This window comes from Trachemys scripta, chromosome 8 (genome assembly GCF_013100865.1).
Source record: "Trachemys scripta elegans isolate TJP31775 chromosome 8, CAS_Tse_1.0, whole genome shotgun sequence".
Lineage (NCBI taxonomy): Eukaryota > Metazoa > Chordata > Testudines > Emydidae > Trachemys > Trachemys scripta.
Genome location: NC_048305.1, coordinates 89,419,875 through 89,480,822, shown reverse-complemented (window position 1 = coordinate 89,480,822; position 60,948 = coordinate 89,419,875). Strand labels below are relative to the sequence as shown.

The window sequence follows — 60,948 nt, the reverse complement described above, 5'->3', positions numbered from 1 at the left end:
AGTTTAGATAAAGCAAGCAAGCTAAACAACAAAAGTTTCATATCCAAAGGTTTCCAATATTTTTTGCCTGTCCTATACAGATTTTAAAAAAATAGGGCATTACCATTTGTTTTCTATCTATCTGGTTAAGAAACTACAAATATTTTAAAGCTGCTCTAAGAATAAAACATTAAATAAAATGAGCAACCTGTTTCTAGTCTCCTAACAAATGCTGCAGACAAAAGAAAAAACCTAAGAAATCTTTTTTTATTAGTCATTCTCTCAAGTCCTTTCATATTTGGAAAGTGGTAATGTTCCTGTTCACAGGGATTAAATTAACCTAGAAGGAATTTCTACAGGGCGTAGCAGGTCTTCTTACAATCACTCTCTGAAAAACATTTATTTGTCAGCGAGTAATCAGAGACCAAAGGGTGAAGAAATGGAGCAAAAATTCAGAACAAAATTTAGAGCAAAAGGTAAGGTTTTTTTGGTTTGTATCCCATGCAGACCACAGATGTCTCCTATTTAAGGAATTTGTTCGGACTTAAATGAGTCAAATATTCTCCTCCCAGGCCTAGATGGTGTCCTTTGTTTTCCTCTTCAGAACAAGAATAGCAGCTAATGGAACAGTGTGTAAATACATCAGATGGTGATGTATTTATATAAACATACTGCACTGCCAAAATTCCATAGTCCAAATGAAATTTAAATAGACTGTATTAGAAATAGATGATGCTCCCTTTCTCACCTCCCAGTCCTGTAGAACAGAAAGAATTAGAATTGCCCCAGTCTAGAGGATACTTTCCCAAAGAATAATATTAAGTAGGATAAACAATGTTTACCAATAAAAGTATCTAGTTTTGTTGAAAGGAGAAAGGAATAAAGGTAAAAGGGTGAGTGAAAGGTGTAATATAATTTTTAAAAACTTTTTAGACCAATCATCTGCACATCACTGCTGGATCAATATGCAGGTACTTGACCAAAAACCAATGTGCTTTGACTATTTTTCAAGTATTTGATATCAACTTTGTATAAAGATTCTGCATACACAACAAACTACCAAAGATAGATGAAAAATGACTGTTTTTCCAAGTCTGAAATTAAGTATTAAAAACTAAATTAAAGTATTCCAGAATAGTATTCCACATGGTACTAACAATTTGCCAAATTAAATTCTATGTATCCCAACTGACCATGGGTTGATAAAAATCGGCTAAGTAGGTATTAAAGGAAACAGAAATAGTGTGCAATATTTAAAAACCAGTTCGTAGTTTGGAGAAAACGTCTAAAATCCCGAATTAAAAAACACAAATGAAGTGAAAGCTTTAACTGGTACACACTGTTCACACCTATATTTCAAGTTTGGAAACGCATATTTTCAAGCAGCAATACAAAAAAGTATCCATGAAGAATGCATAATCTCTGAAAAAATTATGAAAACATCCCTGCTACCATTACATTTCTAAATACAAAACTGACTACCATATTGTTGCTTCTGTGTAGCGAGAGAAGTTCATTTTCAAAACAGATAAAATTCAGTCTTTAGGTGTGAATGGTATGAATGACAGTCTCATTTTTTAAATTTCTTAGTTGTTTAGGATCCTTAAGCATGCAAGCCTCGTAGAGGAGGGCCCAGCGAGGGGGCAGAGGTGGCTTATGACATCCAGTTTAGGACAGAGCTGGGAAAGCCTCTGGGTCATCTACATCAGGAGCAGAAGCACTTGACTGAAAGAAAAACATATTACAGAAATTAACTGGAGAACCACAAAGTTTTTAATCTTTACACTTTGTCTTTTTTAATGTTATGCATAATGATACACTTGTGTCTAGCAATTTGGAAGCTTAAAGTTAAGAAAATGGCTAAAATGCCAAACAATGGGTTTTCAAAGTAGTATATAAAACAGTCAGAATAAAATTACTGAAATTTCCTATGATTTTTTCCACAATAAATCACACTGAGAATTATTCTAAGTACTGTCAGATCTCTCACACTAACATTTTACTGCTGCTAATCCACTATTCAGTTATCCATTTTGGACATCACTATAGGTATAGTACATCTCTCTTATACCTTTTGAAAAACACATGGCACTATGAAGTGTGTGTGTGTGTGTGTGTGTGTGTGTGTGTGTGTGTGTGTGTGTGTGTGTGTTTACATATGGCTGATCCCATTCTATTAGAAGTACAGCCTTAGACATGAACGAAGTGACAACCTGTGATGTGGCCATATATTGACACAAATTCTAAGTCTTGTCATGACATAAAGGGATGGGTGACAACAGTGTTGTTGACTGTATAGTTTTTATTCATAGATGAAAATGTAAATATTTTGTCACTTTGAAATCTGTAACTATTTATGCCAACACAGAGATATACAATAGAACTGGGGAAAAATAAGTTTCTTGGGAATTCACAGAATTTAAATAAGACTAGTTTTTCAGGAATAGAATTCTGTTAAACCCAAGTCTGAGTTCAAGTGGAAACCTGTGCTAACATATACTAGAGTTGAAATACACCAAGCAACAATTGGCAAGCTAAAGCTGAACTAAAGAGTCCCTTAAGCACATCTTCAACCATCTTTTATGAAGGTTGCTATGCTGCACCTGAATAAAGATGTAATGATTACATTAGGAATGAAGAGGCTTCAACCTCAACCCAATGTTCCAAAAATCCAAACTGCAATTGCAAGCAAGAAGGAATTTCAAACGAACAGAAAGGGCAGAAATGCCAAAATCCAAATATAAGACTGAGGCAAGAAAGCAGTCCCCTATTTTTTTATATATATACACATACACACACACACCCCTCCATCGCTGGGAGTATGGACATCAGTGGGGCAAGGATCTGCTATGCCAGGTCTCTAGCCCCCCCGTTTTTCCATTCCATCAAAACTAAAAAGATAAGCCATAAAAGCCAATCCATGCAGAAACCAATTGTCTCCACAATAGACTAGCCTAATTCAAAGGTAAAATAAACAAAACACTATCATTGTAAATCACCAACCTGATTGGGTGTGTGGATCACGTCAAACTCCTTCACCAACTGGAAGGAAACACACAAAGTCAACACAAAATAGCTGCAAGATCTGAAAGCCTTCAAGAATGCCATCACAAAAACAGTCCAAGAAATTAGATGTCATACTGGAGTACCAAGTTAGAACAAGAAATACCTGGATTTTGGGCGTGATTCTAAGGAAAGAAAACCCAATTCAACAGCATTTGTAGAAGCATTTCCCAACTACTAAATCTAAACATCCAAGATGAGCTAATGCAGAAGAGAAAAAAAAAACCAGACTTCTGTGAGTGGTGCAAGTGAGCAAGGTATTTTGAATAAGAAGTGACTACAAGCTGGCCTACATTTGAAAAACTGCACCAGTGCTGCAACTAAATAAATTTAAAGGTGCAAACCTCTAGCATAGATACACTTAAATTGGTTAAATGACCAACTAAACTTGCTCATATTGTATCTATAGCAGGGATGATTTGCTTTAGGGTTATACTGGTACAGTTCTTCTAATGCAGACAAGCCCTAGGTGTTTTCGCTTTCTAGTGAGAGACAGAAATGTTGCAGAAACCAGGAAAATAGAAACTACTAAAGCAGTAATGATGGAAGTCTACCGAGGACAAGAAAAGGTAGAGGGAATTAAGAAGTATTTTAAGTGAAAACATGAAGACCTGGTTTCTGCAGTCTGCTAACTTTGCATACTTTTCTAGAGGAAAATTTACATCTTCTGGAATATGTCTCAGTCAATGGAAAAAATGCAACCATAAACTGTGAGTTGTGTGTCAGGGATAATATAGACAATTAGAGATGACAAAGCATTCCTAGGCACCGTGTAACCTATAATGAAACTTGAAAGAATCCCTGTAGGGAGATACTAACCTTTGAGAGTCAATTTTGCCAATAATGAAAACATTGCCAAGTTGCATCCTTAAGTTCTAGTAGAAAACTAGTTTACCTGAAACTTACAGGGATACATGCTAATTGTGCAGTTTAAGTACCTCAAAAGTGCTGATTATGTGTTTCCTAGCTGTGACAAGCTCTTTCTCCGCTCCAACAGGAGGAGGAAGGATGGACTACTAAAACAATGATCTCTATAAAAAGAATACACATATATCACAGATTCCTAGGCCAGAATGGACCACTGATCATCTAGTCTGGCCTCCCGTACAACACAGGCCACAGAACTTCCCAAAAATAATTCCTAGAAAATATCTTTTAGAAAAACACCCAATCTTGATTTAAAAATTGTCAGTGATGGAAAATTCACCACACCCCTTGGTAAACTGCTGCAGTGGTTAACTACTCATGTTAAAAATAATGGCTTATCTAAAAATGGCAGAGATTTCTGGAAAAGCTTTATCATCTATTAACCCAATTTGCTGGGAAAGAGACTGTTAAAAAGAAAAGAATTTGTGGATCTAAGCAGATTACTTACCTTGTCAGTTCTGCTTCCACGCCCGGGCCTTCCACCACGCCCCCGGCCACCTCTACCACCTCTGCCACCACGTCCGGGGCGACCAAGGTCTCCAAAATTGATCTCCAGCTGGGACGTAATATCATTTGCTGGTTTACGGAAGTGATGATCCATTACAGAGTCTTCAGCATGAGCCTAAAATTAAAACGAAAGCATCCACCACACCACTTAAAAAAATTCCGATTTAAGGCCCTGCTCTTACAATCACTTAGCTTTAAGCAAGTACATAAGTATGCTAGGTTCAGAGTCTAAGATCAAGAAACCAGCAGGTTCTTCTCCTTATGAGAGATATATCAACTTTGTTTGAATAATACAGAAATTCCACTGACATACAAGCTGGCATACAGCAAAGGAAACATTTACCAAAAGAACTTTAAATGGAACACACTGGGCTATTCCTAGATCTTTCCTGTATTCCATTAAAGGAACAAGAGCTGATTTAGCTTTTCTGAAAACAGAACTGAAAGAATTTACTTAGCATCCATATCTTTCTCACTAAGAACAATAAAAAGGCTATCCTGAATCTCATTTTCTATTGTTCTCTCCTCTTCCAGGACCCCTGCTAGTTCTATATTTCAATTGTTATTCACTGAATGTCGATAACCTTTGCATATTTAACATGACTGCTTTTTAACTTTCTCTATTTGCATATCCCTCTGTCCTATCTAAAGCCAAGAAAAAAAGTTTTATAGTACTTCACCCACCATACCATTGCCCCAAATGGCCAATGGATTAGATGTACGCACGATATACTACAACCATGATGGCAGCAAACATACCATGCTTAAAAAAAGAACAAATTGGTATCATGAGCTATAGTGAAAATTACACAAGAGCCCTAACTTTGTGCCATATTAGTGCATACTTAAAAAAATCTTCTGGAGCTAGTTGGCCCCCAAGGTATTCAGCATTTATTGTGTTGAGGAATCCTAAGTACCAGTACCAAAATGTATATTGGCAAGTCAGTAAGGCTGGGTGTGTTATTAACAAACACATACATAATACAATTAATCATTAAAAAACAAAAAACAAGATCAGTGGGAAGTCTAGAAAACTGTATCAATATTACAAAGCAATTTACATGCATCTTTTTTGAGCTGGCTTCCTGAAATGTACTTACTTAGTTTTATCAAAAGAGTTAGCTTATTCAAAAACAGATTTTATCAGAATAAAGAGCCATAAATAGCAATTGTCAGTTAACATTAAATAATTTAATTTCAAAGAGAACATAATCCCCCCTTTTTTGCTGAAGTTAAAATAAACGTTTGTTGACTTCAGACCGATTATTTTCTACTATGATTTTGGGAGTGGAGAGAGGAGGAGAGGAGAAGGAGGAGATGATTCAACTATTGCAATAAATACACATTATGGCTTGAACAACCAGAGGCTGCAAAACACATCAGAAAATGAATATTTTTAGTAAACTGGGGTAGCACATAAAAGCCCCACTGTGAGAATCATGGAAGGCCTCACTGTGCTAGGCTCTATACAAACATATATAAAGATACTGTCCCTGCTCAAAAGAACTTACGATCTAATTTAAGACAAACTAACAAGAGAGTAAAAAAACAGGAGGGAAATGAGGGCAATAGTAATAAGAACATATGATTACACCGGCACATTTTATGCATGGCTTGATGTTTCCACCTCATTTTGAAAGCTATTCTAAGTATGAACGAACAAACAGCAATTCTCTCTGGCACTATCTCGCCATTATCAGCTGATGATTTCCTGTAGGCATCACGGCAGAAGTGGGTCTTGAGGTGGGTTGTGAAAAATAACTTTATGGACTATCTCAGGGAGGTGGCTTCTGTGTATAAGGCGTAGTATGAAAAAAGTAAGAGGGACTTATGAAAGAAGTAGACAAGCAGACACTTAGGAAGCAAAGGGTTGTAATTTTGAGGGGAGCAAACATTCTAGTTATGAAACGGTCATACGTGATACACAGCAAGGCACCAGGCATGGACAGAAGAGTTGTGTGTGTGTGTGTGTGTGTGTGTATATATATACACACACACACACACACACACACACACACACCCACCCCATATATTATATGCTCTATTGTTATTAATTTCCTTGCATATAAATGTTTTCATATAATGATTAGCTGATTAAGGAGGTCAAATCAAAACATACCGAATATACTTGTTCATAAGCTGAATATTTTTGGTAAAATATGATGCATCAAAGAGCGGGGATCGGCTTATAAATGGGTTGACACCAAATTTTGATTATTTTAAACTCTATGGAATCACTGAATTGAATATCTAATTTTTTTTTTTTTTTTTTTAAACCGGAAGCGTCTGCAGGCATGGAGCCCCTCAGCTCCCATTGGCTTGGAATGGCAAACCATGGACACTGGGAGCTGAAGGGCTCCGTGCCTGTGAATGCTCCAGGTAAACAAATTGTCCAGGCCCGCTAGCGGCTTACCCTAACGGGCCAGGAGCCAAAGTTTGCCAACCCCTGAAATATAGGGTCGGCTTATGAAAGGGACATACTATTGCTATTTTTACGTAACCATCTTGGGGGGTCGGCTTATAAACGAACGGGCTAATGAATGAGCATATACGATAAATATCACTAATTACAGCTATAAAGGATTGGTACCTCATTTGACTCCAGCGGACTCCCCGGCATTTCTGTCATCCCCTTTGTCTGATGCAAGTTGTGTGTCCACACCAAAGGTATAAAAACAAAAGGAAGAAATGAGACTCCATTACATACAGAAATACCAGGCACTAAGATTAAGTGAACCGGCTGAATACATACGCTACTGAGTATATGAAACAATAAAAGGCTACACAAGTACCCACAAAGAGAAAAAGACTGCGTACAATTGCAGATTCATGGAGTGACTTATCTTGATTCAACAGTGGTCAAATTTAAAATACCACAACTGCAAACCCAGTGAGGAAACAAAGATGCAAATTCACATCTCAGGTTCTCAGTGAGTGGTACAGTATAAGAACCTAAGATGGTATATTAAAATATTGCTCATCCGGTAAAAAACTATCTACACATAGTTTGGATTTGTGTGTCACTGTTCCAACTGTAAGGCTGATATAAGAAATCTTGTGTTTTTCACAAAGGGTCATTTAAAAAAAAAAAAAAAGAACCAGAAAAAGTTTACAAAGAGGACTTACAGTTTTCTGAATTTTCAAAAATCTCAGGTATTTTCCAACAAACAATTTAAAGCTTTTTCAGGTACCTCCCATCACACACTCTCTCTATGAAAATGAGGACAGGCAAGAAAGCTTGGAAGCATAGCAAACAATCTGTACAGCAAACATGTATGATATGGACTGATTTGCCAGCAAGTCTTTCACCACTAAAATTATTTAAACCTGAAACGTTAAATCCTTTTTACAATGCCATTTACATTTTGATTTTTCAGCCATGTCAACAGAATTTGTGTATTTGACTCAGTAAAACAAATCTGAAGGGAAACATTTGAGGTTTGTTTTATGTCACACAATCCAATTTAATGCGTACGTGGAAAGGGTTTTATTGGATTTGGATCAGGATTCCCAAAATTCAATAGATCTCATCTTAAATCTAACAATGAGAGACACTTTTGAGTGAATGTTACTAGACAACCACCGGTTTTTTACTGTTTCATGGAAAATCTGAAAAGGATAAAACAGCTAGATAAATGCTTGGCTGCAACTCCTTGAAACAGCAAACAAGAAAATTGAGGTTGGTATGGGGGGCAATTCTTTCATGACTTTAAGGCAGATGGCGAGCACTGGACACTTAAGTCCTCTATCCTTAGAGACTCAGGGTGGCACTTGCCCACCAATTATCTCAAAATGTATTTGAAGGGTTGAAAACTGTTCCATCACCAAGCCCATTCAATGCCTGATTACTCTGTTGAGACTAACAATTGAGGCACACTGTGATCATCTGTATCGTCCACAACAGTCCAGAAGGACCTGGACTGAAACTTCAAACTTATATACAAGCCAAACCACTATTGCATGGCAACTTTTGATTACTATCGATGAGAGCAAAGTTTGCATCAGTGGCCTAAATATGAATTATTCCATATCACATCATCAGATTTCATGCTTTCATGGTTGATCAGGTGGTATGAAAGAAGGAGGAATGGAAATAGCCAGAAATATCGATTTCCAGATTCTGTTTGACAACTTTTGGATTATTGTACTCCTCAATCTGTTGGGAGAGAGCTCATGCAACTGCTATTCTGGGACTTATGTTATGAAAAGCTCCCTTTCCATATTTAGCTAATAAAAACGTATCTCCTTCTTTGAATCAATGACAAATCAATACGGATGGGGAGAGGCGTTTGTTGAGCTGAAATACTGAGAGTCTTTATATAAATTTTTAAAAATTAAAAATTGCAACTCCAGAAAAAAAGAGTTACTAATTAAAAGATATGGTATGTATATACCTTTGCATGTGCTCAACAGTATTGCCGCAGTATTTTATCCTTATTTTATTTTTAGAGGAGACAATAAAATTCAAGTCTCCTTGGCCAGATACCAAACTGATCTGGTTTAGAGAAAAAGGTTCCAGACTGTCTGCATGACTTCAAGAGCTGCTAAACTTCCAAAGCAATATTAGATTGCCTTAACACACAAACATATAGGTAAATAAAAAAATCAATTATTTAACAGCAATTAGAAAATTCTCTCTCTCTCTGAAAGAATTATATGGTCTATATACCTTGGAAGTCAGTTTTTCCTAGTATAATCTCATCATTCTCCACTTCGCCTTTCTAGCAAGAGCTGGATCTTACAGAAACAAATTAACCCAGGAAATTATTTTTTTTATTTGTGTTACTGTAGCATCTAGGAGCCCTAGTGATGGATCAGAACCTCGCTGTGCTGGGCAGTATATAAACACAGAACAAAAACACAAACACTGCCCCAGCTTACAACTTACTTTCCCCATAAAATACGGACTCCCAAGGATGTCATTCCAAAAGGCTTTTCAGAAGAGTGAATTCGTTTATTTCTATACTGCAAGGCAAAATTTAAACTAAAAAATAAAAACCTGTCTTTTCTACTGATGCCCATGCACATTCAAGTGTTTTTATTGACAAATTTTAAATATTCTTTAGTTTAAGTAAAATGGCAACTACTGAGTCTGTAACAGCACACAGATCTAAGCACTTATATAGCCACAATCACAGTATTATCCAAGTACTGCCTAGTCTCAGAATGTACTCTTCAACAAGAGGCTAGTATTAGTACCCTCATTTTATAGACGACGAACTGCGGCTAGAGTGCTCATCTATCCATACATGTAGTTTAAATTCTATGAAAAATAAATTGTGTATGTATACTTAACAAGAGCGACAGATGTAAAAAGCTGAGAGCATCAATTTATCCAATTGGAAAAACTAAGGAGAGTAATCACAATTTACTGGTTTAGTGGGAGTCAGTGCAAACTATGGAACAAAGTTCTAGATCCTTGGCTTGTCACAGACCACGTCACTCATCCTTTTTTGAAGCTAATATTTAAAACTAAAAAGCCCCTTAACGACTGTTTGCAAAGCTGTTTTAAACCACTGGCCAGCCTGCATTTGAAAACGATGCAGTTTAAGTTTCAGGAGAGGAAGCAAATTCAAAGAAATTTGCATCTGTGAAGCTTCTAACGCCAGTGTGCGAGGTCCGATAATCTGCTAGATATTGTGGGGATTGGATACTGTGATTCTTCACAAACACAGGATTGCCCTGCTTCTGGTTCATAAAACAGTTACTAGAATGAACATTACAGAAAAATAGCAAGTACTCCATGGTTTCTTTAATTTAATATTCTTTACAAGTGCTCTAGGTAGCACTGCAAAACATCAGGATACTGACATTATGAAATTAGATGTTACAGACAGGGCCTGTATGTTCAGACACATTTGTACAGGGCCTACTAGAATGAGCTCATATCCTGACTGAGACCTTTGGGCATGACAGTAACAATAAAAAATTACTGAATGTATTATCAGATACTTGATCAAATGCCTTTCAAAGTTTAAGCTATAATTTGTTTAAATGCACTTACATGTTGATAAGGTAAGGTTTTATTTTAAATGCTCAAAAAGAACTTCCTTATGAACCTATCAAAACTGCAGTACCTCTCCAGAGTTTTACTTTTGTAGATAAAAATATAATACCCACTAAGCTAAAAAGAGACAGCCCAGTAGCCGAAACTGACTGCACTAAACAGTTTTATTTATGCTGCTTAAAAATTTTAGTAGCAAAGCACCCTATTCCTGCTTTTAAACAGCAATTTTATTGCCATAATCTTCACGTCAAGAAATAAAATCTGCAAGTCAAACAGTAAATATATTTTAACAGCATGAGATCTAGGCACTTTGGAACACCATTAAGTTTTACTTTACCTCCTCACTCTTTGACTTATGGAGAACAAATCCTTTTTTCCATTGCCCATCAGCACCCTCATTTGGTTTACGGATGTTGAATTCAACTTTTGCACGATCCTTATTCTGAATAGCTTTCCATTCATCCAGGGTCATTTCTTTTGGGCCTTCTTCCTTAACCTCTTCCACCTCATTCTCTCTGAATGAAATTCATTTTTATTATGATTACTTAATTTCTATTAATATTTTAAATAACTATGCATAGCAAATCCAAAAACAGTGCATCAGTATCAGAATATAGGGGAATTCATTGTGTCAAAGATTTAGTAGTAGTTATTAGGATACAGAGTAGAAAATCTTCAGAACTCTGCCCTACAGAAAAGGTGTGTTGCTTTTCAAAAGTAAGATGGGATGTCCACCCTAACCAACCAATAAAAACTCAGCAACAGTCCCTGAACAAAATGGGAGTAGAGCACAGTAAACAGTTTCAAGTTAGTAAGGCCCAATGTATTTCTATACCCATTAATGCTATTTTTCACAGCAAATGAGATTTTTACCTTTTGCCATGGAATCAGTTTTTCAGATGTCCCTTAGCAGATGATGAAAATAAGACTGGGATGGCAAGCAAATTAAGTGAGGGACACTATCATATGCTGTTCTCAGTCTTGGCAATTTTTCAAATACGTATTTTAATAATTTTGTTTCTTCATTCAATTTCTAATCTTAAAATGCACAAAATGGTTTACACCTCCACCAGATCACAGTTCTAGTCTCACCTGCCTTGAAACAATAATGGTAAACAACTTAAGATCTGATTCCTAAGTATTGCAGTTTCACCCACTAAGTGTCTCTGATCTCTGCCGAAAAACCTCCTATTTGTAACTTTCAAATACTTGGTCACTGTGTTCAGTAACAGGTTGTGCTCTAATTACTCATACTGAGACCACAATGCTGTACCTATTTCACCTAGTATGTTTATATAGGACAAATGATTCCACTAACATTCACTATTTACATTTCATTGGACTTCTTGGGAGAACAGTGTACACAAGCATATGTAAAATACTATAAAAGCATCAACTAAATGAGAAAGTTTCTTGTTATTTAGTAACCTTAATTTTTGGTGTGATAATGGAAAGGTATTTTTTTTAAATGTTAAACAAAGACTCAGACTTAAGTACTCAGCTGAAACAGTTCAGCTGTTTCAAAGAACAAGGTTATGGAAAATAAGTTTGGCCATGTTAAAAAAATTGTTTTCGGCTACTCTGCTAAGAAGCTCTACTATTCCATGCTTTGGAGGAAGGATCTGAAATTTGGCAAGGAGGATCACCCAGGTTTCAGGATGCCTTTTGCCATCTCTCAAAATTTGCACAGATGTGGAAAGATATAAGCCTCCAAAAATATCTCAGTTTGCACATGTTCAGCAAAGACACAACTCCTGAGATCAGACTGCATGTGCCATCCCCAAAGAGCAACTAAGCATGCTGCCTCTAGGGGCACTGGAACTAAAAAACAGGAATGTCTGCTTTGCACCCTCAATACTAACTACCCCCTCCTGGTGCCCACGCAGCATGGATGGAAAAGGAAGAAGCTCAAATGCAGAAGAGGATGATGAGGGAAGTGATGCTGGGCAGATAGGAAAAAAGCATAGGGAAGATGACTAGAGGCAACAAGGAGTAGCAGAGAAGGGGGACAGGAGCAGAAGTGGCAGGTAGACGGGCGGGGGGTGGGCAAGGGAAAAAGGGTCTGTAACCACTAAAGCACACTCTCTTAGAGCATGCTTACATCAACTTAACTATGTAAGCGTACACACCACAGTATTCCTCCTGCTACCGTAACTTCCCTGCTACACCAACCTAGTAAATCCACCTTGACAAGAGGCGTACAGCTTAGGTTGATGTAGTTTGGGTGATGCAGCATCTGTAACTGTCTGCCACAGGGAGTGGGGAGCTGAGAGCCCTGGCAGTAGCTGACCTCCAACTGGGAGCTCCATGGGGAGTTGAGAACCTGGGTAGCAGCCACGCTTCCGGCTTGGAGCTTGGCACCGAGCCGAGAGCCCAGGCTCTCAGCCCTCCACACTGCCCCTCTTCAGTCAGTGCAAGCACTCCTAATGAGGACACACACACCAAACAGAAGGACGGCAGCGGGGACATGAAAAACTGCAGTAATTACTGTGGTGCTGTAAGTCGACCTAACGTAGGATTGACTTAACTTTGTAGTGTAGATGTGCCTTTAGAGAACCTAGAATTGATTTAATTATTCCTGAGTGAACTTTCTGAAACCCACTAGCAAAGTGTCTCCCCATCTCCTGCTAATGGTAGGTACACAACCTTCTTCCATTACCACAGTTACTCTATTAGCTCAAGCAGTAGAGGACTACTGTGAATTTAAAGATCCCAACCTGCTGATGACCCACGGGCAGGATTATCAATATAGTTTCACATGATTTTTTTCTTTCAAGTTTTAAACTTAAAAAAAGAAAACACTTAGGAAACTGCATCCAGAAATCATGTTAAAAGAACATTAACGTCGCAAAGTCAAGCACTCAAAAGTTAGGAAATTCCAAAATTAAGTACAGCATTAGCCCTTCTTGTGCATATGCATTATGATACGGTCTTTAATTACACTGGTCTACAATTTTTGAGAAGTCGTCTGCTTCAGAGATAAAATGTGCTATTTATTATGTATTTTGATGTGCTGAATTCAAATATGACCATTAAAACAACTGATTGGCTACTGTTTCTAAGATATTTAAGTTTTTACATTTTAGGTCTATGTATATTGTGTAGATAGTAGAGTTTTAATCATAAATTGTAAACCTAGGTCTTTTCATGTGTTTATGGTTGCTTTATGAGATAATATTTCACCTGTCCTGTTTATGTAACACTTTAAAAATCAGCAAAAGGGTTATATAAATAAAATTTATTATGAAACAAAAGGCAAAAAGCTATTCTGTACATAGTTTAGTCCTATTCAGTGTCTACTCGGCGCTTCTTGGCTTGTCTCTTGTATTCATTAAATGGAGCATCTCTTGTCACTGTCCAGCAATAGTCTGCAAGCATTGATGGGCTCCATTTGCCCTGATAGCGTTTCTCCATTGTTGCAATGTCCTGGTGAAATCGCTCGCCATGCTCGTCGCTCACTGCTCCGCAGTTCGATGGAAAGAAATCTAGACGAGAGTGCAAAAAATGTATTTTTAGTGACATGTTGCAACCAAGGCTTTTGTATGCCTTGAGGAGGTTTTCCACCAACAACCTGTAGTTGTCTGCCTTGTTGTTTCCAAGAAAATTTATTGCCACTAACTGGAAGGCTTTCCATGCCGTCTTTTCCTTGCCACGCAGTGCATGGTCAAATGCACCATCTCGAAGAAGTTCACGAATCTGAGGACCAACAAAGACACCTTCCTTTATCTTAGCTTAACCTTGGAAATTTTCCATGGAGGTACGTGAAAGCTGCTTGTGTTTTGTCAATGGCCTTGACCAAGTCCTTCATCAGATCCAGCTTGATGTGCAAGGGTGGTAACAAAATCTTCCTTGATTCAACAAGTGGTGGATGCTGAACACTTTTCCTCCCAGGCTCCAATGACTGTTGGAGTGGCCAATCTTTCTTGATGTAGTGGGAATCTCTTGCACGACTATCCCATTCGCAGAGAAAACAGCAGTACTTTGTGTATCCTGTCTGCAGACCAAGCAAGAGAGCAACAACCTTCAAATCGCCACAAAGCTGCCACTGATGTTGCTCAGTTTACGCACCTCAAAAGTTGTTTCATGTTGTCATAGGTTTCCTTCATATGGACCAACTGGAATTGATGGCAAAACATTGCCATTATGCAGTAAAACAGCTTTAAGATTTGTCTTCGATGAATCAATGAACAGTCTCCACTCATCTGGATCGTGAACGATGTTGAGGGCTGCCATCACACCATTGATGTTGTTGCAGGCTTCAAGATCATCTTCCATGAAGAAGAATGGGACAAGATCCTTTTGACGGTCAGGGAACATGGAAACCCTAACATCACCTGCCAGGAGATTCCACTGCTGTAGTCTGGAGCCCAACAGCTCCGCCTTACTCTTGGGTAGTTCCAAATCCCTGACAAGGTCATTCAGTTCACCTTGTGTTATGAGGTTGTGGTTCAGAGGAGGAGGATGGGAGAAAATGTGGGTCCTGTGACATTGATGGTTTCAGGACCAGAAGTTTCAGCCTCTTCCTCGTCTGACTCAAGTGAGAAGGATTCTGGTGCATCAGGAACCGGCAGTCCTTCTCCGTGGGGTACTGGGCGTATAGCTGATGGAATGTTTGGATAATGCACAGTCCACTTTTTCTTCTTTGACAAACCTTTCCCAACTGGAGGCACCAGGCAGAAGTAACAATTGCTGGTATGATCTGTTGGCTCTCTCCAAATCATTGGCACTGCAAAAGGCATAGATTTCCTTTTCCTGTTCAACCACTGGCGAAGATTTGTTGCACAAGTGTTGCAGCATATGTGTGGGGCCCACCTCTTGTCCTGATCTCCAATTTTGCAGCCAAAATAAAGGTGATAGACTTTCTTAACCATAGTGGTTATACTGCGCTTTTGTGATGCAGAAGTCACTTCACCACAAACATAGCAGAAGTTATCTGCACTGTTCACAAAAGTACGAGGCATCTCTGCTCACTTTGGCTAAACAGAAATGTGTCCCTTTGCAAAAACAAACACTGACAAATAAGAGAGCACGACACTGTATGATTTCTAGAGCTGATATAGGGCAATTTGTTCAGCAGAGTGAGGTAAGCTTCACTTACCATGGATTGCATCATCCATGACTTCTAGGAATAACATGATGCAATTCATATCATGTATGACGCAATACCAGCTTCAGATTGCATCATTCATTGTTTTGCCTAAAAAGCAAGTACTGTCCAAACCCAGTCATAGATTTATTCATAGATCCAGTCAAAGATGTATTTTAGTCATTTCTGGTTTAAATTGAGATCCCTTCCCTTTATAACTCACTTATCCTCCGCCATTCCCAAGTCAAGGGTCGTATATACTGACCCAATAGCATATCTTGAAAACTAGAGCCAATCAACAATTCTAAGCATCATTTTTGTTCTCAGTGACCCAGAATTAGTAAAGTTTGACTACATTTATTTCAGAAGCATTTTGGCTGTAGAGCAGTGTTACATGATCACATATTTTCCCCTATATGACACAGCCTCATTCAACACAGGACAAACAGCACTCACTGATAAGGAAGCTATTCAATATTTCTTTTTGATCTTCATCCAAACCCTGTGCTGAAAACAGTATCATTAATTTCTTCTGGGCTCTTTCTATAGTGCTTATGATAATATATTGCTTTACAAACATGAATAATTTTATCTTCACAACACTCATGTGAAGTGAGGTAGCATTATATCCATTGAGAAAGAGATTAAAGCCAAATTTGTCAGAAATGTAAACTAATTTTGGGCATCAAATTTTAATTTTTTATTTTAATGTATTACCTCATTTACATTTAAGGCCTGTTTTTTCATATTACTTAGTTTTTTTATAGCACTTTATACATTCAAAGGAGAGCCCCCATTTACAACAGTTGCAGTTGTGAGTGCTCACAATTGCTGCAACTCAGACCCTGGGTGTCTCATGGGGTAACCAGAAAATGAGAAACCTAGGACTGCCTATGAAAATTTTTGTTTACACGATTTACCCAGAATCATAAAATTCCTCTCTGGCAGAGGCAGGGATAGAACCTATCTTTACAGGGTGGTTTTCAACTGTATCAACCACATCCTCTCTCTACCTCATTCCATGCCTCATTCACTGTACATTTTCCAACTTCCACTACAAACAAGGTAGGGGTCCTTACAGACAACTACAAACCCCTGATTCATCCCGCAGAGCACAGTCTGTCCTGTGCATGAAGCAAGGGTCGTGTACTCTTGTAATTAAGGACTGTTTCATAATGCATACTCAACAAGAGCATCAAATTAAGGTTCCACAGGCAGCCTTAATTCTGGCATTTTCTAATTTTGAGGGCTTGATTTTGCAACCTTAATGCTCTTTTAGTGTAGGTTTTTTGGATGTAATACATACTGCCATTGAATCAGACAGCTTTGCATGTCATAAATAAAATACACAACAAGAGACTAGTCTCTTCCTCCAGCACCGGAAAATTCTCTAGCAATACAAAAAGCTACAGTAAGTCACTGCACTGGCCTTTTCTAACAAATACCAGTAGGTCATGATGTGCCTACTGGTATTAAACAGGTTTAAAACAAATACAAGGAAGTTCTTCTTCACGCAGCGCACAGCCAACTTGTGGAACGCCTTACCTGAGGACATTGTGAAGGCTAGGACTATAACAGCGTTTAAAAGAGAACTGGATAAATTCATGGTGGGTTAAGTCCATTAACGGCTATTAGCCAGGATGGGTAAGGAATGGTGTCCCTAGCCTCTGTTCGTCAGAGGATGGAGATGGATGGCAGAAGAGAGATCACCTGATCATTGCCTGTTAGGTTCACTCCCTCTGGGGCACCTGGCATTGGCCACTGTCGGTAGACAATAAACTGGGCTACATGGACCTTTGGTCTGACCCGGTACGGTCGTTCTTATGCCTAAAGTGGGACTTTAGAAGTTATTAGCGCTCAAGCCAGAACTTTCTCAATTCAATTATATTCCTCTTCCGTTAGTTCATGCTACACTGAAGTAATCAGTTGAGGCAATCAATTCCTTAATATCACACAGCCATAGTGGCTTCAATATGAGATCAATCAGAAGGAGAAAACTGAATTCAAAGGTCTTTACTTACAACCAAAGGAATAAACAAAATAATAAATTAGCGGCAAAGTAGTTTGGATTTGTTTAGTTTTGCCTCCCTGGTCTCCATTTCCAACAAAAAGTTTACCAAATACCTCATTCTAAAGTTTTAAAAACCTCAGAGAGCTTTCTATAAACCTATTTCATTAACAATGGGGTAAATAATTTTAATTTGATAGTTTAAAGAACATTAAGGAAAATAATGGTGAAGTGTATGATCATGCTTCCAGAGTGCTGAACAAACATTTAAAATAAATCGAACGTAAATAAATGAGTTCAGTGTAAACTCCAAGATATATATAGCTCTGTACAAACAGAAGCCCTATTTACATGAGAACACAACATCAGTCCCCACTTACCCACATCATATCCATTTTCATCCAGTTATCTTATGCTCCCACTCAAGCTTGTTTGACCAACCACCTCTTATCTTCTTTGCATAATTCCCAGTTTCCATGCTACTTTCTATGCTGTCTCAGGTGGTGGGGGCAGCCTCCCAATGGATAATTTCCCTTCCAATCTCTTCCATGAAGCTTATGTAAACTAACATCCACAGTTAACTCAGGCATTGGACAGTAAAGTTACCTTCTACTTATTTGTCCCCATTTGGCTAAGGACGCCCCTTCTGTTGGCATTCTGCATATTTTACTAATGGAAAGTGTCTACATGCTATTTAAACAGATTACAAATTGCTATTCCAAATTTAGGGTGAAATTCTATGTAAACCACCCCATGGTTCAATAGGAACACTAATAAATGTGTGTACTGCTCTTTGAAGATGTATAGCAGTGTGTGAGCTTGCAAACTTACTTTCTTATTTTCTATCCCACCCATCTTTTACCTAAACTTGACCAAATTAAAATTACTAGACTTCTTTCTCCTACTTTAGCATTCTATACTCCAGATCTGCTTCAAAGGTACCTAAGCTACTCCATGCTGCAGGGGAAACCTGATTTCCATTAAATGCAGCTCACCTGAGATTCACACTAGTATGCTACTCAGATGCATGCTAGAATAGGATATTACTCCAGTAACTTCCAGGAGAAGCAAAAATTGTTTGATCGACTGTTAAGCATATTTAATATTAGTAATATTAGTCTGTTCTGGTTTGAAACACTTCATTTTTAACACAAGCTTTAATAATGACAAACTAAACTTCTAACATGTCCAGCAAAATATGCTTAGCATTACAGCTATTGAAATTAGTGGTTTTAGTTTAACATAATTTTTTTCCTATAAAGTATATATTGAATGCAATTCTGGGAGGCAAATGCAAGACTTCCATGTGATACACACTGTAAAAATGATTTTCAACAAGAACCAGACAAACTGTTTAAACAGCTGTAACAAGTAGTAATGGACTAAGTACCAAAACACCAATTACGTCAATGTAATTATTTTAAATAAATAATCTATCGATAATATGTTTATCATACTATTGCTCTCAACGCTGATTTTTCCAAAACTGTGTTCTGACTTACTAGTTGAGCATTTTGGGTGATGTCAAGAGCTACTTTTGGGTAAAGAACAAAATGTTAACATGTAAAAGGTATTACTATTAAAGCCACAAACAGAAGCATGCAGTTTCATTCATCCACCCAACTTCACATCAAGTGTTTCAGAGATAATCTGTTTTAAAGAACATTTTTATATTAACAACTGATTTATCATTTTGGGTAGTGGGAATCTAGTGCATCATATACTCAATTCTGCAGCACTGTGGAAAATGTAGTTATCTAAAAAACCCTCCCTGTTGGATGGATCCCTACTCTAACCTTGAATAAGTCTCCCTTCCACAGCAGATTTATGTGTTACTGTTTTGTTGTTTTAGGGGCCAAATTTCAAAACACCAGCATGCAGCAAGTGGTTAGACTGAGCCAGAAATCCCTGGAAATGCATCACATACACTCGCCTCAGGCTCTGGAGGACCAATCAAGATGTTCCACATCCTGAGCACTTCCCTGCCATCCCTAGTGCATGGGAAATCTGCTGGTGGATCCACTGACCCCACTTCTGCTCACCTACATACTAGAAGGTGGGGATCTTCACCACAACAGAGATGCATGGGACATGGGGCAAACTGCACTTCTGCTGTACCAGAGTCTTCCCCAGCCTTACAGGGGCAAAATTTGGCCTTTAATACTCAATCTAGGAACGGACAAGGACACTTGATGATTTCCTGTTCTGTCCATTCCCTCTGGGGCACCTGGCTTTGACCACTATTGGAAGACAGGATACTGGGCTAGATGGACCTTTGGTCTGACTGTTCTTATCTAAATTTCCTCACTGAATAATAAAACTTTGCCCTCCTCTAATGACTATCCCCAAAGTCATTAATGAGAAAACTGACTGGTACTACATCCCTTATTAGAATTTTCTTAGACAAATGTACACTCCGAGTTACCCTCTAATCCAGTTGTCATTTCTTAAGAGATGGTCACATGGAACCGTATCACATGCCATACCAAAATTGAAAAACTACATTTCATTCATCTACATTTATTATCTTATCAAAGTTTCACATTACGTTTTCATGAACCCCATGTCCCACTACTGATTATCTTGTTTCCTATATAGCCACTTGCTTTTGTTCAACCAATCCAACGGGTGTTAAAAATCACTGATTTCCAATTCTCTGGTTCCCTCTTTCTTTGAGGGTTAAGTTAAATTAAATTAAAAGTAGTCAAGTTATCTGCAAATCACACATACACACAGCAACAGAACTGGGGAGACATGGAATATTTTCAGAAGTTTGGCCATCATCAATACAACTATTTTGGAAACCCAAAAGTAAAAAGAAGTGCTGCCTACCAACTATCTCCTCCTGCGTAGTTACTCTGCTCAGATGTGGCTGGGTAGCTTTCAAGTTTTTTTGTTTTGATTTGAAGATCTTATTTTGGAAGCATATTAAAACTATAATTTAACAGATTACTAGCAAAATAAATCTGAAGGCGGCCTAGTAGTTGACGAACCATTAACATGTAAACATCTAGAAATAAAGGTAGTTTAGAACATGGCCCTCTTCTCCCCAGTCTTTCAACAGTACTGTGACCATTTACGTATCTGTGGAAGAAATACCAATGGTCCCAGGGGTAACAGCTCATGCCAATGGCACCATGGCCAAAGAACCCAAGAAACTAAAAAGTAAAATAGTTAAATGATACGTGAAGCAATTGAAGAAAGTTGTAAAAAGGATAGTACTCACTTATTCTCAGAATCAGCAGGTGGGTGTTCCTCTCCTTCTGGTGTTTCCTCGGTCACGTTTGACTGATCCAAATCACTGCAATTAAGAGATTTTTCTTCAAACCACCACCTAACTGTTTAAAACTACTAAGATGTTACCGAATCCCTAACGCAGACTCACTTAATAGTCATGAGTAAGGCTACGTTTTAGTCACGTATTTTAGTAAGGCATGGACAGGTCACGGGCAGTAAACAAATTCACGGCCTGTGACCTGTCCATGACTTTTACTATATACCCCTGACTAAAAATTGGGGAGAGGTGGGAAGGTGCAATCCGGGAGGGCGGCCCTGGGTGGCTGGTTCCCCTACCCTGCTCCTGGGAAGCAGGGACCCCAGCTTCTAGCTCCACCTGCTGCCTCCACTCCACCTCAAGCCTTGATTCTGCAGCTCCCAGTGGCTGGGAACTGTGGCCAATGGAAGCTGCAAGGGCTGAGGGAAAGGAGTTGCTGTCGCCCTTCCGGGGAGCGCCCCCTCACCCCCCAAAGGCAAGCAACCCCCAACCTCTATCCCCATCCCTGGAACCCCCACACACCCAAACTCCTGCTGCTGGGGAACAGGGGGACCCCCAAGACTGCCCCAGCAGCAGCTGGCGCGCCTGGCCCATGGGCTGCCCAAGCTGCCCAGGCAGCCCTGGGGCAAGACACACCAGCCGCTGCAGAAGTCACGGAGGTCATGGAATCCATGTCAAACACAGAGCCTTAGTCATGAAGTTGAGCTTTTCTCACTATTTCATGAAAAACGTTAGTCTCTTTATAGATTTAAGAAGGCCAATTGCTGCAATTTTCTGGGCAGTTTTCCCAAGACTTGTATTGCTCTTAGTATCAATCCCCAATACTTCAAGTGCCCTGCCTCTTCCTCAAATGTAAAACTGACCAAGGCATTAAAGTGAGGACTAGAAAGACAATGAAGCCCTTGAAAAAGTGTAGATGTAAAATGATACAAAGTGACAATCACTGCTTTTCAAAAAGTGGAAAAGAAAAACATCTTAGAGTCAAAAGTCCAAGTAACCTCAAATGTTAATAACAAGTTATTAGGTAACCTTTTGCTTGTCAAGTGTTAACAAGGTTTCAAAACCGATTTTAAGAAAACGAAGTAATGCTGTTTCTACTAACACTGGAGACTTAAAAACTCCCACCAAAAAATACAAATTCCAGAGAAGCAAATACTTTTTTTATATTTTATAAATAGTGGAAACTGGGGGACCTGTTTACATTTTTCTAATTTAAAATTTCAAGAAATTACAGATTACTAACGTTAGCTCATCTTTGACGGTTCCCCAGTTGTGTGATCCGCTGCCACCACGTTTATCCTCATGCTTTAGGCCACTGAAATGGGAATGTGAGAGAGAACTAACAAAACTGAGTTAACATAATAGTGTCTGGATACAGAAATTCAAAGGCAAATGAAGATTTGTATTCTATTAAAGGCTAATGAAAAACACAATAGGAAGAGTTTAAGACTTACGATCTATCACTTCCACTATGTCTGTCAAATTCACGTTTGCCACGGGAGTCAAAGCCATCTCCTCTGCCCATTCCACGTCCACGACCACCACGTCCACCTCTTCCGCCTGGACCACCACGACCACGCACAAGTCGGTCAATAACGGGTCTATCATAGAACAGAGGCCATTACATTTCCAAAATGTAAAGCACAGCTCACAGAGCCTTTCAATATATTTGTTTTTAAACTCTATGCTGTATATCGTTAGTAGAATATAAACATCCATTTAGGCATACTACGATCTAATTACTATATGAAAAAATAGCACTTTAAATGCAGCCTGAGTTCTAAAATCTTGAAACAATGCTTTAGAAGTCAACTGCATACCTTATTTCATCTAGTAATCAACCATATTTTTGCAAGCAATACAACAAATATCACAAGAACCACATATTCTCTTTAATAATGGCCATTCTCCCCCAGCTTATTTCTTTAAAAAGTAATGATGTTTTCATTATGGTACAATTGCTTAAAAATTATAATACCTGGTGGAACTGCATTTAAAACACACAATTCTGGAATTCACATAACTTAGGCCTTGTCTACACACAAGTTGCATTGGTCTAACTAAAATCAGTTTGAAAACCTCTAATTAAACTGACAGAATCCCCTGTATGGCTTAAAACTTGATCTATAGGTTTAGTTTTTGACTGTAAATTGAATAACTGTAAATCGACATAAACTAAACTGATTTAGACCTATAACACAGTCAGGACAGAGTTCTGCACAAGTTCAAAAAAAAAAAAAAACCCCACACCTTTAGTTAAAATCAGTTCAACTGTGTCTTTAGACTAGACCTTGGGTCCACCGTAATCTGGATCAAGTATATAAACAAAGTCATGCAATAACGATAAAGATCGTTATTCTACTTTGCACGATTACAAATCTTTTCTGATGAAGTTAACAAAATTAAGATACCAATATTCTGATCCAACCAGCTCAAAGATTTTATTAATTTTGTACACCAGTAGAGGGAAATAAGAGTACTGACCCAAATCATCACAAAGATTGTTTGCAAGATGAAAAAGTCTTACTTATCCACAGAAAATTCCCCTCCTTCACCCTTCTCTTCAGCGGGTTTATCGAATCGGCGTTCACGAGGCGGTCGTCTCTCCTGTCTCCTCTCAATAGGCTTGCCTTCACCCTGAGGCGGCTGCTGCTGCTGCTGCTGCTGATCAGGCCGTCTGCCAATTCGTCTTATACCTAAAATAAGAGACAATCTGCATCAGCAAATTATTGAGCAACCAAGAAATTGTGACTCTACCAGCACAAAAGCAACACACAATACAGTGTTGACATTTAGGTTTTACTTCCAATCTCCTGATGGCTAGGGGTTTGGGAGGATTTCCTTTTACAAGTAATGTTTTGTCCTTTTACTACCACAATGTAGCAGCTCCTGGCTTTTTTTTTTTTTTTTTTTTGGCTCCTGGCAAGCAGGGGCAAGGGGGTGGGGGGGGTTGTCAAGAGAGTCAGGGGTGCACAGCAGGCCCACCACAGTCCCAGACTGCACGCCGCCGGGGAGATCTAGTCACATAGAGTGTTGGGGTTCTTAGGGATTGGCTCATTTTGGCCTTGTTTTGAAATGGGATTAGCTTGATTTTTGGCTTATTGTGAAAGTCAGAGTGCTTATTTACCACATGAAAGTTGGCAACTGTGCTTCAGATGTGTCACATTAAAGAAAGTTAGCATCTGCATCAGACACACTAGAGCTCTGCTCTGATGTGTGGATGGATGAAAGTGCCTTTACATCACCTTTCTGCTCCACCCTCACTCATCCTAGGACTGGTAAAGTGGCTGGGGATTGCCAGGGCCCCCTGTGCTCTAACCAAGCATCCTCCTACCCCAGATATTGTTTGTTATTTATATTACTGTGCTGCCTAGGCGCCCTACTCATAGAGACCCCACTGTGATATACAATGGATAAACTTTTCCCTCTGCCTACCAAATAGTGTAGAACCAGCTATTCTGGCTCTGTGACGGCGAAGGATTCACCCAAACCATTATAAACTTTAGGAACACTTTGTGCCACCAGCATAAGTTATTTTCTCCCTGCAAGAGCTCACTTTCCCCACTCCCATTTGCAGGTCACTTTTAAAGGGACATTACACCAGTTTTTCACTGTGGGATGTCTGGAGGACTCTAAATGGACAATTGTATGGTATTGTTCTTTTAGAGAAAGTTAACTTACTGCTCTTTAGAATGAAAACAGTCAGTTCACCAGAACAAATTTGTTATAAGCTCGTTTCCCACTCTGCCATTATCTTCCATAACAAGCCACATCATTTCAAAGCAACAGAAACAGCTTGATTTCTATGTTTCTCTCCTGAACACATTCTACTTAGAGAATTTTAGATATTTAGTTTCCCCATTTTACACTACTACGGTTATTTTCATGAAAAAGGAACCTTTGTTTATTGGTATTAATATCCTCCTGCTGTTCACTCCTTATGTGGAACTAAGTTAATTGATATAATCAAAACTATATTATGTCAAAGACCATTATGACTTCATAAGTTATGATCAGAAGGGACAAAAGAACTCAAAGAAAAAGCGACCCTGCTTTTATGCAAATCTCTTTTGTATTGCAAAGTTCAGAATGCTAAAAATATACAAAAGCTGGTTTAAAAAAAAAAAAAAACATTTCCATGAAACATCAGCTGCTTTAACATAAAATCAAAACAAGCAGGAAAATAATGTATATCAACATTAGAAAAAAGCAACACAACCACTGAAACGGTTTAAAAAAAAGCTTATTAAAAAATTATGATTCAGCTATGAAAACAATAGCCATATTCCCCATGAACCTACTGTTTTGTAGGCTCTTATTCAGAAGAGTCAAGCCATGTTGTCTTTGATCCCAAATTTAAAACTGCCAAATTTCAATCTCTATAATAAGCCAACCGCCTGAAGAAAAAGCAATGCTATATTTGGGTGGAGCTATAAGAACTAGCACATTTGTAATGATATCCAAGCCAAACACACACAAATGAACAATAACTTCCTTACCCTACAAACATGTTTTCAAGACCCAAAACACTTGCTAAATAATCCTTTTTCCCATGTGAAAAGATGGAAGTTAAACTCACTGAGATTTACTTTAATAGAACTCTTTGGAGGAAAGGAAGTATTATCCCAATTTTACAGATGCACAGGTGAGGCAAAGAGAAATTAAGTGACTGGTCTCAGGCCGTACAGGACATATGTTGCAGAACCTGGAATTGAATTTAGATCTCAAAAGTCCAAGTCAAGTGCTTTCAGCACAAAAATCCTCATTTCTAGCAGTCTTTTTTATGAGTTCCTGAAGGTGCAGTTCTTCAGCTCTTATATTTTGAGACTAATATATTGGAGAGGCAGTTTAGACAATGTTATGCCTATTTATGACTGGCATTTGTATTTACACATGTACCAATACACAAATTTATCCTAGCACATAAAATTAAGAATACCATTAAAAGTGAAATAAAACATTTGTGTTCTATAGAAAATCAGGCATGCTTACAATCATGAGTGAATTTTTCCTTAATACAACATGCCAAGTTTAAAACTCCCTCTACCTTTATTATTCCAGTGAATGGGACTTGCCCCTGTTGGTCAGGAAGAAACAAAATTAAGTCAGGCCCTTTTAATATGATAGTTGTCCTATGGGTCAAAAATCTTACTATTCTGTAGCTTTAATCAGGAGTATTACCCACATTTAAAAATCTATTTCATGAGGGAAGACAGAGCAAATTTATGATAGCTGGTCTTTCAAAAAAAGCTACCAGGTTAGTAACTGTCAGTTGGTATTTTCTGAACCTGTTATTCCACTGCTCAGAATTACTTAGTATTTCCTTGGTTAAAGTGACATATTTTGGTAAAGTTATTCTCGCACTTACCAAAAGTTCAAAAAAAAAGCACCCGGAGACAATATTGCAATATACTTTTTCTTAAAAAGAAATGCAATGTGTTAATCTTTAGTACTGTAATTATTTCTACTCTTCTGTAGGTAGAAATTTTTCTACTTTTCTGAGTAAGATTTTTAAGAGCTCATTTAGTTTTGGTTAAGTCGTAATTATCTTATTAGTTTGCCAAATAGTTCTTTATCCAAATATTACCCAAGCGCTTTCAATGCACTTAAAAATTGTATGATGAGCATTACAAATTTAGGCCACAATCTTTCAATCATGCATGTGCTGAAGTTTATGTACATAAATAGCCCTCAATCACTGTCCTGCTAGGGTACCTTTGGCAAGTATCTTCCCTCCCTATGCCTCAGTTTCGACATCTGTAAAACGGGGATAATGATACTGATTTCCTTCCTAAAGTGCTTTGAGATCTAATGATGAAATGTACCATATTATCTGCCAATGAACTATACACATGCTTAAAATTAAGCATTTATTTGCAGGATCAACCCATAAAAAAGTAAACCAAAGACATTAATTTTATTGTCACTATATTTTCGTATTCCTTCACTTGTTCATAAGAAATATTAAACATTTTTATGGACTGTAATAAAGTTTACCATACATTTATTTATGAATGTAACTTCAATAGTAATGCATCTGAAAGACAATGTACTTTTATTACTAATCTCAATCCAAATTATTCTTAAAAAAAAACAAAACAGTATTTCAGAATGAATCTGAAAGGCTATGAACTAAAACTGAAAAGAACCCAGAAGAAGAGTGTTAAATTTACTATTAAATGGGACATGTCCTTAGAGATACAATTTAGGCTTAATAGACGATTATTAATCAGTCTCTAATTCATATTCCCAAATGTTTCCTTACTCATGCCTCTCTTGCCAGTTCGGTGAGTACCCCACTTCAACAATGAAAATTTTACCACAACTGTGTCCAAACATACAAAAATAAAGACATCAGCTGCACCACAAATTAAACGGCTCCATTTTGAGCTTCCCAGCCAGTGGAAGGCGGCGGCAGATAGCTTCGGCTACTGCGTTATGGGAAAGGGATCGACAACATACTGAAAACGCACGTGGCTCAGGTATAATTAGCTCAGCTTCACTAACACTAACACGCGGCTCCCGTGCTTTGAAAAGTGATGCAACCCCCCCTGGAAAAACAGACTCGGCTGATAATTTTCCGTCCCAACACTTTAAGCGTGCCGGGCCTCCCCGACACGCGGCTGCCATCCCACCCAGATCCGTATCGTCAACAGGGTCATCCAGCCTCCAAACGTCTGTCGGTGCAATGCTCCGGGGCCACAAGTACTGGGTAACATACGAGCACCAGCAGGTCTTACTCAATCCTCTTTCCTAACCCTGCATAGTTGGGTCACCCCAAGCCTCCTCCAGCCATCCCCAGCAACTAACATGGTTAGAGCGCCTTCGGTCCAGCTCCTCACCCCCACTTAGATGCAACCCCCTCCTTCCCAACAAGCATGTGCGACAGGCCTCACTTCCCCCCACGTGGGTAGAGAAGCAGCGGCCACGGCCTGCAACTACCCCACCCCGCCACCCCCAGGAGCAGGTGGTGTCTGTGGGGATCGAGCAGGGGCTGGCCCACCTGGGGCTTTCGAGACTCCCATGTTCAGCCTGTGCTGCCAGCCCGCTGGCCGCGTGTGGGGGTGACGGGCTGTCACCCTGGGGCGGCAGCTCTCCCTCACTAGGCCAGGAGGGGGATGCGCCGCTTCTAGCGGCACATCTGCAGGCCCAAGGGGGCTTAAAGACTCTGAACCCTGCACCGGGGGTACAGCCTCCCTCCCCACAGCAGGGCAAGGAGAGCTACCGCACGTCTCGCGTCCGAAACTCCCCCCGCTCCGCTCCCGCCGCCCTGGCGGATTTGGGCGCGGGCCCCATGGGCCGCCTCCCCGCCCGTCGTCCCCGCTCACCTTCCTTCCTAAGCGGCGCGGCGGGCTGCCCGCTGCCCTCCTCCCTGCGGTCGCCGGCGCCCCCGGGCGAGGCAGCGAAGGGGGGCAGCGGGTTCTTGCGCTCTTTCTGGGACTCCCTGCGCAGCTGCTTGGCCGCGCTGCTGCTGCTGCCGCCGCCGCCGCCTCCCCCGGCCTGGCCCGAGCCCCCGCTGCCGACCCCGCCAGAGGAGTTGGCCTGGGCCACCTGCCCGCTGCGGGCCCCGCCGCCGCCGCCGCCTTGGCTCCCGCCGCCGCCGCCGCTCTCCTTCCTCCGGCTCTCGGCCGCCCGCAGCACCTCGAAGGGGTCCGACTCGTCGTCAAAGAGCTGGTCAAAGCGGTTGGTGACGACGCAGCCGAACCCTTCTTGCAGGTGTCCGGGCATGATGGGCCCCTCTCGGCGGGATCCTCCTCCGATGCTGCCCAGGCCCCAGCCCCCTGCTCGCGATACCACACAAGATGGCCGGCCCTAAAGAGACCCGCTTCTCTTCCGGCGCCAGGAACAGCCGGGCTTTGCCGCGCGCAAAGCATCGCGGGAGCTGGAGGCGGCCGACCGCGACGGCAGCTCGCGCGCTTGGAGGGGCGGGACTACAATTCCCAGGATGCAGCGCAGGACCCGCGTGCGTTGGGGGGGGGTGAACGCGCGCTGGTGTGTGGCGAAAGGAGACCAACGCAGAGCTAAAGCGCAGGCCCAGCCCCGCGCGGCTGCAATGGCTCCGCAACAGGGCCACCCACGTGGGCCAACCTAGCAACCACCGTGGGCCAGGCCTCCCCTTCCCCCAGCGCCTAGCACTGTGCTTCTGCTGGCGGGGCGGCCAGGTGCTGCTGCGAGGGAAACAAGGCCCCGCACAAGCCCAGCCTCCCTGCTGCTGCAGCCAGCACCGTTATTCCTAGTTGGCTCCCCATCACTTTTAAAGGGTGTTCACAGCCTGTGCAGGAAAGAGCCACGGAGCAGCCCCCCACTACCATAAATAGGATTGAACACTGGTATGTTTCATCACACAGATCTCGGTTGCAGCCAACTCATGTCCACACTGGAGTGGGTCCTGCTACAGGGACACCTACAGCTTAAAAAAAAAAAAGAGAGGCAAAAGTGATTTTTGGTTTCTAAATGTACTGTGTTTTACAACGTGCATGTGAGGGCACCTTGGGGTCAGTTTCACCGTGCACTTGTTTCTCTCTCAACTGTGGTGAAAGAGAGACTTTTTAAAACCGGAAAATCTGATTGTAAACCCATACAAGTTAAGGGGCAACTCAGATTTGGCCTTGTAAAATCATGCTTTTAGAAAAGGTAGAAGTGTTTTATAGGTTTGTTTTAATGCCAGTATAAACAGTTACTTTAAAACAAAACTTTGGCTGCAGTATTACCTCACCCATCTTGTCTATTTGTAATCCAGACATTTAATGGTTTACAATAATAGAAATAAATTGGCTATGAACTTAAGTGAAACTATGCTGTTCAGATCTTTTTACTCTCAAGCCTGACAAGATTTTTTAAGGTTTCAGAGTAGCAGCCGTGTTAGTCTGTATCCGCAAAAAGAACAGGAGTACTTGTGGCACCTAACTTGTGTTAGTCTCTAAGGTGCCACAAGATTTTTTAATTGTTTTTTGAAAATTGACAATTTTTAATTCTCCATTTTACTTTGTACCATATTTATGCTTTAAAAAAATAAACTTGTCAGCCATCTCAGCGTGAACAATGAAAGTCAATTTTAATATTTTTTAGGTGTTAATAACTAAGGCTCCACTTAGACAATGAACTCTGCACCATACTGTCCCCTACTGAAACTCTGTGCAAACAGAGGTTTGCTCATATGGCTCTCTCTAAGCCTGAAATAGGCTCCACAGCGGATATATATGTAACACAACCATTAACAATATGATCTGAGCTATGTCATTAACTCTACCCACCATACTGCTTGTGTGATGGCTGCCATCTTCACCAACCTAGAGATTGGTCCAGGGATCTCCAGAGCTGAAAGCAGGAGTCTTGGCAACTTGAGCTAGGTGCTGTAGATGAGGGCTGTAACATATTTTCTGTTACACACACGCACAGATGGCATCTCATAACACACACTGACCAGTGCCAGCAATGCCCCTCTGCCATGTACATTGGCCAAACCAGACAGTCTCTATGCGAAAGAATAAATGGACAAATCAGACGTCAAGAATTATAATATTCAAAAACCAGTCAGAGAACACTTCAACCTCCCTGGACACTCAATTACACACCTAAAAGTTGCAACAAAAATCTTCAAAAACAGACTCCAACGAGAAACTGCAGAACTGGAAACCATTAAATTAGGCTTGAATAAAGACTAGGAGTGGATGGGTTATTACACAAAGTAAAAACTATTTCCCCATGCTATTTTTCCCCTACTGTTACTCACACCTTCTTGTCAACTGTTTGAAATGGGCCATCCTGATTATCACTACAAAAGTTTTTTTCTCCTGCTGATAATATCCCACCTTAATTTATTAGTCTTGTTAGAGTTGGTATGGCAACACTCATTTTTCGTGGGGGGGGGAGGGGTGGGTGTGTGTTGTATTTTCCACTGCATGCATCTGATGAAGTGGGCTTTAGCACACAAAAGCTTATGCCCAAATACATTTGTTAGTCTCTAAGGTGCCACAAATACTCCTCGTTCTTTTTACTGACCAGTGGCTTACACTAGCAATAATCAGAAATGTATCAGATTTAACTGTTGAAATGGAAAAACTTAATGAATACAGGAATTACCTTAAAGAAATATTGCCAAGGTTGGTAAATCTACAGTTAAACCTAGTTTTTAAAACATCTTTGCAAGTTACACCACATTTTAATGTATAAAAGCACGCATGCCTGAAAGCTATTGAGAATCTTAAATACTTTAAACCAAAGAAAAAATGACTTAGTATTAACATGGCTCAGCAATCACAGGGGCTACAGGAATATAAATATCAAGCAATAAGCAAAATCCAAGTAGTTGTCGCACTCTCAACTCATATCTAAATGTGATATTTAAAAAAAAAAAATCCATGTCAGCTACCTACTCAAAACATCTCATTACAGGCCCAGTACATACCCGCAGATAAGGAGTCAGTAGAGAAACATTGCATTTCAGGATTCCACTGTGAGTGTGGAACCATTTATAAAATATTCTTCAGGTATCCTTCCAAGGACATTTAATCCTACTTTTAAAATGAGACTGAAGCCATTTATAGGGATTGTTTAAGGGATTACTCAATTTGGCCACTGTATATTTACAATTTTCAGGTACTTTTATATAATTATTTGTGTACAAAAACATTTTAAGAGTATGTTCCTGATCCAGAGTGAAGGCAAGAATCACAGAACTGTGACTGACCATATTTTTTACATGTTCAGATAATTTTACATGATATTTTAAAATCTAAAATAGAGGTGTCAATCCATCCATGAAATTGGATATAACTTAATTTACTTTTATTTTTATTGCCCTATTGACCAGTGGGAAACATTGTTTAGATTCCCCCACTTCCAATTTTAATATTGAAATTACTGTACTCAGTAATTGGTGTTTTGTTGCAATTAAAGTTCCTAGCACAAACCCTTTGAAACATAGGACCCCTTCTGGCTGCATACTATGTGGCAAAATGTCATTGTTCCTCCCATAGCCTCTACTGTTGTATTATTTCTGAGTTCAGATGCATCTAATAGCCACTTTCAGGACTTTCACATATTAAGCAGGAGGAAACAATGTTAGTGTGCTATGCACTGAACGGCATAAAGATGTCAATTACTGTTATCTACTATTTGATTTGGAGATTAACAGGATTCTTACATGCGGATTATGAATACTGTTAAATCACAGTCCTCAGAGTAATGCAGATAAGGCATGAAGATCACCTACATGTTAAATGCTGGGTGAACATTTGAAACCCCACCCTCTCCACCCCCCACATAATTAAAGGGTAAACATGTTCCAGCAAAGTCACTAAAGAAATGTGTACCCAGGATGTGCAAGATGCATTAACATTGGAATTACCAGACTGGATCAGATCCAAAGTCCATCTAGTCCACTATCCTGTCTCTGAATGCAGCCAATACCAGATGCTTCAGAGGAAAGTGTAAGAACCTTGCAGTAGGAAGATGTAGGATGATCTGCCCCTAACACAGGTCTCATTCGGGTCTCCAATAGAGACTGGTTTAAACCCTGAAGCATGAGGTTTAATATCCCTTCCAATTTTTTCATAGTGATTTATATGGCTATTAAAAATACCCAGAGTTACTATAAATAATGTACAATCCCTTTTTGAATCTGGTTAAATTTGTGGTCTCAGTGACTTCCTAAAGCAATAAGTTTCACACTTAAACCACAGCTGTGAAAAAAGTCCCTTTATTAGTTTTGAATTTACCACCTTTTCATATAATTAAATGTCCTTCTACTCTTGTATTATGAGCCAGGGAGAATACCTTAATACTTGAGATGTACAATCCTACTCCTTCAGAGACTCAGAAATTTGAGATGAAAATGGTGCTACTACCTAGTCCATCATATTTCACAGCTATTACTCACCTCTAGGTCACCAAGTCAAATCCAGCTTTGATTTAATGATCAACATTAGTTATCGCCTGCTTGGGTCCTCTATAAAATGTTCGGGTGATCTCATTCTAGGTCCTGGTGGATGAATAGTCACATCATCAGACAAAAGCACCTATTACAACTGGTACCCTAATTTACAAACTTGGCAGAAGTTCCTAGGATTAATAGCCATAGAGGCTGAATTACTTGGAGTCCCTAAAGGGTCTGATTTTGGCCTCGGCATATACAATTTTAATATCCCTATTTTGGCACCAGACCACCTTGCCACAGAAAGGTCTACTTTTCTATGCCCCCTCCCCCAATTCAGGCATCGCTTAGCTGAGTTGTTCTGGGATCAGCACACACACCAGGAGGAGTCCCACAGCTGGGCCAGCCAGTGAGAGGCTCTACGTACTGATGCTGGACCAACTCAGCTAAGGGGCATCTGAACAGGGAGGCCATGGCCCCATCACTTATAGAAGTGGGAGGGCATTTTTTTCCTGCCTTATGGGCAAGCAGTGGGAGAAGAGGGCAGAGAGGAGTAAGTGGGCGGTGGGACACAGTTCTGGTGCCAATAGCCCCCCCATTTCTAGGGAGCTTCTGGCACTCCTGTATGGAGCGGGAACCCCCCAAGGCTGCAACAGTAGCAGCATCAAATAAAAACCCACAGATATACTATCATCAGTATAGTCACAATGGAAAGTGAAACTTAAGATTCTGAACTCCCCCTTCCCTTGCTCCCTTTAAAGTTTTAACCAAGACATGCTTATTGACACATCTGCATCAGAGTGCTTGTGTATAGCACCACTCACAGTATCAGCCATGGTGGGTATGGCCCGCCAGGCGTGTTGGAAATGAGAAGGGAATTGCTTGGTTATATGAAACTATGAGTATAGGACAATGGCACTGAATATTGGCACCATTTTCCACAGGTAGTGGTGATTTTAGTTGAGGGTAACTAAGACAGAGAGCACAGCTGCTGTGGGCTTCTTGGAGCCCGTATTCTGCTAGTCTGCTGTGTGCTGCAATGGTGCCTGCTGAAGTGATTGCTGACTGGTGTCGGGAAGCATCCTACCACAGAGGAAGAAATAAGGCTGCCATCCCTAGAAACCGTCGGGAGAGGACTGCAGAGTACCTCCACATAAATTTCATTGAGATCTCTCAGGAGGATTCAAGGGACATCCCCATGTACATAACCAAACAAACTGAATGACCCCTCTTGCCCAACTCTATGGGGGAATGAAAAGGAGAACTCTTCCTCTCTTTGTTGTACTTCTACCTGTTCTAGTATGAGTAAGTTAATGAAAAGTCGATAGCTGAATCCTGTTAAGTTGGGGGCACCATCAGTACGTCATTGCAATGGGAAACACAATTACACACTTACCTGAGCTTCCTTGGGCTAACCATGCTTTGCTGCTTGGATTGACTGGACTGTGGTAGAGTCTCAAACAGGTTCTGGCTAATGGCATAGCTGGACCCCTTGGTTGCATGTCACACATCCTCTTCCTCCATTTTCTCATGGTTCATGCCAGGAGGCTGTGGTATTCATTGTGGTCTGCAGGGTGGAGGTGGGGTCTCCACCAAACATGGCATGCAGCCTTTTGTAAAAGCTTCAGGTCTGTGGCTCGGCACTGAATTGACTGCAGTGTTGGCCTCTCTGGCCTTCTGATATGCCTGACGCAATTCCTTCAACTCACGCGTCACTTCTGCTGGTCCCTGTCATACCCCTTTTGCATCCCCCATGCAATCTGCTGGTAGATGTCCACAATTCTATGGCTGGTCTGTAGCTGTGCTTGCTCAGCCTCTTCTGCCCATAGGCTGCAGAGATCCAATATCTCTCGTCTACTCCAAGCCAGAGCGTGTCGCCGGCAGGGTCAGATCCTCACAACAACAAAGAGCTGCAAGGTGTGCTCACCAAGCTGGACAATCAGGAAAAGACATTTCAAAAATTCAAAGGGATGGGAGGCCGTCTGGTGTCTGTGACCCCTGAGCAGTGGAGTTCACAATTGTGACTAGAGTGATCAGTGTTGGGAATTCTCGGACAGCTGCTAGAGGACTGTTAGGATTGACATAAGTATCGCAGAGTCTACACTCATGCGGTGTTGACCTCAGTACATTGACCATGGCTCACCGCTGCTCAGGGAGGTGGTTTTACTGCCTCACTGTAATGGCGCACTTACATGGAGGGACACATGAATGGCAGGTATAATAGGCATGGGAGACTCTGACTCCCTTAGCGCTGCCACGGCCACCGGACCTGCTGTGGCCGCCAGACCCCCAGTTGCGGGGTTTGGCAGCGAAGTTTTTGTTTTATTATGTCCCATGTAGGTTCCAGGGTGGCTAAGGAGGCACATATGCCTCCTCAGCTGCCCCAGAATCTGCATGGGGCATATCAAAAGCATCTTCTAACAGACACTTTTCCCCTGGGCAGGCTGGGTCCGAGGAGGGGAGGTGCAGCACGGCTTCGGCCAGCCCGGGGCTCCTGCAGCTGGAGGGGTGGGGGGATTTCCAGGCTGCGGCTGGTCCATTGCTCCTGCAGTCAGGGGTGAGGGGGTGGGTTCTGGGTGGAGGGGTCTTGTGATTCCGGCCGCAGGTGGGGCAGGGGGTTTCGGGGCTCCTGCCGTGGGAAGAAGGGGCAGAGCTGAGGGCTAACCTCCCCAAAGGGGGGGCTCCACCCACCACCCATGGTGGGACACAAATTTAAGCATATACACATGCACAACTAGACCACCACCAAGTCACCTTATGTTGACCTTACTTCATAGTGGAGACCAGGCCTTCATATCTCCACACATTCAAGATCCTTAAAGAGTGACCTGTCCTTCCCCGCTTTCATCTAGATTTCTATTAACATCTTGAATAAGTCTGTATTAAACTAAGTCACAAACAAAGTCTGAAATAAAAGGTAACATGCCAAAGAGTTCTCAAAATATACTTAGTATCATGTTTCAATTCATCTCCTCATAAGTGACACAGAAACCTATACACAAAGGATGCTACAGTCTGTTTTCTCTGTTCCCATTCCGGCAATATCTCCTTGTTAACGAGTCACAGTCCCAGCAAAGTAGGACTATAAACTTAAGTGTTTCTAACATCAACATCTCCAGAATTGTTTTGGAAATGCTTATTTCTTCACTTGGAGCAAACTAAATGGTTCCATCACAACCATTAATGCACCACTTAGCAACGTGCAAATAAATAAATTAACTTAATAAGTAATCTCACAACATTCCCCAGTTCATAAGGTGAACAAGAGTAAACAGCTGTTTTAGCCATCTAGAGAGCCATAAAACTCTAAGACCAACTCACATAATGACTTTTTGGTTAAGGCTTAAAACAGGGGTCAGCAACCTTAGGCACGCAGCCCATCAGGGTAATCCGCTGGTGGGCTGCGAGACATTTTGTTTACCATGGCTTTCCACAGACACAGCCCCCCGTAGCTCCCAGTGGCCGTGGTTCACTGTTCCCAGCCAATGGGAGCTGCAGGCCACAGGGACGTGCTTGCCACCGCTTCCCACAGCTCCCATTGGCCAGGAACAGCAAACTGTGGCCACTGGGAGCTGCAGGGGGCCATGCCTGTGGACGGTCAATGTAAACAAAATGTCTTGCAGCCCACCAGCAGATTACCCTGATGGGCCGTGTACTGAAGGTTGCCGACCCCTGGTTTAAAGTGATCAAACAAAGGTTTTTCTAATAAAGTAGGTTTTTGTATCACTGAATAAGTTCACATATATATGGAAAAGTGGGTGAGGTAATATCTTTTAGGGGACCGACTTCGGTTGGTGAGAGAGATGAGCTTTCACAGAGAAGCTCATTTCTCCTTAGCAACAGCTTCTCTGTGAAAACTCGCAGTGGTGTTGGAACAATTTTTATAGTGGGGGTGCTGAAAGCCACTGAACAAAACTGTAAACCCTGTACATGATGGAAACTACTTCAAACCGGGCGGTGTGGGTGCACCCCCATCTCAGCCCTAGTTCCAGCACCCCTGAAAGCTCATCTCTCTCATCAATAGAAGTTGGTCCAATAAAAGATATTATCTCATCAACCTTGTCTCTCTAATATCCTGGGACCAACACAGCTACAACACTACCACAAACATATATATGAAAATATCTTTTTACTAACAAAAAGAAGATTTTGGTATATAGAACTGTAGTGTACGCTCACAAATTAACAAATCCGGAAACATGGTATAAAAAAGATTAAGTGGAGCAACTGTGAAGCCATTTTTAGTAAGAAGGAGCACTCTTGTTGTGTTGCTAGTGTTTTGAAGTATCGGGGTAATGCTTAAAACCAGCTAATCTATTCTAAAATTCTGATTTTATAATGAACCTGGAAGTTGTTGTAAATTAGAATCAAATGGGGGATAATTTCTTCCCACATTTATAAGTGGGCTGGAACAAAACTTTACTCAAATTAAAGTTAAGAGTATGAAGAATACAACTTCCGGAAGATAATTACCTAGTTACAATATGAGAAAGCTTTATTCTGTTGTTAAATGGTAGTTCGAGAACTAGAAACAGAAAGCGAGCCAAAAGACTCTTTGAACAATTCTGTTAGTGTATATTTTAATTAACTATGCTAAAGAAGACACTAAGGATTCCAAGGAAAGGCTGGAAACCCTTGGAAAGGAACTTTGTGTGAGGTTTGAATGCCATCTATTGGATGGGCAGGAAACTTGCCATGACACTTTGACCTGTCCAGTTAATCAATGACCACCTCCCCAAAAGAAAACGGGCCAATGGAAAATTACCAAATATGTGCTTTTGGGGGTAGACCAAGCTCCCGAATGCAATCAAAGGGGAGATTATACATAGAAAGGATTGTCAAGTTCAAAATCTTTGTTCAGCAAAACCTACCTTCAACAGATCAATGACCTGGTCCATTCCACGTAATAAGTGTTTGTTTAACTCTAAGAGAGATTTTTTTTTTTTTTTAATTAAGAGTCCTTCACTAAGAACAATCTTAGATCCTGGGACACTAACACCCAGAATCATAATTATTAGCATCTTGGGGAAAGAGAGATTTCCCTGAAGACAGAATCCTAAGTCCCACCACGAAAAAAAGACTGCACAGAGAACAACAGAAGGAAGAGTGAGAAATTCCACTGGCTTAAATGTGCAGAAAGATTTAGGAAGTCAATGCTTATTGCTAAAATTCCATGGGGCATTTCTGTGCTTCAAAGAAAGGCCAGAATTTGGCCTCAAAGAGCATAATTATTGTTTTCCTAGAATACTGAACCTATTAGATTTTAGCCCTATTCCATAAAACAAGACTCTTGGGGTGGTAGAAACTCTTCATTGGAAAATATCAAAGTCATAAGCATATCAGTTTCCATAGATACTATAAGATAACCTGATTCCAAATAAGCCAATAGAATTATAGTAGACAGAGGAAAATGAAACAGAGACTTAAAGTAGCTTAAAATTAGGAAAATTCTCCTACAAACATAACTGGATTAAGTTATAGGATTTAAATCAAACACCATTGTACTTAAAACTGATTTGGTGCCGATGCTTTCACCTGTAACTGCCAGAGTTATTGTTCACACCTGATGTGTAGTGCTGAGCTCACTTCACTTGGCTTACAAAATTATCTGGCTTACTGCTTAAGAGAGCTAACCTTTGGTTTGATAAGTACATAACCTATGTACAGTTAAGAGAGTTATATCTTTGTAGAAATTCATTGTTTAATGGTTAATTTTGCTTTGTTGTCTTGCTTCAAACTTAATTCCTAACTTTGAGTGCCATTAAGAAATACTGTAGCATCTTTGTGAAATCATGTTCTGCTTTGCCCTGTATTATATACACTCAAGCATCTGAAGCTTTGCTGCCTTGCATGTGTGAGTGAAAATTACCTGAGAGACAAGTTAGCTGAGGTTCTATCTTTTATTGGACCAACTTCTGTTGGTTAGAGAGAGAAGCTTTTGAGCTAACACAGAGCTCTTCTTCGGGTCTGAGAAATGTTTAGTGTCACAACTAAATACAAGGTGTAAGAGATCATTTAGCATAAGTAGTTAGCATACTACTAACCATACTACAACAAGGGACCATTGAAGGGGGAGGAGAGAGGAAAGGGGGGGAAAAATCTGGGAGTGGGGAGGTTTAGGTGGGCTGTAGATTGTTGCAATAAGCTGTAAATCGAGTATCTCTATTCAGTCCATGATTTTTAGTATCTAGCAAAGCCAACTTAAAGAAGAATTTCTGGACAAATCACCATGAAACCAATGATATACCTGAGATACATCAATGAGATTTTCATTGTCTGGACAGATGACCTAAATTGCCTCAAATTTCCACCAGAACTTCAACCACCACCAGTAAAGTCCCTTTAAAACACTCCCACGCTAGTATAAACTTCCTGGACACCACAATCAGCTTCAGCAATAGAACCCTACAGACAACAATATACAAGAAATCTATGTATCACCACACCTACCTTCACAGGTCCAGTAGCCACACCAAATACACCAAGAAGTCGTTATCTACAGCCGGGTACTCAGATATCACAGAATATGCTCGGAGGAGAAAGTCCAGAATATACACCTTAACACACTTAAAACTGCATTCACCAAACAAGGGCACCCCACCAGATAAGTAGATTGTATCATGAAATGGGCCACCCAAATACCCCGAGAAAACCTGCTACAATACGGAAATAAAACCCCCTCTGACCGCACACTTCCAGTTGTCATGTACCTCCCCACACTGAAACTCATACTGAGTATAATCAAACAATTACAGCCCATACTCGATGGGGACCACCTCCTGAAAGAAATGTTTCCTGAACCCTAACTTCTGGCCATCAAACAATCTCCAAGCTCACTATCAGAAGCAAGCTCCCCAAAGACCAGGACACACTAACTCAAAGCAGCAACAGACCCTGCCACAACAACAGATGCAAAACCTGTAGACATATCTGCACAGCTACAATGATCAACACTGCCCACAACACATCTCATCCAGAGGGTACCTCATCCAGGGTACTAAATGCCTCCAAAACAACTATGTGGGTGAAATCAGACAATAACTATGCTCTCAAATGAACTCACACAGTAATATGATAAAAGACAAAAACACCCTATCATCTGTGAGTGAATATTTTGCACAGAGCGATCACTCTATATCTGACCGATCAGTCCTTACCCTCAAAGGAACCTGTACAACACCTTCAGAAGACAATACTAAAAATTCTGGACTGAATAGAGAAACTGAATTTATGGCTTATTACAACAAGCTATAACCCATATAGCCTTCCCCCTATTTCTTCCCTATAACTGTTAACTACTTATGCTAAACAGTCTGTTCCACCTTGTATTTAGCTGTGACACACTGAGTATATTTCCCTGGACCTAAGAAGGGCTCTGTGTAAGCTCAAAGTTTTTCTCTCTCACCAACAGAAGTTGGTCCAATAAAAGATATTACCTCACCCACCTCTCTTTCTAATATCCTGAGACCAACATGGCTACAATAACATGAGTTACCTATCAATGAGAGAAGCATCCTTGGATCTCTCTCCCATAGAATAGTACAGAGTGTGGGTGTGAGAGAGAGAGAAGCTAACTTCAAAATATTACTTCATCTTTATTTGTGTTATAAACTTCAGAATATTTTCCCACTAACTTTAATTGTGTTGTGTGTTTTGAACTACAAAAAGTTATCTAATATATTTTATACATTATATTCCACATTAGCCTCTTTCCAATCTTGATGAGGCAACTTAACTAGTGACAATTTTACCTTTGTCTATTTTAAATACCAAAAGCAAGGTACTTTGTAACATTTAAATACAGAAAAGTATTGCAGTGTTTAAACACTAGTGCATAGTATTACCTTTAATAATTTCTTCTGCCAATTAACTCAGACACCAGGATCTCCCTTCAATACTTATCAGCTCTCTACGAACACTCCCTCAACCTGTTTGATTAAGCAAGATATTAAAATTAAAGTTAATTAAACTGCTTTCTAAGCATTTACAGTTGTAAATTGACTATTGACTCCACTATATCAGAGCTTATCCGATCTGCTCTGGGCTGCTGTATCTATGGGCATGTCTACACATACAGCACTGCAGCAGCGCAGCTGCATTGATGCAGCATGTCTGATGAAGATGATCTAGGCCAATGGGAGAGAATTCTCCCGCCGGCATAACAAAACTAGCTTCTGCCGCTTGCAGAGGTGTATCTGCGCTGTCCACACCGGCGCTTATGTCAGGGTAACTTATGTCACTCAGGAGGCAAGGTGCTTATTCACACCCCAAGTGACATAAGTTCTGCCAACATCAGCTGTAGTGTAGACATAACCGATCTCTCATTGGGTGATTCTGGTACTTCAGCTTTGTATGAGTCATTGTAACATTTCCAGCTAGGTACATGTTTCTAAACACAGCTTAATTTTGAGCCGTAATGGTCATATGACTGTGAACTTGCTTTAAGAATCATGGTTAAACTCAGAATATGTCTACACATAAACCGCTATCATGGCACAGCTGCACCACTACAGCAGGTCAGTGAAGACACTACCTACACCAATGGGACGGGTTCTCCTGTCAGCATAAGTACTCCACCCTCACATAGTTATACCAAACTAATTTCCTAGTATAGTCCAGGCCTCAGAATACTATTTTCTTAAAACAGAAGTAATAGGAGTAGTAATGGTTTTACTAGCTTTTGTTTAAGTTAACACTACTTGCAATTAAATTGTCCTATTCAACCTATCTAGTGTCATCCTAATTCATTCGTTAGTTTAAGAGTTTTGCTGTAAAGTTGAATTATAATTTCCGTAATCTAGTGATTTTATTAAATTAAAGGAATAGTATATAACAAAGTATTAAGTTTAGCTGTGAAATGATGATAATAATGTTTGTTTATTGTAATTAAGACTAACTAGCAGCAATCTGTTGATGCTGTTAGTATCCTAAGTGAATACCACTGTGGTTGATGCTCATAGGTTTTGAATTTTATACTCAGTTGTATACTACTAGTCCATTCAATACAGTTAGCCAACTTTGTTTTATTGTACTTTATATTTTAGAATTATGTGTTGTTTTAAATATTGCTACCTTGTATCACTCCTTTTATTTACCTTTTTATCTGGTGTATCTCATTTGCATAATCCTTGTTGATTTAATTGTTTGGTTTCTTTTATCATTTTGATTTCAAAGTCAAGTTAATTGTTTATTTTGGGGCATCCCTTAGTGTATAGGAGAAAAAATTTCACCAAGGATTCTATGTGGCTACTCCTTGAATGCAATCTCAATAACAATAATCAATAATTCCATCTTTTGAGTTGGTTTTCCTGAACTAGTCATAGGAGAGTCAATTAATAATGTCATCTAATTAATTGTTGTTTCCTTATTAATTTTGATAATTGTTTTCTTTTGGTAATTTTATTTTGAAAATTACTTGGCATCCAACGCCTTTCTACCACACATATTCAATTATATAAATGACACCTCTGTCAGGAGAGAGACGCATTGGTGGTACAGCTTACTTTATTGCTACCCAGGTTGCACTTTTTGTGGATATGCAGAATACCTTACACTCTAGCACTATCAATGTGGCATTTTTCATTAGCATTAAAATTCACATTTAAAAGAAAATACTAGTTGATCTTTATGACCTAAGTGTTGCTTTTTCAAGTGTTTTGCCACTAAAGGCATCTTCAGTGTATCCTACTCAAAGAAACCAGATCAGAGAGTCATTGTTACAGTTATCAATAAAACCTGTTGATTGTTTTAAAGAGAGAAAATCTTAGAAGTGGGTAACAGCCACAATGAAAATGCTCTCGATGTATTAGTAAGTAAATGAATTTTAAGATTAACTAATTGTTTTATCTAATCAGGAAATAATCAATTAGAATGAAACAGCATCAAGTGAAGAGTCTGAAACAAGAACAATTAGTACTGCAAATATGTGCAACAACTCAATGAAAGTATAGGCTATAGCATATTTAAAGATCAGAATGTATTTCATAGACCCACACTTAAATAGATACCCTTCTAACTATAATTACCTTAGGCGATGCATTATGCTATGCCTTTCAAATCAGTTGCAGCACTTTTGTTACAATAGATTTTAAAACCCATCAAGTGACAATTTCATATTAACCTTTTTTCTTGTCTACTCACAAAAGTTGCATCAATTTCAGGTAGTTGCCTTAGAAACTGATTTCATTAAATCAGTTTAAGAGTGTATACATTAAATTGGTGCAACCCCAGGTGTAATCAGGTTTTTTTTTTTAAGTCAATTTTTGCATTAAAACAAGGCTGAAATCATTGTATTTTCAGCTCGTCATAGCAGCCCAAGTTTCAATGTATTTGCTGAACAATCTTTCCTACAATGGGGGCTCTCAGGAGTCCCTTATTAAAATGTTGCTACCAAACTGAAAGGAAATTTGGGATGATTGTCCTTTGTAAGGAAGCTCACCCCATTCTCAGTGTGCTAACTCATTGTTACCACAAAGATATCCCTAGTCCTCAAAAAATATTTTGCTAGAGCAAGTATTTTGCTATTGGAATGGATCAGATTTCACCAAATAGCAGGTAAATAAAAAAATAAAGGGAAAATACTCCTGGATAAGTGTTCTGCCTGTCCCATCCTCCCTTCAAATTACACAAGTTGAACACTGTGCTAAAATATCAATACACAACATATTTTTCCAGGAACAAAATATAAACATTTCCCACATTAGATGCTTAATGTACTTGTTTGCTGAGTGGTATTGATAGTTTTTTACTGGTTTGTTATGATAAGGCATATGTTTATACAAAGAGATTCCACAGTCAAGTACCTATAGTACATGGGGTTTTTTATAGGCTAAGGGGAAGTTTGTGGGCATTCCTTGTTAAAATATTTTGTTTTATTTATTAATGGAGATATCCCATCTCCTAGAACTGGAAGGGACCTTGAAAGGTCATTGAGTCCAGCCCCTGCCTTCACTAGCAGGACCAAGTACTGATTTTTGCCCCAGATCCCTAAGCGGCCCCCTCAAGGATTGAACTCACAACCCTGAGTTGAGCAGGCCAATGCTCAAACCACTGAGCTATCCCCTCCCCCATAGCACGTAAGTATAAAATCCTGTTGCTTTGGTTTGCAAGAGTTTTCTGATTCGTTTCAACCTCATTTTGCTTGAGCTCCACACTAAGGTTTCCTTCAATCAATGAACAAGTTAAAACGATAAACTCCTAGGGTGAACAAAGAAATTAACATGTTTTAACCAACGTGTTCAAACTACACCTTCTCCTAGTGTAAATATGTCCTAAATCTGTTTTAAGGCACACATTTGGTTAAACCCGTGAATGTGTGTAGCACAGGCCTTAGACTAGACTTGTTATATTAGAACATCAGCTTAAAAGTAACCTAGAGAATACCATTTTTATGTGATCACTGATTAATAAATTGCTATTCCGTTGTATAAAAGCAACAAAATATTATGGAGATACATGATTCATTCTTTAACTTTTCACTGAACTACATACCTACTTTAGTTGCACACCAGCATGTCTATGTACTTGGTATTGACTCTAAACATGTATTCCATTCAGCCATGTAAGTCAAACTCCAATATTTATATCAAATTCTACAGAAGACCAGAAACATTAATTCATAAATTGCAGAATTCAGTTTTCAGGCATCTGCAATTTTCTACTAGGGCTGGCCATAAAAACAATATCCATTTCTAACATTCTGAAATAGTGTGTTTAGAGTCTACATCTAATTTTAGATACCTCCTATGAAAGCATCGGAAGAAACCTTGACTCATATAAAGAATGGACAGTCATCTTACCTTTCAACAATGAAACGGAACAATTTTGCTAAAATAGAAGGGTTAATTGGCTTTAAGTTAAACTTGAAACCCAACTCACCAAGTGACATGTTTAACCTGATAAACTTCTGCCTACTTTTAGACCATGTCAAATACAGTGTAGCAGAAATCATGACTAGAACATCTCTCCCCCTTCCAATTCAGTATTGTAACTTACTGTTATAGAACATCTCTCTGGAGCAAAGTACAGCTGGAAGGTCCTCAAAAGTCTTCATCCTTACCCTATCCATGTCTTGCTGCTCCCTGTGCTAAGCCGGAATACATACTGGTTAAAGAGCTTTGGCTGTTTGCCAAACAGACAGTCCATTGGAAAAACAGGCAGAAGACAAGATTATGATTGGAAGAGTCATCATAAAAGTTGATAGTCTTTTAATGGCAGTGAGGGGGAACATTCAACCAAAAGTCATCACCTAGAAGAATACACTTGTACATGGGCCAGGGGGAAACCATTCAAGAAAGGTGACATTTTAATGTATTTGATTTGAACTGAAACATAGCACAGCAGGTTTCAGTCTGATAAGCCAAAGAAGTTGATTTTTCTACAAAATGTTGTTGTAAATGATTGAATGGAGGGTCCCCTACAGCCAGCTGTTTCTGGCTCCCAGCCTTGTGCTTGGTCCACCAGGCTACACTACCTTTTCATCTCAGGGTGTGTGCACAGCAGAGTTTTTTAAATTGAACTAACGCTGATTGCCAATTAGCCTGAATTAGCCAACATGTTTGTACATGACTGCTTTGTTTTCAACCAAGGTTACTCTAGTAGGGCCTAAGGGTCAAACGAGCATGGGGCCCGTTGCGCTAGGCACTTTACAGACTTGTGTGTCCTGGAAAGATCAGTTTGTGGAGTGTCCAGATGAGCATGTACAGGTGTGTTAGCCAACCTCAGTTAAACTCTATTGAAACAAACCCAGCTACTTTTTACACTAAGTAAGGACAGAATTCGTGCTAGAGACAGAAAAGAGACACACAAGTGATGGGGTTTTAGGCCTGGTCTACACTACGGGTTTAGGTCGACTTTAGCAGCGTTAAACCGAATTAAGCCTGGACACGTCCACACAACGAGGCCCTTTCTTTCGACTTAAAGGGCCCTTTAAACCGGTTTCTTTACACCACCTCCGACGAGGGGATTAGCGATAAAACCGGCCTTTGCGGGTCGGAATTGGGGTAGTGTGGACGGAATTCGATGTTATTGGCCTCCGGGAGCTATCCCACAGTGCTTCATTGTGACCGCTCTGGACAGCGCTCTCAACTCAGATGCACTGACCAGGTAGACAGGAAAAGACCCGCGAAGGTTTGAATTTCATTTCCTGTTTGCCCAGCGTGGAGAGCACAGGTGACCACGCAGAGCTCATCAGCACAGGTAACCGTCATGGAGTCCTCCCAGGATCGCAAAAGAGCTCCAGCATGGACCGAACGGGAGGTACGAGATCTGCTCGCCATATGGGGAGATGAAGCAGTGATAGCTGAACTCCGTAGCAGTAAAAGAAATGGAAAAGTATTAGAAAAGATCTCCAAGGCCATGAAGGACCGAGGCCATAACAGGGACACACAGCAGTGCCGCGTGAAAATTAAGGAGCTAAGGCAAGCCTACCACAAAGCCAGAGAAGCAAACGGAAGGTCCGGGGCAGAGCCGCAAACTTGCCGCTACTACGCGGAGCTGCATGCGATCCTAGGGGGTGCAGCCACCACTACCCCAACCGTGTGCTATGACTCTCTCACTGGAGAAACACACAGGGAAGACGGTTCGGGGAACGAGGAAGATGACGATGGAGGTACTGTAGGTAGCTCACAGCAGCAAGGAAGCGGAGAAACCGGTTTCCCCAACAGCCAGGATATGTTTGTGACACTGGACCTGGAACCAGTAACCCCCGAACTCACCCAAGACCCTCAGGGCACACAGGAGACCTCTGGTGAGTGTAACTTTGTAAATATTTGTAAACATTACAAAAAAAAGCAAGCAAGTCTGTTAACGTGTATGGGGATGGAGCGGAAATCCTCCAGGGACATCTCCAGAAAGCTCTCCTGGTTGAAATGGGGTGATTTTATTAAGGGGGACATTCAGAGGCGCCCGTTCCTGCTATTCGGACCAGAAATGTTCCCCGCTGTTAACCACGCGGTGGGGGGGNCGATTTCAATAAAACCGGCTTCTATAAATTCGAACTAATTTCGTAGTGTAGACATACCCACACAAATTTTCCCACACAGCTTTGACATCACAGCTATCCTGCAGTAACTTGTCCATTTCAGCATAGCACTAGACTTTTCCCAAGCAGAGAAAATGGTGAATTTCTTATGGCAAGGGTTAAATATTTGAATTACTACAATATATCTGTATTAAGCAGACACATAACATATAACATAACGAAGACAGACTTAGTGGTAGGGCTTTCAACATTATGACACATTTCAATTTTGTTGTGCATGTTAATTACAAAGCAGCGATACACATTTGATTGGAAATTAAGACTAATGTATTCCTTTCTAACCTTTCTTTCTCTTGAATGCTCAGTAATCTGCAAATCAAACTTCCAACTCCTTTCATAGAGAGGAAAACAAAATGATTGACACAGGTGACAGATATTCAATATGTAAACGCACACATTGTATTTTAAAAATGGAGGTAAACACATAAAAATCCTTTTATAATCACTTTTGTTTGACCCCTCTAAACCTCTCTCTTTCATGGGGCCCTCTGTAGAAGCTTCCTAAAGGCAAGCTAGTGTCCCACTGAGGATTTTTAAAGGGGCTCAAAGTCTGCTCAGTTAAACATGCAGCATCCCCAAAGCAGGAAATCCAAATGAAAATCATTCCAAATGAATTTTTATTTACTGTCACTAGCACTCCAGTTTGCTTGTGTTCAGAAGCTGACTATAGGAGAGGTGAAGAAAAGTATTTCCCCTCCCAAGAAAGGTCTTTAGGGCCCAGACTGAAGTCCATGTCTGGATTTTGGAGCCTAAGTAACATCACTCAATCCAGTATACCATCATCCTTCATTCATAAGAAGAGAAATTAATTAAAGATTAAGGCCCTGATTTTACAAGCAAATACATATATATTTAATTTTATGTGAATAAGTTATTTCAGTGGGGTTTTGAACAGGTGCCTGTATGGAACAACATGCAGGATCAGAGACATGGATGGCAGCACACCAAGCACAAATTTAGTCATACTAAAATAACAGATTTCAAATTCATTTATTGATGACTTTATAAAATGTGCCTATCCAAAGCTCTGGGTGTACTTACAAAGATTAACAAATTTCAACTAAAACGTTCATACTGTAATATCTGAACAGTAGTGGTAGTTCTAATTATATCCCCCTTAGTGTTAGAAGGAATTTATGGGACTACATGACCCAGATTCCTCAACAGGAGCTGGGTTTGTCTGTGTTTGGAGAGTGAAAAATAAAACAAGATGAATTGTTAGCAGAGGACCTCAAAGTCTGATCTTCCCCACAAGCACCTTTTACTCCTCTCCCTCCACCCCAAAAACAAACAAAAACAAACAAAAGCGGAAGCCTGAGTAAACAGAAGAGTCTTGCCCTAGGTCAACAAATTTAGGCTCTGATGACCTAAAGAGAGAGTGAATTTCAAGGCTAAGGGCCTTCCAATGAGGCCAAAAGTGTTATTTATCGGTACAGGCCACCAGCAAGAGCCATAGACCTCAACTCTTGAGATGGCACATGACAGAGCAGTCTATCTCAGAGCCAGGCCTCATTCCAGAGGGCTTACCATCCTAGGTTGCATCTGGAAGTGCTTCGGAAGCCAGTACCGCTGGCTGGTATAATATGCTTCCTGCAGTCAGTGCTGCCAAGCCAACCAGAGACTGGTGCTGGAACATTTTTAGTAGTGGGGGTACTAACAGCCAGCCTTCTTACTCCTGTCTGCCCCCCCCCCGCCGCCTCCGAGTTGAGGCTGGGAGCAGGGCTGTGTCTCCAGGATGGGGGAACCTGGACAGGGATAAGGGGGCCGAGGCTGTGGTCACAGCTGGGGGCGGGCATGGGGCCAGGAGCAGAGCCCCGAGCAGGGGCTGGCAGCCAGGACCCCATGTGCGGGGCCAGAAGCAGAGACCCATCGATGGGGACGGGAGTGGAGCCCTGGGAGTGGGTGGCTGGGCACGGGGCCCCAGGAGCGGAGCCCTGGGAGTAGGGGGCCAGGCATAGGTCCTTGGCAGTGAAGGCCTGGGAGTGGGGGGGTGCCCGGGCACAGAGCCCCGGGCAGGTGGCCAGGGAGCAGGGCCGGTGGCCAGGGCCCCAAGAGCAGAACCCTGGGTGCAGGGCCAGGAGTGGGGCCCTGGACGTGGGCCTCGGGCACAGGGCCAGCAGCCAGGGAGTGTGGCTGGCGGCCAGGTGCAGGGTTGGGGAGTGGAGTGAGGGGTGTGGGGCCAGCGGCCGGGGAGCGGGGCCAGCGGGTAGGACCCAAGCCCCAGACCGGGGAGCAGAGTCCCAGGCGGAAGGCCAGGAGCAGGGCCCCGGTGTGGAGCCAGTGGCAGGCGAGCTGGGTGCGGAGCTGGTCCCCAGGACCCGAGCTGGGGAGTGGAGCCCCAGGCATGGGGCCAGCAGCCTTGCATAAATTCTGGGAGTGCTGCAGCACCCCCCGCATCCCTACTTCCCACACCTATGACCAGAGAGAACAAATAGCCTTGTGGTCAAGGCATTGGTGTGGGATTCAGAAAATCCAGATTCAATTTTTGGCTCTACGAAATTTCCTGTGGAATGTGAATAATAATTGCCTATCCTATGAAGATGTTAGGGGGATAAATTCATTAATGTATGTGAGGTACCTTGAGAAACAAAGCAGACTAAAGAATGCAGATACATGCTTTAGGGCAGGTCTACACTTAAAACGCTACATTGGTGCAGCTGCACTGATGCAGCTGCGCCGCTAAAGCACTTCAGAGAAGACACTCCTACGCTGATGGGAGAGTGTCTTCTGTTGGCATAGTTAATCCACCTCTCCAAGCAGTGATAGCGCTGTCTACATGGGAGGTAAGGTTGGTATAACTACATTGCTCAGGGGGATGGATTTTTCACACCCAGGTGCAACGTAGTTATACTGGTATAGGTCTGTAGGGTAGACCTGGCCTTACTCAACCATCTCAAACCGAGCAGGAACAGACCTTACATCGGGGATGAGCAACTGGCAGCACAGTGCTCCATCTAGCCCACCAGATCATTTTATTTGGCCTGCCATAGCCCAGCTTGAGACAGGCAATCTGGTGGCATCAGGACTAGGAAGGGGGCAGGGCATTGCAGGGGGATGGGAGGGGAGAGGGCTGTCTGCACACAGATGCACTCGTCACATGATGCTGTGGTGAAAGCCAAAGGGCTAGAGTGTGGAGCCCAGCCCAACCCCCCGGGACAGGAGCTGCTGCTGTGGGGTTGGGCAGGGGGGCCCTTAAGCTCCAACAACCCACCCCCCTTCCAGGGGAAGGACCCAAACCCCTCCTCTCCCAGTCACAGCCCCCAGGTCAGGACCTGCCACACACCACTCCCTATGTCAAACCTCTTGGCCTGCCAAAGGGTTTTAAGTTGCCCTCTACTATCTTAAATTTGCCTATCCATGCCTTAAATGGTGATTCCCTGTAGCTCGGTGCAGACAGCTTAGTATTACACTTTTCCTGCCTACGTTCCTCCCTCTTTTAAAAAACAGTGAAAGAGTTAACTTTGTTTTAGATAAAAGCCACTGGTGCCACTTCCTGTGATAGTGAACAGAACTGCAGCTGCCATTACTAGTCCCAACCTCAATCCATGCAACTGCTCAGTCTTCAAATTTGTACCAATGGTTCAGAGGTGTTAAATAATATACAAATATGAATCTCAGCATGGTGACGTTTTCCAAGTATAAGGAATAAAAAAAATCCCTCAATTGTTACTTTCCTTGTAAAAATAACTAGGCCTGGGCCCAAATCAAAACCTCTCCCTCCTAACACACTGAGCACTGGGTTTATTAAAAATCGTTGCCCACCTCTACATTTTGCACGTGTCCCATATCTTTACAACGGGCTGATCCAAAACCCCAGTCAAACACACGTGTGAACTTCCTGTGCAAAATCAATTTGTGGCTTAAACGCATCTCTGAAAATAACCCTTAAAAATACTGGATCTTACACTGCTATTACTTCTAGAGTTCAAAGCTATTGTTTGTAGTATTGTTCATACAAGAGAAGGTTGCTTCATAGTACTCTCTTATTCAATTAAGAGACATGTAGAAATTTGTTTTCCCTTCTTCTGCTGTACTCAGAAGCAATGCCAAGCCCATCTCTGCAGTGAAAACCAGCCCTTCCTGTTTGTACACACAGAGCAAACTTGGAGAGCTTGATGTTTCAGGGTGTGGAAGAGGGTTGAGAGAAAGCAGAGTGAGACCTCAGGGAAGGCTTCTGAGCATGCTGCTTTGTTAAGCTCCAAGAAGGTGAACTAAGGAAAGAGCAGGCAGTGCAGGTTGAGGGATTTGCAAGAACGCTTTGGCTCGCATGTGTCATGAGACTTTGAGCCACTGGCTGTGGAATCGATGGTTTTATTAAAATCCTTGGACATATTTGTGTCAGTCACTGGCCTTCATGGCTTCCCCTGTTCCCAGTTGCTTCTAAGGTCAGCTCTTAAACACACTCAGGTAGCCACTGCTTCTTATGGGCAGTAGGAGTAACAGAAAATCCTTAAAATATCTGAGATTCACATCATTTGTATTCTTTGGATTGCGTATAAGCACCTATGCCAGACACTTTGGCCCACTCCACCTGTTCCAGCTCCTCCCATTCGCTCCCCTACTTATCCATGCTCAGTTCAGTGCAGTTTGCTGAGTACGGTGCATGTTTCTCCACCCTATAGCAGGAGTGCTGAGCAAGCGCTTTCTCGGCCCAGAGCCCTGCATAGTTAGCCACGTTTCCTTTCTTCTTCGTGTGCATCTGTAAAACTCATAGTGGCTTTGGCATCACTTTCTAAGTGTCCCCATTGTACTAAGGCTGAGTTAATCTGCTGTATCTCCTTGTTAAGAAAAGTATTGTGCATTTATCGGAGATGGGAGAATGCCTACAGTGCAGAATGCAATCATTGGAGGCAGTGGTTGGAATATGATGGGACTGGATGGCTCAGGGGAGTGGCAATGGATACACAACTCTTCCTTTCTAATTCAGCAGCCCAAATCTACCACAAATTACTACCATCTGATAGCTGCTTAGCGAGTTGTGGGAATAATGAGTTTGCGATCTCAGTCCAGTTCCTAATGGACAGACGCCTCCAGGAACGAAGCACCACCACAATTTGTACCTTTGGTGGCAGCCTCAGCAGAGAGACCAAGAAATGAGCAAGCACGGAGACTCCCCTCTCATTCCCAGAGTGGTTCTCTCCAGAACCGCATCAAGGCACATTGTCATGACAGCATGGGGAAGCATGCACTGCAGCTGCTGGTACTGCCCCATCACAGGTACTGTACCACGTTCAGACCAGATGTCCAATGTAATCATAATAATTTAAAAAAATCTTTTTGGCTGCATGCACTGATCTCCTGCGAAGCATGGGTTACAGAAACACAGCTTCATATAAAACAGGGTACGAGTCCACATCCTAAACGTGGATGGCTTTATCTGTAGTTGGACACAGATTGATCTTGCCATTTGCCTCTTTCTACATGTGGCTGAGCGCTGAGATGCCTCTTCAGTGGCATATTTTCATTTCAGATTAAAACACTTAGATCAACAAACCATCCTCTCATGGAGAAAACAAAGACGTAGCTCCAGGAGGTCCCACTCCAGATCGGGCTTGGGGCACATAGGTAAGGCAGCATGGGAGAAGCTTGCGCTGCATTTACCAGGGCTCTATCTGTTGTGTAGCTAAATAAAAGACCTCATTTTCCAGGCAAACCAGCACCTTTCATAAACCAATTCATTCCTACCCCACCCACCATGTAACAAGAATAGATGCTGTATATGGGACTTCGGTTATTGGATTTTACATTTTGGGGTTTGATGGTGCAAAATTACATTCAAGAGACCAAGCAAAGCCCTAGGAGGATGGTCACTCTACAGGGCCATCTACTGACCTAAAAGCAGTAGCTAGCATTAAGTGGGCTCCCACTGGAGTTCATGCAGCCTCATAAGAATGAGAAGGGTATGTTCACAGAGGAGAGGTTACATCACATGAGGGCTTGGCTACACTTGCAAGTTACAGCGCAATAAAGGAGCCCCGGGCGCACTAGCTCACAACCCATCCACACTGGCAAGGCACGTAGAGCGCTCTGACTCCGCGGCTACAGTGTTGCTGGTACTCAGGGCCGATGCAACCACTAGGCGAACTAGGCGGCCACCTAGGGCGCCTAGTGGTTGAGGGCGTCTAAAAGCCCGCTCAGGCGAGGACGTGGAGTGGAGGTGAGCTGGGGCAGGGGTGGTGCGCGGGGAGGGCCATCCGCAGTAATGGGGGGGCGCACAGGGGAACTGCTCCCCACGCCAGATCACCTCCACTCTGCCTCCTCCGCTGAGCACACAGCCCCCACTCTAAGTCTCCTCCAATCGGCGCCGCAAGCCTGGGAGGGAAGGAGAATTAGAGCGGCACCAGCGTGCTCAGCGGAGGAGGCAGAGCGGAGGTGAGCTGGGGCGGGCTCCCCGGGTGGGGTTAGCTTCCGCGGGGGGGGCCTCCCTGGGCGGGGTTAGCTGCCGTGGAAGGGGGCTCCCCGGGTGGTTTCGCTGCAGAGGGGGGGTAGCTGCTGCAGGGGGGGGCTCCCCGGGCACGGGGGGCAGCGGACTCCCCGGGTGGGGGGGGGGGGCGGTGGCAGGCTGGGGTAGCTGCTGCGGTGGGCGGGGTTAAGTGCCGTGGGGGGGGGGGTCCGGGGGGGGGGGGGGGGGGGGGGCGTGGTTAGCTTCCGTGGGGGGGCAGGTTTAGCTGGGTAGGGGGATGGCACAAGGTGGAAGTTTCGCCTAGGGCGTGAAACTTCCTTACACTGGCCCTGCTGGTACTCCACCTCGGCGAGTGGAATAATGTTTGCTGCGCCCCTGCTGGAGCGCCGCAGCGCCAGTGTGAACGGGCTGTTGCATTACTGCGCTCTGATCGGCCTCCGGAAATGTCCCATAATCCCCTTATGTCAAGTGGCCACTCTTGTCTTTGTTTTGAATCACAGCAGGAATGCAGATATGCCCTTTGAAAGCTCCGTTTCTGACAGCAGGCTGCTTATCTGCCCTGAGACAAAGCAACCATTAGTGTAGAATGCTGTGAGTGAGAGAGAGAAGCAGGGTGTAGTGGGCGTCTGCTGCTGTCTGAACTTACAAGACAGCATGCTGACATGCTCTCAGCCCCCTAAAAACCCACTCTCTCTCCCCCCCACATACACACAACACACTCCCTGTCACACACCACATCGTCCCCCCGATTTGAAAAGCACGTTGCAGTCACTTGCATGCTGGGATAGGTGCCCATAATGCACCGCTCCCAATGCCGCTGCAAGTGCCGCAAATGAGGCCATGCCAGTGCGCTTGAAGCTGTCAGTGTGGACAGACTGCAGCGCTTTCCCTGCTGCGCTCTACGAAGGCTGGTTTAACTCAAAGCGCTCTATATCTGCAAGTGTAGCCATGCCCTAAGAAGTTGGGGAAGGGGTTGAAAACATGGACACTGTGAAGGTGCTGGCTCAAATACACACTAGGCAGCTCAGTGAGGAGCAAGGTTATGTCCTAAAATTCACCATCCAAGTCAGTCAGGTTGCCAGCTTTTCACTGAGAGAAGGCGCTTGTGTCATAGGGTGTGGGGTAACTACAAGCAATTAAAAAAATGTTCCAGAGCACACGTTTTCAATTTTCAGCCCCCACTTCCCAATGGCTGTGGCACTGCTCTGTCACTCTGCACAGACACACCCTGCTCTTTGAAGCCTACTCCAGGACTTTATCTAGTGCTTCCAGAGGCTTTTCTAACCAATAAACTAAATGCCAACATGCAGGAGGAGGCCAGCACCAGACAGCAGAGTGACCTGGGGAAATCAGAGAAGTGGGAGCTGCAGGCAACAAGGTCCTAATCAATGTCAAGTTCCACACCCAGGGTGAGGAAACCCAGACAAGTCGTAAGGGGAGAGAAGCATAAGCAAGAAGCAGCCACGTCTAGTGCGTTAAAGCACTTTCATTTTCATCCTGCGTCTTTCACTCTGTCCTAATTAGGTGAGGGCCCAGCAAGCTTTGGCTTTTTCCAAAGTTCAAGAGTGGCTGGATGCAGGGTTTTAGCAGAGGCCTCTCCACTCTTCATTATTCTCCCGGTCAACCACACACCTCATTTGGAACCAGAAGTACATAATCAGGCAGCAGCAAAGACAAAAAATAAAGGCAAATACATCCCCTAACTGAAATAGCTATGATGGCAAAACTTAAGTGCTGATCAGGCCTAAAGCCAGTTAATTAGTAGACATCAGTACTGTAGCTCTTTGTATCACTCTCAGTAGTTTATAATAAAAATAGTCCTAATCCAAAACCTAAAGAACTTTACAACTGAAACCGATTGCTACGTACAGCTTTTTGTTATGTGCACCAGGGAACTGACAGATAAAGAATGTTCTGTTTTTCCGAACCCTCTCCTGAGAAGATAGCTAAGTAGTACATGTTCTGACACATACCTACAGTAGCACCTCTGCTGAGTCACATAGTTCTCACAGCAGGATGTCACTCTTTCTGCCAAGGAGTTATTGGTTGCTACTAAAGAAATTATTGAGAAATAGATGGTTAAATGATTTAGTGAAAAACAGATTGAAGACAGGATTAGAATTGGGGATCAGAAAGTGTTCTGAGGACATCACAGCTGGGACATGGGCAGTCTGACTTAGTGGTCAGAGCAGGAGTCAGACTAGTCTAATACCAGGAGGTCAGCGTCGGAGACAGGCCAGAGGGCAAACCAAGGTCAGGAGGCAGACAGGGTCAGGTTACCAGGCAACCAGCAGTAGATGCAAGTATCTCAGGTGAATTCCACACATCTCTGTGGTGTACGTGATGGGTCTGAAATGCAAAATATTAGCCATTCTAGCCATAATGTGGGTAAGGAAATACAGTACTGGAAAACCAAGACTGATTCGAACATATCAAAGGGAGATTATAATTGCATCTGCTGGACATATACAATTATTCATTAAAGATTATTACTGTAAGGATAATTAAATTAATTCTTCCCTGATGCATTCAACCTAAATGATTCTTCAAAGTCCACAGCTATCAAACAAAATATAATGACGTGGGGCAATGGATGACACAGGGGACTGAATGTGGGATGCAAAGCATTTTGCTTTATGTGGGTTGTTCATTCACTGTTATGTGGATCAGATTTAAGGGAGTATATTGAGGAATAAAATTTAGGATAAAAATGAGCACAGGATGCAAGAATTACTACAGTAACTTTCAGTATCTAATATAATAATATTAAAAAAACCATGCATTATAAAGCACCTTTTGTCTCAAAAAATCCCAGAACACTTTACAAACATACATATAGGAGTCACTTCACACACACACACACACACACACGCATTCACTAAAATGCAGCCACTTCCTGGGTGGAACACAGTTGACAAATAACAATATACAGCAACACTGTACCACAGTCTGGAACAGGAAGTGTAGAATACAATTTTCAGTTGAAACTGCAGGGGAATTTAAAGAGGGAGAAATTAATTACTTAGCTGGGAGTTTGGCCAGAACTTCTGGAGTACTTCTCTCTTATGAATACTGCACGGTGATATTTGTAATGCCTGCGGTGGTCAACCTTTTACTTTCTAAAGTCTCATCTCAAAAGGGCACTTCTAACAGCAGAGTGCCCACAACACCCTCATGGGGCATTAGTTCAGCACTGAAGAATGGCACTTCAATCATCAGCAATGTACCGATTTACCACAAATGTGCCTTACTCTCAAGACAAACTAAACAAAGCCAACTTCTTACTGATTTCTAAGTATTTTTCTGATCAATGAGCAGTTTGTAAAGATATTGGCCAACACTGTCGAAGGAGGCAATGATTTTGGGTTCCTAGCTTCAGCCACTCAGATCCTGCTTTTCAGAGATGCTGAGCACCAACAATTCCACCGGAAGTCAATGGAACACAGAGGTGCTGAGCACCGTGAAAAATCAAGCACAAGATGGTTCAGGTTGAGTATCCCATTCACTCAGTCATGATGGGTTCTTCAGTACGGTAGGATGCAGAGTCAGAACTTTTTGATTGGCTGAACTGACTTTCCAGATGACTCCTCCCCCTGAAGAGTTCCTCCAGAGCATCATTTCCAAAGCAGGTAACTGTTGCATCTGAATAAAACACTCTTTCCAAACACATTCACAATAGCAGATACATCTGCCCAACAATAAATAGCACCATCCAACCTGGCAAAGATAAACTGGGATAATCCCAACTCAATGTAAAAACCACGTTTTCCCCCAGCGCTCCCTAAAACAAGAAAAACAGGGCAGCACTGTTGAAAGTTTACCTCCCCATAGAAGAAGATGAAGTGTATAGGGTGGATGAATGTATGGACCCAACCCTCTGCTCTGAACGAAAATTTCCTAGTGAGACAAATTCTTATTCTCATTGCTGGGGATGGGTCCATACATTCAGTTGAGAGGGGATTTTTTGTAGCAAATACCCCTCAGTTCCCCCCTGTCATTGTCAATTGTTGGATGGGCTAAGAGTGAATAGCAGATCTGGTGTGGATCATAGTGGTGGTGGAGGGGCTACAAATATCTCCACAAGGTCTGAAAACCAGGGATGTCTGGGCCAGCACAGTGGAATCAGTATAACTGTCACCTGTTGTCTGAATAGCTGTTGGATGATGCGCATTATCAAGAAAAAAGGAGGGACTGCATATAGCAGAGTCCTTGGCCACACTTGGTAGAAGGTGTCAGTTCCCCAGGCCCCACGATCTCTCCTCCTGGCATAGAAGTTTCATCTCAGCATTGGAGCTGGATGCAAAGAGATCCCACATTGGTTTCCCAAAGGTCTGGGCTATGCGATCAAAATCCCTCTGGTAGAGACACCACAACTCTTGGACCATTCTTCTGCGGCTGAGCCAATCCACTGTGGCATTCAGTTTCCCTTTGGACTGACAGAACGTTTCTCTCGGTCCACCTGAAGACGGTTCCGCTTGTAATGAGCTCGTGCTCTCTGTCTGTTTATGTATGCCATGACACTGGCTTTGTCAGCATCTGGAATCTAAGGTAGGAAGGAATGCCTGAAGGTGGGCAAATTGCTCGCAGCCCCAAATGGCTTTTGGTGTAATGAGATTCTGTCCATGACCACTGACCTTGTACCACATGCATGAGTTCCCCATTCCTCCAAACTGGCATCCATCACTATGGTGTCCTTCTTCAGATGTAATCAGCAGCCAAGGGCCCTTTTTTCACTGTGGAGGGAAGTCTTACACTTGAGAGCAAATGTGAGCAGGGAAGTTCAGCAGGTAGTACTGAAATACCTGAGATGAAATTTTGCCCAGGGGAACAGGTAGATACATGAAAACAAACATGCCTCGTAGACGTACTGAGCCCTTCATGTGGGAGTGTGGACTGTGAAGAATCTTGTAAATTTGCTCCAGAATCTGTGCCTGACTGTGTCCACCAAGGAAGGCCTTGTGGAGCTTCGTGTTCGGCAAATGCCCCCCACTCTCCTTGCACCTTGTTCTATTGTCTGTGTAGGGATGGGCTGGCTTTTCTCCAGATTGACAAAATGGGCTTATACTCAAAGGATGCATACTGTCAGTTGTGTGTTCCTGACTGAATTCTGTAGGAAGGGGGCTCTTATCAGTATGTCGCTGAGAGGAAAAGGTACAGGATTACCCCTTTTTGATGTAGGGATGCCACCATTACTCCCAGAACCTTTGTGAATACCCTGGGGACAGCAACAATGTCAAAAAAGGGCACTGCACGTGATGAATGCCACTTGCAAACCTGGGACACCATCTGTGTGGTGGGAGGATGGGGATGGGGAGCTATGTCTCCTTTAGGTCCACCTAGGTTAGGGAATCCCCCTGGGTGATAGCTGCCTTGGTGGACTGAGTGGTTTCCATTTTGAATTTGTGGGTATGGATCAACTCATTGAGATTCTTGAAATCTAGGACAGTCCTAGAGCTTTGTCTTTCTGGAACCCTTGTTTCTCCATAGCCATTACCGTGCTGCCCCATTGGGATGGGTCAGGGGCATGCTTTTTCACCGCAGTGGCACCAAGGTTGGGGAACAAAAGGAATACTTTTCCCCTTTAGTACACTTGGCCCAGCGTACAGGCCTTGCCCTTCCCCTTTTTTGCTTTTTCAGCCATTACCAGTGACTAATGTGAAGAGAGAACTTGGTGAAGTCCCTGCAATTGCCCAGAGTTCAGCAAAGCAAGTGTAAATATAAATGTAACAAATAGGATGGACCCTCATGAATTCCCAGAATACTTGACATTCCAGTACTTCCAGGAATGGGGTGGGCTGCCCCACCGGCATGACCCCACCATCACTGGCATAACCTCATATGGATGGTGCATACAAGGTCACGCTTCACTGAGCAGCCATTTTGCAGACTGTGCCACTCCACCCCTGCCAGCATAACTTCAAACGCACTGCGTTTGCAAGGTCATGCCAGTGGGATGGAGCAGCGAGCTCTTCAGAATGGCATCCCCCATCTTCAGAATGGCATCCCCCATACCAGATGGGAGACAAACCACCCAAAAAAAAAAAAAGAGGACTGTCCTGTTTAAAACCAGACAAATGGCCAGCCTATTAAAAATGTCAGTAGTCCTGAACTGAAAGAATGGTGAACTGAGGGAACAGGTCATGGAAGGGGGAGGAGGGAAAAAGAAGAAAAAATCATTTGGTTATGGACAGTCTACGGAGGACCTGACTCTTAGTCTGCTTCACTTTGGAGGCAGAGAAAATTCTGGAGAGGCCTTTCAGTGGGAGGAGTTATTCAAAAGATCAAACTGTCTCCCACAGCATGGGAGACTGAAGAACCCCACACTACTGAGTGTATGGACTTATCCCCGAAGTGAGACCAAGGAGTTTTTCACCCTTTCCTGAAGGTTTTACCATGGAAGAACAATCTGGCCCACTTTACAATCTGCATAGGCACCCCATTTGCTGTGCAAGTTTATCCCAAATCTGGCCTGAGTTAGGTTTAAAAAGTGTTGACCAAATAAAACAAATAACAGAAAGTTCTAGCCTACATTAGGAAATTAGGCCTAAATTCCCATCCCTGCCCTGCTGTACATAAATACCAGGGAGACATCCAATACATTTTGCACTTAGCTATGAATTTTTAGCTTTGCAAACAAACTCTCTTATTTTATTTTCCATCATAACCTTAATATTACTGTAATACAGCAGTTTGTGTGTGTTTTAAGGTCATGGTTGCTGTTAGTTTAGATAAAGAGACAAATAAGTGGAAAATTGCAGAGGCTGCTGGCTTAGATAAGACGATACAAGAAATATTAGTGCAGCAGATCCCTAAAGCGTCTTATTTATGATGAGAACAAATAATAAGGTAAGGCGTCCAGACCTGCTTGCTTTGATAAGGGGACAAATGTAACAGTGGGATTGTCCATTGCTTCACATAGGGTAGTATAGTTTTAAACAAATCAGATGAGACATGTTCCAATTAACCATGTTAGTGCACGGAGTCATTAAACAAGAGGCTTCTGAGGACGGTGGGAAGAATCAGGCTTAGACCCTTTTTTCTGGTTGAAATTCCTTAAAGAAAATGGGTGAAATCCTGGCCCCATTTAAATCAATGGAAGCTTTGCCATTGACTTCAACTGAGCCAGGATTCCAGTGCATATTACAGTACCAGAAATATACGAGAAATAGGCAGAGATCCAACAAATCTCATTTAAAAATAATTCTCAAAACCCTAAGCACCCTCCTGCTGCCACTTGGGTTGTGAGGTACCAGCTAAAACACCTCCTTGTCAGACCTATGATCCACAGCTTAGACCACAATAGGAGCTAGGAGTTCTGGGTTTTATGCCTAGTTTTGCTTCTAACCTGCAGAGTGGACTTGGGCAAATCACAATTTCACACTGCCTGAGTTTACATATCTGTAAATTAGGAAGAATAATACTTGCATTCATCAGAGAAGTGTTGTAAGAACTAATTACTGCTTGTAAATGCTTTGAGTTCCACAGATGAAAGGAACTAAGTATTATTACTGTTATATTATTATCCTTAAATCAAACTACTAAATGATGAGAAGTGACATTTCTGTACAAGGGCTGACATAAAGGAGGCAAAAAATACTGGAGGGAAATCTCTGGTGATGGGTCTTGGTGTAGATACATAGGTGCCCAATACCTTTAAATATCCGGCCCATATTAACTGCATAGTGGTAGGAAAAGATATTAGAATCATTGTTCTAGGTTCTAGGTTATCACCCAAACTTTTTATTTCTCGAGTTTAGAAAGGTATCTGCGGCTGCCGA

General features: G+C 41.9%; 1 protein-coding gene and 1 long non-coding RNA gene across 3 annotated transcripts; both read right to left on the bottom strand.

Annotated features, from left to right (window-relative positions):
- Positions 1-228: 228 nt before the first annotated feature.
- SERBP1 (SERPINE1 mRNA binding protein 1) lies at positions 229-28,700 on the bottom strand. 2 transcript variants are annotated; one of them, XM_034779524.1, is made up of 10 exons: positions 28,180-28,700; positions 23,379-23,547; positions 22,306-22,452; positions 22,095-22,190; positions 20,804-20,878; positions 10,821-10,998; positions 7,067-7,114; positions 4,418-4,591; positions 2,983-3,021; positions 229-1,704 (listed from the first exon to the last, which is right to left on the bottom strand). In XM_034779524.1, the coding sequence occupies exons 1-10, from the start codon at positions 28,577-28,579 to the stop codon at positions 1,648-1,650; spliced, it is 1,383 nt and encodes a 460-aa protein (XP_034635415.1). In that variant the 5' UTR covers positions 28,580-28,700; the 3' UTR covers positions 229-1,647. The 2 variants fall into 2 exon arrangements, with proteins under 2 accessions (XP_034635415.1, XP_034635416.1); XM_034779525.1 differs by having other exon boundaries at positions 22,095-22,166.
- Positions 28,701-29,167: 467 nt separating this feature from the next.
- Positions 29,168-34,658, bottom strand: LOC117882028. The gene is made up of 4 exons (XR_004646920.1): positions 34,123-34,658; positions 32,733-32,834; positions 30,106-30,326; positions 29,168-29,261 (listed from the first exon to the last, which is right to left on the bottom strand). It is a non-coding gene; the product is annotated as an uncharacterized LOC117882028 (long non-coding RNA).
- Positions 34,659-60,948: the final 26,290 nt, after the last annotated feature.

Excerpts from the sequence above, each read along its gene's own strand:
- SERBP1 (XM_034779524.1), bottom strand. The coding sequence starts at position 28,579 with ATGCCCGGACACCTGCAAGAAGGGTTCGGCTGCGTCGTCACCAACCGC. Across the intron at positions 23,548-28,179 it reads CGCGCCGCTTAGGAAGGAAG|GTATAAGACGAATTGGCAGA; the intron begins GTGAGCGGGGAC and ends CTCTTATTTTAG. Across the intron at positions 22,453-23,378 it reads GGGGAATTTTCTGTGGATAA|ACCCGTTATTGACCGACTTG; the intron begins GTAAGACTTTTT and ends GTTCTATGATAG.